Raw genomic sequence first — 72089 nt, 5'->3', positions numbered from 1 at the left:
AGAACGTGCAAGGGTCTCTGGTGCTTGTACTCTCTTCCCATGAAAGCTGGAGAGAAAAGGTAGGACTGTACAGTGCCAGGGTGTCATCAAGGATCTGGAGGGTGTGTTTGGGTGTAAAAAACATCAAAAACACTCACCTTTTTAGATCAGAGACATGTACAGTGTCTTACACTAATATCCTGTAGCTTTGACCACTCTTTGTATTGGTGGTCCTGCTGCTTTTGGGACAAAAATAAGCTAAAAGGAATGAGCAAAGGCAGTGATAACCTCTGATTAAACCTTAAATAAGTAAGCAGAAATACTACTGACACTGAGAATGGGTTTTCCACTGGTGTAGGGCAGCATGCCTCCTGTGATTTCAGTGGGGAAATGTTGATTTAAGGAGGGCAGGAGTCTTTTGCTCTTTATGTGTGTACGTTCAGAGGGCTGAGCACTCAGCTGGTTGGAGCTTCCTTGTGTTGGTGAACCTATGAGTGCCCTGTTGATGTCAACGATACCCTATGCAAGAGCGCTTAATAGTGGATGAATGTTGGAAAGATTGTGGATTACTTTGTTAAGCAAGCATGGCTTGTAAGTAATGCAGAGCTGACCCTTTGTGACACTTGCATGACCCAGAAACAAAGCAGCAGGCAGGAAAACCCTGCAGTAAATGAACAGTGTTTTGATATTTTCTAATAATAAAACCTATGAAGTTAACCTTTGTGAAGTATAGTTAAACTTAATTTATTTTCAAGTGTGCGATGTTTTCAGTATGTTTGTTTGCACTGTAACCTAATTTTCCACTTCCTTTCCCTTGTCATACAGTTTTTAGGCCAGGAATGTGGTAATGAATAGAGAAGAATGTCAGTTCAGACTGTAAAAAGCCTCTGTGAAAAAACCTAGTAGAGTTAAATAGGGAACCATCCTCTGTCTGTAGGATTTCAAAGCCCATGTCTCCTCTGGTTTAAAGCCACAGGATCACTAATGAAGAATCATTTTATACATGAGGCCTACTGCTCTCTGTGGCTGAGCATAATTTGAACTGTATTTTGTTTCTTCTTTTTTGTTTTTAGATTTTTCTTTCTCTTTCAATTTTGCATGAAGGTGTTTGCAAATGTCCCACTCTGGCTGATTTAGCTCATAGAGACCTTTGTGCTCTTGGGATGCAGGCAGCCTAGCCCTGGAGTTTTAGTGTGTAAACAGATCATGTTCCTCACTAGGATCCTTGTTGGGCTAAAGCTGACTCCAAATTAACGTGTTGGAATATGTTACCTTCAAAGTGGGAGCAAGCATTAAGTGGCTAACTGGATCTGCATCAGAATTTGGCAAGGGATCTCCTTCTTTTTCCTGGATTGAATGTGGCCTCTGGATCTGCTTGTACCATAACCCTTGAATGGATTTAAAACTTGTGCCCAAAGGCCAAGGCTTGTGATTGTCCATATATATTTTTTTTTTTTCCTAGACTTTTGCTATACAGCCCATACACATGCATGATTCCCAAAGAGGACACTTTGGAGGCTGATTGTTCAATGGTTTCTTATTCTTGGTATTAAGGAGAACTGGTCTGGCTGAGCAGAGAGGAAACATGGTGAGTGGTACTGGGTCCTCTACCAGCTGTATATGGCTGGGCATACACTGGAGATGAATTGGGGTCAGGATGCTGTGATATGTTAATTTGCCAATAATCATTATAAGTAATAGCTTTACTGATTCATGAGTTCCATAAATTGATTAGTCCCTCTGTTAATGAAGAGCTCTAATGCACTACATATACAATAGATCATTCCTTTACTTTATGACTTTATCTAGTTCAGGGAACTTGAACACCTTTGGTTGTGCTGGTGGGTTCCATTTCCATTTTCCAATGTGCTTCTGCACAAATGCAAGTGTTTAGCATTGTACACATCCCATGCTGGTTTCTGCACAGAATGATCTGAGTAATTCTTTGAGCTTTCTGATGTGCTATGGTACAAAATCATCCTGGTTTCTACTGGATCATCTTTACCAAACACTGGTTTTGCTCTGCACTCAACTATGGAGACAAAGTCCTGCATGTCAAGCAGCAACCTCTGCTTGGAAGAAGGGTCAGTAGCTTTTTAAATCACTTCTCTACTCTTACAAATCCTCTCATCCAGTGAAGAAGTAGTGTCCTGTGAGCTAGGTGAGCTTGGGCTTGGAACCAAGAATGAGCTGAGCTGCTCACTCAGGTGGGTAAAAGGGGGGCAGTTGTTGGTGGGGACCTGGGGGCAGTGCACTAAATCTATACTGGCTCTGTTAGGTGAAGGAGCAACAACCTTTCCTTCTGACACAGGTGAACTGCTTCAGGGTGTTACACTGAAGGATACTCCAGGATGCCTGAGCAGTGGCAGCGCCCTTTTCAAAATGCCTTCATCTCCAGGGAGAACAGGGTTACTTTTTCTTTTTCAAATGGACTTTACTACAGTTATCCATGCCTTTGTCCCTTTGAGATGTCGTTGCCATAATACACTCTACATGGGGCTATATGTTGAGCCCACTCAGAAACTGAAGCTAATGCAGAACGCAGTGACCCGCTTATTAAATAGCGTTTCATGCTGGGAACACATCACACTAATGGGCCAGGATCTGCACAAGCTGCCAATACGGTTTTGGATGTTGGTGTTAACCTATAAAGCTATAAATGGTTTGGTACCTAGCCACTTGGGTCAGGAGAGAAGGCTCGGTGCCTTTATTAATTATACAAGCCTCCAGCTGAGAATGAATCTGCTTAGGCTTCTGGAAATGGTTCACACTGGGCATGTTCAGAGGCTTAATGCAGACTTTAACATACACTCACATTGCATCATTTAATTTGCATAGCAGCTCCTAAGCTGGTAGCAATACCTTCCCTTGTACCTACCTTTGATGTTGTGGCTGCCTCCTCCAAAGGCTCTTTGGAGATTTGACTATCTGTGCTCTGGGTTTGGGACCCAGGGCCAGTTATACTCATCTACTAGATCAGGAGAAATGCCCCACGTGGGCCTAGCAGGAAGCTCATAAACTGGGACACATCGGTGTTTTTAGAACTAGTGAATGAGAAAATAGATTATGGTCAGAGGTACTTTCTGAATATGTCTGAGTCTGGGGAAAAAGTTGCAAATTTGGGTTAGTTTTAGATCTTGATCAAAGTGGTTTACAGTTTATGAAATGATGCCTTTACTTTCTAGGGAAGAACAAGTAACCCACAATATTCAACCATTACATCTGCAGACAGATCTGCAGCTACTTCCTGCATTTGTCTGTGGTGTTTCTCATTGGTAATTACAGTAAAATTTATGTTTCTCTGCATTTTTGTATGTCTTTTGTCAAGCTGATTAGAGGAGAGACAAAGCTGTCCTTTCATAAAAAAAAAATTAAAAAGTAAAACCAAGCCTCATTAGGAAGCTTGCTGACATCAACTAAATGGAGTTTCACCTCGTATCAAAATTTTAATAAATAAGCGTCAATGCTCACTACATTGCTCTGACATATGAACTCGACTCACAGCTTCCTGTATACTTTGTACAATGTGGCTCTTTCCTTTTTAATGCAAAGCAGTACTAAGTGAGTGTCTGAGTAGAGGCAAAATAGTATTTCATGTTCAAGCCTTTCTTTTTCCCCAAGCAGACCTAAAAAAATAAAATAGTTTGTCTAATATCCAATCACTCTGACTATACTTTTTGATTCTGCTGTTGTACATACCAGAGCCTTAAATCTAACATTTTCTTTTGCAGTGCTGTGAATGTGAGGTGTGATTTACATTTGTTTTTCTTGCAAATTAGGAGAAGCATAAAACACAGCCAGCTTTCCTTTCAGATGCCATCGACTATATAGAGTCAGGCTGGAAAAAGCCACAGGAGCAAAGAACGGGTGGGGAAAGAGAGTGACAGAGGATGTTTTGCAAGTGTAAAAGGCATCTTTACAGCCAACAGACCAAAAGACTCTTGTTCCAGTCTGTATCTCACTCAAATATTTATGACAACAGTTTACACTCTTTTAACTTCAGGTTTCTCTCTTAGAAATCCATATTTAGGTAGATAATTTTAGAAGCCTGCCCCTGCCAATCTCTTCTAGGGCTGTGCCAGGTCCATGCTCTTGATCTTGGGCTGTTTTAATAACTAGCTTGGGGTTTTAAGGGTAGCTGTAATTTGAGTGTTTTTTATAGATAGCAGCAACAGCCAAATGGCAATCAGAGCAGCCCAATCAGGATGTCCTGGCAGGGCTGTGGGCACAACAGACACAGGTAAGGGCTGGTGGCAGTGCCCTAGCCACTGGTCACTGCTGCTGCCATCTGCCCACACCAGCAACAAGAGACGTGTAGTGAGCAGGGTTCCCCATCAAACCCTTGCAGTGTTCCCCTGGAGATGCCTGTCTGGCAGTGTTGCTCTGCAGTCCTGTGCCTTTGGTCTACAGACCGTTCCCCTCAGATGGGATTTTTTCTCAGTTCATTTGATTTTTGCTTTTCCCTCTGGTTCTGAGGTGGCTGCTTCTGGTATGTGAGCAGCACCATCCAAAGAAGCAAGGACCTGAAGCAGCCAGGTCCCCTCTGCCTTTGTGGCACTGGCCTTGGACCTCTGGCAGGGACTCAGTCCATCACATGGTGTGACAAAAGTGACAAAACCCGGCTGCCAAGCCACAGCTGCTGCTGAGGTTCAGTAGCCTTAAGGAAGCAGCAGTGCTTCATTGCTATCTCTGGCTTCTTGCCTTGCCAGGCTGAGATAATCCCAACTTTCTGAGCCAAGCAGACCCACTTGAGATCAAATCCTCTTGAGACTTTCTAATTGACTTTTTCCCCTCCCTCTTTCTCAGCATCTTCCATCACCACCTCTTTACTGTGGTGCTGGGACATACTCCCTGTAGCAGCTGAGTGCAAAACCTGGTAGGGACATCAGGGTTTTCTGGCTGTAAGCTTAAGGTCTGAACAGATTCACAGCTTCAAGCACTTGTGCCAAGAATTGTGTTGCTTTGATCAATTAAACTCCGTGGCAGTGAAAGTATAATAATGGTTATGGGGGCCATGCTCTAAAGCTCTGTCTGCAGAAGAGTGTATCTTCCCACTTCCCTTGAATAGCACCAGCAGGCCCTCCTCTACCTCTTTTATGGATTTAATTCTCTTTGGGAAGCTAATCTCACCCCTGCTGCCCCAGCACAAAACCCAAAGTGGCAATCTTGTGAAGCACGGAAAAGCAATTGGTGGAAACCAAGCTTTTTATGATAATACCAGGGGAACGTGACTTGCACCACTGCTCTTAAGAATGCAAACACGGTCCCACACAAGTGTGGGATAAACAGCATGGCTTGTACCTTTCAGCAAAACAGAAACATGCTGTTGCTGGGGCCAAGGGACTCTCCGGAGGAATTGTTTGCTTGCCAGCAAGCACAGCTTCAGTTATACCAAATGCCTTAGAGGTGTGTAGAGGGATTTGCTATGGGTGAGATGTGAGGGAAATGCGAGGGGTGAGTTTATGAAAGCGATAGGGAATCACCCTTGCCTCCTGCCCAGTGCCTGGGTGGTTGTTTGTGGCATGGTACATGTATGGGTAATGCAGTCAGCTCACCTGAGCAGGAGCCAGGAGTCTGGCAGCTTTTGGTCTGAGTAGGCTCTTGCTACTGGGTCTGGGATTTACCTGTTCCCTTGCTTGGTTTCAATGCCTATTTCTAAAAAGAGGATGAAATTGAAGCCACTCCCAGACGAAAGGGCAGTTTTGGTGTTTCTCCCCTAGCCTTGGCTCTAGCAATGTCATGGTTGCACAGTGAGCAGAGGGCATCTCCGGTGTAAAGCTGAGGGGTCTGGTTTATGTTGCAGATGTCTTCATCCAACAGTAAGCTGCCCTCAGGAGAATCTGTCCTCTCCTGACCCCATTGTTGTGTGTCTGTACTGCTGCATCTTTTTGTCAAGGGGCTGTATTGACCTAGACAACTTTCTCCTTAATGGTTTGGTCAGTTTTCTGGACTCCTTGGCACAGCCTCTGTAGTGCTGGGTAAAACCTGATGTTAAAGGAGCCATCGTGAGGAGGAGGTATTGGAGGAGAGAAGCAGATGGAAAGGAAGAGTGAGGGTCCACTTTTTTCTTCATCACTTCATCAGAGGAGGATGTAGACAGATCATGACAATGCATGCCAAGCTGCATTGAAGTGTCCCCAACGCTGGCACGGGGGCTAGGGCAGAAGGGGTGGTGAGCAGCAGGCAGATCTGGGCAGCCCCTCTGTTGGGTAATCCAGTGACAGCCTGTGAGCCAAGGCCCATCTCCTTTCCCTGTTCTCTAGTGTGGAGCAGTGTCCTCACACGAGGTAGCAGGATATTATTCCTGTGGTCTGGCTGCCAGAGTTGCTTCTATTTAGCTTGGTCTGTTAAATCACCTGTCTCAATGCTGTTTGTCTGGAGATCAATTTTGGAAAGGCAACAACTGGAGGAAAATTAGAGCAGACAAATGTGTGTAAAAACATTTCCCTCCAACTGCTTTCATCACAGGCAATTCTTAACTAAATGATGAGGCTTACGGCTATAAGTATCTCAGTTATTTCAACCGAAGTGAACTGAAACCAAGGTCAAGTCATAGCTGGTTTGTGTCCTTTTCCCTTCTAATCTTCTACATTTCACCATGGTTATTTTATTTGAGTGTCTGCCACATGCTATTTCAAGCTTCCAGGCGTATGTCTGCTCTGCACCCCTGTTTGCCAGCTAAAATGTTTCCACCCCACTAGTGGACACGATTACATAATTTTAGACACAGTAAGACCTGAGATTATTGGATTTATTCCCTGGTACAAATGAATGCATGTAAGCAGTTTATTTTTAACGTCCCCTCCTGCCTGTGAACTCCAGTAAAGGTAAATTAATTTTTCATGATGGATGGAGAGGGGGAGGAGAGGAGGGAAATAAAAGGAAAGCATTTCAACATGAGGGCAGCAGCAGAAGTGTGTGAAGTTCCTGGGTGATAGTGTGATGTTATTCCACCTGTTTCTTTAATTACCAGAAGTTGCTGAGCCTCATCAGCAGTCTTGGCAGTCTCAGGAGAGGAGAAAGAGCTGACAGGGTCCCAACCCTGTGGCTTTTCAGGCTCATGCCAAAGCTGCATGCAGAATCAGGTTCCTCTCAGGATGGTTCATCCACAAATACATAGGTCACCTGAGCTCTAATCTTTGGGGATCTGAAGCAACCTGTGTGGCCTCTCTTAATCTATATGCCCCTTACTCTGGATCATCACATCTTTAACTGCAGTGTTTACTGAATTCATAGAGGTGTCTTGGTTTCCTGACATCTATAAATAGGTATATTGAATACCACAATACAGGGTTTAATTTACTTCATTTCCCCCCAGATATCCTATATTTGTCCTCCCACACTACCAGTTAACCCAGCAATGTTGTTTACCAGAAAACTTTGTAAAACAAAACTAATTTGCCAAAGGGACTTCTTCATATCTGCTCATGTTTGAACATAGAGTAGAAATGTGCTTTCTCTGTGGTTTCTGCAGGGCATTCAGAATGGAAGGCATCCAGCTTTGGTGTGTGGAGGTGTCTCTCTGAGCCCTCAGAACCAAATATATTTGAAAGGGTTTCCAGTTCCTGCTTTAGTCAAACTTAAGTGTTAATGCACAGGGTGTGTAATGGTGGTCCTTTAAGGCCTCTTTGCAGTTACCTTGGCAATCTTGACTTTGTAGGAGTGTAGGCTTTTCCCAGTTACTTTATTTCATGCTTCCTTCACCACAAACTTTGGCTTCTTGTGGAAAACCAGCTGGGGTGTCTCTCTCTTTCTTTCTTTTTTAATTATCTCTAGTCTGGGACCACCGATCCTTCAACAACCTCATCCCTTTTTGCTGTGTTCTCTGTTTTCTCTTATTTACAGCAACTACCATGCTTGGGATTCTCTTGTTTGTCCTCTCTCTTCTCTCAATTTCTCAGGGCGAGCTGAAAATGAGATTTAATGGGCCTCCCACTGTTGTTGTTCTTTTGAGATTACTGGGATCAGATGTTCTTCTCTTGAGAACTAGATCAAAGAAAATGAGAGAGGGTAAAGACCAGGATGCTCAGGGAGGCAAGGGAGGGTGGGGATAAGGCAGAAGAAAAGTGGTTCTTATCATGTAATGTGTCAGTGCAGGGCATTTTTGGCTTTGCTGGCTCCTTGCCAGAGGTTTACAAAAACATCAGGGTCACTGTGGTGTGAATAGCTTAATAATTTTGTTACAAAGACTTTCAGAAGCTCGTCTCCACCTGATTGTTTGTATTTTATATTAGAATTGACTCGGCCTACTAGCACTAAAAAACCCACTAGTTTTAATGTGGGATTATTTGGCTGACCTATCCATCCCCATGTTCCAGAAATCCTCTCCATATTAATTGCATTTCACTGCTGGGGACACCTGTTAGCAAGGACACAGCTGGGCAGGCTCTTAATACTTCCAAATCTTTGATAATGCTCCAGTTAAACCTCTCTTTCTTGGCTTTTCTCTCTCTCCCCCTCTCTCTTTTTTTTTTTTTTTTTTTTTTTTTTTTTTTTTTTTTCCTTTTTTTAAAATAAGAGACTAACAGGCTGGACTTTTTCCTTAGCAGCAGACTAAATTTCAGCTCCTTTTTGTTGTGTGAGGTGACTTTGCAGCAGAGGAGCCAGTGGTGCTCAAAGGCTGTCACTGCTCTCTCCCTTTCCTTCTCTTCCATACTGATGGGGAAGGGTCATTCAAGGACTAGGATGCCAATTTGGGATTCAGAGGCCTGGTTTAAATTCCACGTGAAACCATAGCTTCTGTATGTCCTTGCACCTGTGCTGTAAAATGCTGATGCAGGTGGCCAGGAGACGCAGGGAAGTGCTTGGGCACTGCTGTGACAAGGATTTATGTTCCTGACAGGAGCTGGTTCCTGCAGCTCCATGTGTCCCAGGAGCTGGTCCTGACACCCCAGGAGTACAGGGTACAAGGGGTAGGTAGGAGAAACCCTGCTGCTGGCAGCAGATGGGGCAGTGGCTGGAGGACTGGCTGCAGGGGTGATGGAGGAGAGGGCTGAAGGAGCCAGAGGAAACCTCTGTGGCTCAGGCACTCAATGCAGGACAGCTTTTCTGTTGGTAACAATAATTGACATGGTATCTGTGGTTTTTTTGTTGGTCACAAAGCTCAAAGAAAACAAATACACTATGGGAAGGATTTTCTTTTTTTTTTTTTTTTTATTTTTTAAGTGCTGCATTTAATCATCTCAGAAATGTGAAGGAAGTCCCACAAAATTTAAATTGTCTGAAGAAAGAGATAAGCCCTTTGTGCTGTTCAGTTCTACAGAGTTTATTCCTTTTTCATTCTATTTTCTTATCACTATCAGAGAGGGGTGGAAAGCTTTTGTCAGTGTTTTCCTTTAAAAAAGAGATCCTCTTTGAAGGTAACCAAGTCTGGGCTCACGGTGTGACCTAGGAAACAAGCAGTATCTTTAATTTCTGACTTTTCTAGCTCTTGTGACTAGAGTCAGGATCTTAACACAACTCTTAGACTGCTCTGAGAACAAGATGGCTTCTATGGAAACCCACTAGACAAGTGATTCATAAAACACCTTTTCAGAAAATTACTTCATCATATATGAGATTTCCTTTTAAAACTAACTACATGGGAGTTCTTGGCAGTGATGAACTCTGCATCTGATGGTCTAACTAGCATGAAATAGAGCTGCTGCTCTCATTTATATACATTAGACTATCTGGTTCCTCACTTGTGGTTTGGTAAAAGCATGAATTTTCAAGTTTTCCTCCTGGGACTTCTTTGGCTTCTTTCACTTTACCTTTCATTTTCTTCCCTGCTATGTAGAAATACATGATGATTATTAAACAGCTGTAGGGATTTCATTGTAAGAGGCAAGAGTATGTATAGAATCATAATTTTTATTGCTATCATCATAGCTTCTTATTCTCTTTTCAAGAAAGCACAACAACAGCAAAGGTTTCTGGGGATGATCATAACACACATGCAGTGCTATCTGGGAGAATTAAATACAGATATTTTTGCTGGTGTAATGTTTGTCAGGCAAATCATAGGGTACTTCTGATAAATACCTCTCCATGTACACAGTTATTAGGAGCTGTTTGATCCCTGGATCACTGCAAGACTGTAATCTCAGGGTAAAACCCAATGACAAATGTCCAGAAGCCTTAGAGCCTACTAGATGCAGGGAGGGTGCAAGACTATGATGGGAGAGGGGACTGTACTGACTGGGAAATGGGGTAAAATGGGTACCAGCTGTGTTTGCTTGGGTTTTGTTTTTTTTTTTTGCCTGCAGGAGAGCTCTTTGTCAGTCAGCTTCAGCTGAGCCCAGGAACTCCATCCTGCTCCCCACCATCCTCACTGGGGGAGAACAGAGGTGGTAAGGCTAAACATAACTGCAGAGGTATCTTGTAGTGTCCCTGGCCCCAGGGACACATACTAAAGTTATTGCAAGAGAAATTAGGGAGTAACTTGGAGAAGATAAGAGACATCAGGAAGGGATGAAGGAAGGATGTTGCCCTGAGCACAGAGGCTGGGGAATGTGCCCAAGGTCGAGCAGTCATCAGTGGCAGAGGTGGGAAACATCCTGCTACTCTGCACGCTCCATCAGCACCTACAGGGCCTTTAATTAGCACTGTCACATGTACAGATGGGACCAAATGGCTTCTCATAGAGTGCAACTCATCCTGCTGAAGTCTCCTGTCACTGGAGCAAACACCTTTCAGTTCTGTGCCTGGGCACAGCCATCCTGGCTCCTTCCCAGCCCCTCACTCACCAACAAGGACACGTCCTGAGGCATAACCTCACTCCTTTTTGAGATCAGTGGGTGTGTGTCTGGTGGCCACTGCCACTGTCTCTTTTACCTTAGTCTATTCAGAGTTGTTTTTTAGTTAAAAATACCCAGCTGACTATTTTTATATGAAAGTACACATGCCTTTCCTTCCTCCCTCTTCTAATTATTAAGTGTCTAAACCACATTATGAGCTATTTGTTTTTATTATGTGATATTTTTGAATCAAAGATGGTTTCTGAGGGAGACAAGCAACCAAAAATATTTATAGGTTATAATCCAGCTTGGTTGGCTAATTTAATTTAATTAGCTGTAATGTGGGAGTTCAGCTCTTGTCATCAGGATAGAAAGAAGTTTCTTACTTTGTGTTCTTTTTTATTTTTTAAAGAAGTCTTGTTTCTGTTTCCCCCCCCTCCTCTTTTTCTTTCTTTCCATAGTAAATATGTCTTCTGTGCCATTCCTATGCTGAGGTTTCATTCCCTAAGTGCTAAATGACCCTCCCCCACCTTCTTTTTCTAGTTGCAATTTATAATACACCTAAAAAAAAAAAAAAAAAAAAAAAGATGCTGACTGTGCTGTGAACAGTGCCCCTTCATTATGAAACAGCCCTTGCAAACTTTTGGAAAATGGACCTACTGTGATAATAAATCTTCTCCTTTGACTGAATGAGCACTGAATGTGGCTCTGACCACATAAACTGCTCTCCCCATGATTCTGGGGCTGTTCACAATGCCAACCATTTATAAGCCAGTTGGCTTTACATTAATTAATTCCTAAGTCATTCACAAATAGCAACAATCACCTCAAAGTGCAGGCCTAGGAAAGGGCTAGCATTTTTGAAAGGGAGATCTGTATATAAAAATTTACCATGCTCACAATAGGGAACAAATCCAGCCCTTGAAATAACAATGGCTTTTTGCTTTTGGGCTTGGGGTCGTGGTTTCTTTTGGTTCAGCTCGTGGTGGTTTGTTTAGGACGGGTGCTAATTTCTGATATTTGACTTCTTTTGTGGGCTAGGCATCCTGCCCCCAGTGCAAGGTGGGGCTCCCTGCACTATTGCCTTCAGGATGAGGCTGGGGAAAGCTGTGTTGCCTTGGAGAGGAGCTCAAGGATCCCAGGAATGCCAGGGAAGTATTTGGCTTCATGACAGACTCTGCTGGATCGCTAGCTACTTCCCACCTGGATTTCAGGTGCCTGCCTCTGCTCATAGCCATCTACAGGATTTTAGTGTCAGACGGTAATTTCATAGCTGAGATATTACTGGGAGTAATTTTAAGAAGCTATACAGGAGGACTCTCACTTGTAGGCTTTAAAGAGAAGGTTTTTTCTGGAGTGATTTAATTGCATATTTCATTTCCCATGGGGTGTGGTTTCCTATGACTGACTACTCTTCCTGCCATCTCTTTCCCACAGCACTGGTCCATGCAGCCTGCTCTCATCTTCTCTTCAGACCCCCTTCCCTGTGCCCTCTTGAGTTTCCCCACCTGTGCCTTGGGGTTCCCTTTGGCTTCTTCGATACTCTTTTCTGGCCAACTGAGTTGCCTGATATCACTCAACCCCTTCCATCTCTATTACCTTATCTTGCCCCTTCCAGAGGTCCTTGTGTTTTGTGTGGTGGATGTTTTGCCTGGGGTAGGCTGTAAATGTGAAAGGATGATGGACTTGACAGTGGAAGTCGAGCTAGAGGATGAAATCCTGCTGTGTTGGAAGCATTTTTTTTTTCATAGTTGGTTTTCTAGTGCTGTGCACATGAACCTTCACACACCTGCCTGCTCAACCCTGCTGGAACCACAGAGCTGAGCTTCCAGGATGTGTTGTGGAGGTGCATTATGGTATAGGCTTTAAGGACACAATTACAAATGAGCTTCACAGGATGGTGCCTCATCCAGTCCGTGGGGTTGACAGTCCTCTTTCACTAAGCAGCTATTCAGTAGTTATTCTTCATCATTTTCTAATGGGAGAGGGAGGAGCTGATCCCTTAATTCCAACATCCTATTCAGATACTGCTCTGAAGACAGAGTTATTAATTTCCTCAGAGGATTTTTGCTGTCATTCAGCATGACAGTATCCTGCATGCTTTAAAAATATTAATGGGTTTATTTTCATAGTAGAACCATAAGATGGAAGAGCATCACTTTCACATTTTAAGGGGGAGAAGCAGCAAAGAGTGTAGGATCAAGGTCAAAGAGCATGCAAGGTTAAGACACCCACTCTTTTTTCCCCCAGGGTACGTTCTGTTTATCATCTTACTCTTATGTCTGGATTTTATACAGGCCACTAATTTCCATTTTGGCTGCCATTGGTTCTGCCAGATTCTTAGGAAGTATTCTGAGCTCTGCATTGGTGAAGTCCTAAAAGCTGCTTGGTCTAAGGATCCCACCTAGCCCCACAGCAGGCAGATGTAGCTCTTCTGGTCAGTGTCTGCTCTCCTTTCTGCTACAACAGTCTCCAGTCTCAGCAGCTCCTTTTTCAACTAACAAGATGGAGCAATACAAGGAGCACTCACCTTTGCTACTCTATCTTGGTTCATGTTCAGTGCCTCCATGCCTGATGAGGCAGAAATCCTGTGGAGAGAGTGTGTTACATGTTCATGAAATTAGGAACCTCCTTCTCTGTCCAACAAAGTCCCAGTTTAGTCTATTTTTTTCTGATAATGTTCAGGCTTCTCTATAGCTATGGTCCACAACCTCTTTGAGCAAACCTGCTCCTTTTGATGTGATGGCATCTTCAAGAAGAAGCATACCCACTACCACATGTGGTTATAATATTGATATTAATCTCTATAGTTACTGTGGGACCTACAATCTGCTAATATAGAAATTAATTCCATTGTAAAATTCAGTTTCCCTGCTTTTTATGTGAGTCTGTTAGGCGCATGACACAACAGAACTTATAATGGTAATGGTATTTCTGCTGGATTCAGCAAAGATAGTGCCATAAAAATAAACCACATTGAGATTCATGAAAATCTGTCTGCATTCTGCTTCCAGTGAAGCTATTTGGGGCCAAATTTTCAAACATCAGCTTCTAGTTGCACCAACACGATGAGCCCATGTGAAATACAAATGCGCGCACGTTAGATTCTTACACATGCGGGCATTGCCCAGTCTTGCTGAAATGTGACATTCTGAGAACAGATGTTGCAAAATACTTGCACATATTTTGTGGGAACAACAGTGACATCTATCTTGCTGGAAACATAGCTCCCATTTTTACTTTTCTTTGCTTGGTAGGCCGTTTATCTTGCTTCCTTTGGCTCTGGAAGTCTTTCTCATGCTGCTTTCTGTGTCTGGAAAATCTGCCCACCTTCTGCATGCCAATCACACTTCTTTTTCAAACCTCTCCCTCAAACTTCTCCTAGCCCATTTTATGCTCATCTTCTTATCATTGTTTTATCTTCAACCCAAGTCTGAACTGCCTCCTACAGTGAGTTTTAAGTGTGTGCATTCATTCATAGTAATTTGTGTAAGGCTAAGTTGGTGCCCCCTCCATTTTGAAGTGAAAAATTATTTTTGTGTAGTTACTGACATAATCCACATCTTCATCTCCACAGCACAAAGCCCTTCATGTGAATAGTTTAATTTCTGTTGTAAAGGTGAGTTTGTTCAAACATAAAGATAAAAGAGTCTGCCCAACTCAAAGTTAGAGGGTAGCAAATCCGTGGAAAGAGACCACAAGTCTCACGGTGACCAGACTAGCAGTTTTAGTGCTGAGTAATGTAGTACTGGCACAGCTTTGCCTTTTTCCTCCAGAAAAAATGAAAGACAGTAAATCAGTTGGGAAGGTATGGCTTATTTTGGCTTCCTGACACTACAAATGTTATTTCTGAAATAGTGGTGGTTAATTGCTCAAACTCCTCAGCTGCAGAGGCAACACTGAATCTTTCCATGTAAAGGATGAGGGATGGCAGCTGGCATGGGGCTGGGGTCTGGTGTGGGGCCGGGATGGGGAGCTCCTGGAGGAAGCAGGGAAAGGTGGCCACAGCCAGGGCAAGGACAGAGTCTGCTGGGGGTCTCCCTGGTCTTGTTGCCATGGGTTGGCAGGAAGGCATGGGGCAGGCTCAGTGGCTGGTGGGGGGGGCTGCTGTCAGTCCATCCCCTGCTCAATGTCTGCCTCCCAGCTCTGGGGTCCTGGCACAGGCAAAGAAGGATGGGTTAACGCTACTGGTCATTTTGCAGGCTTGAAAATTGCCATGGGCAGCTGTTTGCCTTGCCTGAGCCTCTCGCTAGCCCTGCTTTTTCCCTATATACTATTATTATTTAATTTCCATGTGGCCTTTCATTTCTGTGGCTTAAGGTTATGAGCATTTTATTTTCCATTTTTGGCTACTTTTTTTCAAATGTAACATGGAACTGCAGACATTTTGAAACCTTCATTTGTAAAATGATCTCTCATTGTCATAATTTACTGCTCTTAATGATTTTTCTGACATGTTTTAGTAGCAAGATCCACTAAGTATTGCTTTTTTTCTTGGCTGCAGTTAAGTGTATCATACAAGACTCTATGGATATTATTAATATCCTAGTAGTGCAATGTTCAGGAGAGCCTCGAACAATCAGTGTTATCTGTCATCTCAGGATATGTATCACTTGGGGATACTTTCTATGGAAAGGGTGAGGAGAGATGCTCCTCCAGGCGGCATTTGTCACGTTGTCCTAGAGTTTCTGGGAGCTCCTGCAGGGTCCCGGAGGTGGCCACCGTCTGCTTGTTTTGATGGGTTGCATGAGGATCCAGATCAGACTGTGCTGGAGAAGTAACCCTCCAACAGTTTGCATGGCCCTGGCAAGGCACAGGCTCTGCTCTCTGTGTTTCCTCTGCAGATGCTGGGCATATGTGCCTGTCCTGAGAGCTCCAGGATTGCTTGGCTTAGTTGGTTCAGCTGGGGAGGCAGCTGGAGGAGAGAGTATGAAGAGGGACTTAGTGCTCTTGCAGATAACAGCCTTGCTGAGTTTGATCGATGGATGGTGTTTTATCTGCCAGGCATAAGGTAAAACTTAGGAAATGGAGCAGAAATATGCAGCTTGGGCACAACAGTTGTGTATAGCAGGGACGTGCATGGTGCCTGTTTGGGCAGCACTTGTGCTAGGCTGCCACTGTGCACTGGCTTCCTTGCATACTTTGGCCATGTGTATCAAGGGATAAGGTTTCTTGTTTTTTATTTTCCCAGTCCTATCCCTTTGCAGTCCTTCTGCTGCATCACAGGACCTCCATCTGGTCCTGAGAGCCAGCATTTCCCAAATACGCCTCCAAACTGACATTTGGGAGATCTGGGCTCTGCTCTCTCTGGCTTTGCAGGCTAATTCAACGTTGCTGGGCACCTCTCCACCTCCCTGGCCATTCCCTTTGCCTGCCCTGGGCTTGTTCCACACTCATCATATGCTCCCAGCCACTTCTGGGGTAGCAATGCAGAGCAGAGAGTAATATCCCAGCCTCGTGATAGTTGTGAAAGGCTCTAAATTGGAAATGATTGTAATGGTAAGAATCTCCTCTAGTAAAGGGAGTTTATACTGTTCAGCTGCAGCTGGAGCACCTTTTTACTAATAGACACTGCATTTTCACTTTGCTGTAATTGTAAAACTTTACAGTGGAGTGTCAACAAGCCTGGAGGTTGCAGCATGCTTTTTAAGACCAACTACTTCTGTGCCCCATTACTGCTTGCTGGTCTCCCTGGTCTTCATTAAGTTCTTTGGGAACTAACATGTAGCTAGTAAAATTAGGAGAGGACAGAATTTTAAAAACAAGTAGGATTTAACACATTTGTTTTTCTGGAGAGGGTCATGGAGACAGTCTATTACAGCATGTACAATGGATTCATCAAGTGCGTTCCAATTTAAGAGAAAACAGTTGGACATTTTTCTTCCTCTTAGAGGTGTTAATAGACTCAAAGGTGGAAGAGGAGACAAGGGCAGAGTGGAAAAAAGCCTGGCAAGCTCCAGTGATGGTAAATGAAGCAGGTTACACTAAAGACAATCTCTTCTTTGCTCTTCACTTTTTCTTAGCACAGAGTGCACCTGGCTGTTTGTTGTGGAGGGACTGAAATGAGCCTCTGAGTGATCAATGCACAAGCTGGGATAAATCTCTTACAAACACAGGAAAAGCCACCAGTGATATTCTCTCTGGAAAGAGATTTCTAGTGAACAGGGTGTTTATGAGCAAGACTTAAAAGTTTCCATTAGCAGAAGAAACATAGATCTGACAAATGCACACGTGCTGAGGTGCGTAACGTGCATCTGATGTAACAAATGTTTTCTGTTTCTTCCTACCTTCTAGAGCCAATTTCTTTTTAAATCCTTGCTTTGTACAAGCAGTGGGTGAAATAACATTTTTACTGTAAATGCCTGTCTTCATTTGCTTCACAGTGGATGTGTCTGCACCAGCTCCCCAGTTAGTGCTTGCTGGCACTCCAGCTGGCTTCAGAGCAGAGAAGCTACCAGTTGAGGAGCTGGGCATAGGGGGAAGCTCTTTTGATTTTTAGGAGTGGTCTTTTTTGGTGTAGCTAAAAGGCTTGCAGTCAAATGGCATCGGGAAGCTTTGCCTGCTGCTGCCTTTGCAGTAGTTGTTCTGTGTCATGGGGAGCAAGGCATACACAAGGCGTCTGCTGCATCCCATCTGGAATTTGCCCTGTGGCTGTCAGGTCAGCATGTTTTGGTATACAGAAAGCTGTAAAAAGTTTTTGCTCTCAAAGCTTCAAAATTTTGTGCCTCATTTAGTATCCTCCAGACTAAATGAAAAGTTTCCTCAGTGATATTATGTTGTACTCTGAGTACTAGTGAATTAAATACCCATACTGGAGAAAGCAGATGTAATTTGCAAACAATTTGCCATTTTATGAAAGGGTAATGAAGTGCTGGTATCCCATCTGAAAAATATTTATGAGGAAGAAACCAGTGGGGATGTAGCGTAATTAAATAGGGCCTATGAAAATCACTCTAAATTCTGTCAGAGAGGGAATGATGCAAACTGCTTTGCTGAATATTCAAACCACTCCTGCAGAGTTTAACAGAGAGTAGAGTTCTCTTGTAGAGTTCAGAATTTCTTTATGTCATTTCCAAAGTTCTATAGAGTGGTATCTGTTTTCCATTTAGTGGCTTTTTTCTTTTAAAAAAGAATTGTCTACTAGTATGGCAGCATGAAAGCAAGTGGGTAAAGGACATACATCAGGTGGCTTCTCCTCTTTACTTGCACTACAAATCTCTTCAGATTCTTAGAACCATGTTCAACACAGTTGGATGCAAATAGTGAGTTTGGTGGAATCTGTATGTGTCTACTAACTTAGCTCACTCATTTTGCCTAAGTTAGTGTTTGAAATGTCTTAATATTGATCAGATTAGAAACACCTCAGCAACATGAAACAAGTACCTCATTGACATTGAGTCAGATTTGTTTAGAGAATGTTCTGAGGGTAACTGAGCATCAACTCTAGTCCTGCTGGAGACTGCTGTCATACTCTGTATAGGCCAACTGACATGCTTAGCACATGTATCTTTGATCCTTTCTTGTTCCTTTTTTGAGATTCATGCTCCCAAGTTCATAGATTTTGGATGTTTACGTCCTTCTTCATGTGCGATGACAGCATTTGCCTGTCTCTTGGATGCTTGCTGGACTTGGACTTTCATAGGCTTCCTACCAGGAGTTTGGGCTGGTCTTTGCCTATAGTTCTCTCTAGTTGTATCCCTAAGGAAAATCCCATACTCTGTTGGGTATCAGGGACCTCCCTCTTTGATGCTGGATACCTTAATACAAAACAACTCCATTGTACCCAGCCAAATCAGGTGCAGTGTAAAGTTTCAGTCCAAAATCATTGTCAGACAACAAAAGCAAAATATGGGGTATTTTTAGAGGTATGGTTCACAGCATTATCATTTGGGTCGGTCCTGGGCTTACTCATATCTTTGATGATCAGGACTTTGAAAGCAGCAACAGCTGGAAGATCAAGCAAGTTGTCCACTTCCAGACAGCACAATATGGACCAAACTGGTCTATACCAAGAAACTGGATGTGTCTCAAAATGTGAACATCATGCTGCTACATAATAGGTATTTTACAGTACAGAAATTGATAGCCCCTTCATCTAAGGACTGATTTTATTTTTTTTTCTCTCCAAGAAAGAGAGAAAAATTCCCACTGTTCCCAATAGCCAGGCTCTTTTTAAGTAACAGGCACTTGGAAAGAAGTCTTGGGAACAGAGATAGCCTGGTACATGGGTATTCCTTTGATACCCTTTGCATGTTGAAAGGTGAGGGCCACATATTAATGTAAATTCCTGTCAATTTCAGTTGCAACTTATTTGGGGATTGTGAGGCTTTGTTGGCAGTTCTCAGGAGCATCAGCAACTGGGCCCTGTGTGTCCCTTATTTCCTGTCATTTGCCATGTCCTCAACTTGCCCTGGTCATTACAGATGTGAAAATCCAAGGATGAAATAGATGGACAGTGGCTTATATCACTGCTCCCACTTTCCTTGTTTTTTGACAAACAGCTCTGCACACTGCCTCCTTGGGCTGTGGTCCATCCTGGTCCTCTTTGTCCTGAGAAGCTTGGGTCTTCTTTACTGTATCACCTCTAACCGTGGTGCAGGAAGATAAAGCAAACAAAACCAGGCACTGCCATTATGTCCAATCAATGTTTATTAAATAGAAAAAAGGACAGAGAAACTCATCCATAAGGAGACCTTCATCTCCATCCTCTACCCATCCCTGGTGGGTGTTCATCAATCAAACACTGAGCCACTGGCAAGACAGTAAGTGTGATCAATTTGAACTTCCTCTCAGCAAAGTGAATCCACACCCTTTACCTGCCATGTTTCCCAGGAGAGCAGGCTTCTCAAATGCTGTAGCATCAGTCACTGCCCCTGTCCATAGGTTCAGACTGAATGATGCAGAGTAATGGCAAGGGGACTCCAGCTCAGCTGAAGTAAAGAGGTGCTTTCATTCAGCCTGGTTTGGAATGAATCAATCTCTCTTTGTGCAGCATCAGCCCAGTAATCTGCAGTGCTGCCAGCCCTTGCTTGTCATGCCAAACTGGATAGTGACACAGGTCTTGGCAAACAGTTTCTGCCTTTTTCAGTTGTATCTTATTTGAGGTTATGAGTTAGTGGGTGCCACCCTGGCAGGAACTGGCAGCACTTCATCTTGTTGGGGAGTAGAGGGATGGTGCTGTCTCTGATACAGTCTCCACAGTCTCCACTAGAGTAGAGAGATAATTCACCACTTCCATTTTCTGCCAGAAAAAAATAAGTGCCCTGTAGGAAGTTGAGCTGAAGAGAGGAGCAAAAATGATGGCAGGTGAACATAAGCATCACATAATCTGTATGATCGTATGAACAGGTATGCTGTTTCAGAGGAAGAAGAGGCAGAAGCTCCTGCAGATGAGACTCTTAGCTTCACAGTCTCTCCTTGATATCTTCTCCTCTCCTCAGGCTCCTCATACACTCTCTGGGATGAGCCACCCAACTTTCAACCCTGTTGAGTGTCCCCCCTCAGGAGCTGCTGAGGTCTGCAGCTTGAGACAGGAGAAGAAAACCAGTTTTGAAAGTGCTCCTGGAGACCTTAGTTGTCTCCAGCATTCCCCTGAGTTCCTGATATCATAGGTATTCTTTTATGGCTGTTCACTTTAAATAGCTGAGCTGTGCTTAAAGGCTCCCACTGCTTGGTATTGCAAAAAAGCCATGTGCTTCTTATTCTCCAGGCACATCCTATTGGTATCTCTGGAGGGCTGGAGACCAGTGAAAATCACAGAGGCTGGGTCCAACAGAATGGGAGGGCAGAAGGATTATTAGTCCCAGAGCTGAGAAAATGTTGGTTACCCTGCCAAAGCTGTCAGCATCTGCAAATACCAGTGACCAAGGCCAAGAGATGAATATGTAGGTCTGTGTTGCATTCAAATCAACTAAGCAGCATGCAAGAGTCAGACACCAGGCACTTTTTGGCTGCCTGGGTTCTCATGGGAGTGACTATCTGTGGTTTCTTTCCATGTTACTTAGCAGCACAATGGCTTTGCTAATCTCCATGGATCCAGTGCCAGTATGGAGGCATTTCTCTGCTCTCCTTCATGCAACACTGATGGAGAGCAGGACAGCCATGTATCTTGCTGGGTCATCTAGAGACCCCTGTGGGTGTTTCACCACTGTTAATTTTCTGAAGGGTAACGGAGTATGTCCCTCAAGATGTGCTTCATCACCAGCAAAGAACACGGTGAAGCTGATCATTGGTGTTCATGTAATGGCATTCATGCAATGGGTAAATCCTGTGAAAATGATGTTTACTACTGTTTCATCCTTCCTTTGCAGGTAGCTTGGGCTGAGCATGGCTCTACTCTGCATCATTTCAATAATGGTTACTTTAAGGGCCCTGAAGGCATCACCATCTGTGCCTATCCTTTCCACTCCCACTCTGCTTCAGTGACATTGACCCCAGGAAATGGTGACAAGCACACACCAGTGCTTTGGCCAAGAGGAGGTCACCTGGAGATGTGGTGCCTGTGGTGGGTCCTGGCTGTCATGTTGCACCACCTGCAAATGATGCATGGGGAAAGGAGAGGAGAGGCAATGCTGGGAAGGCATGAGATGGTAGCTGGCAAGTAGCATCCCAGCAGCAGCTGTTTTTTTTTTCTTTTTTTTCCCTGGCCTGCCTTGGTAGAGGAGGAGAGGAGAAACATGCAAGCAGCAGTGTCACTTGGGGAGATGTGCAGCTTCCCCACAACTCAGAGCATCCTTGCTGCTGAACTGTACACTCTGGCTAGCTCTGCAAAGGCTGGTGGTCGTGTGTGGCTGCTTCCCTGCCAGGTGGTTGGTGATGAGTGGTCCCACGTGGTTTAGATTTAGAGAGAATCTTTTTTTTTTTTTTTTTTTTTTTTTTTTTTTTTGCATTCAGAATGTCTTGTTTTCAGTCTCAAAGTGCCTTGCAAAATGAATTGTTGTTATCTGGCCAGCTTGACTAGGAAACATGGCTCATGGAGTTGCTGGGAACTGGCAGAAACATCCCGGTCTGCAGAGTGTAAATTAGGAAAAGGCATTCATATTCTCATGGATTTTCCTTGAGAAGAAGCCAGCAGTGGGAGTGTGTTAGAGTGGTAAAATACAATTCATGACAACAATCCCACTGAGAGGAGGATTTTTTAATTTTTTTTTCAGTTGCTTCTAATTGTGGTAAGGAGCAAACATTCCTCTTTAATTTCCATTGGCAAGGTCTCCAGGACTGTGTGAGTGCCAATGCATGTGCTGCGGCTGCTTTTGCATTTCCTCCTCTATTCTTCCCCTCCTCCACCCCCTCCTTCATCTTACTGGTATTATGGCCAATCCCTCTGCAAATACCTCTTTCACAGGCAACAGAAGCATTCTCCCTCTTGTTTTTCTCCCTTCAAAACTCAGCTCTATCTCTTTTGGCCAGCTGCAGCCTTCCTAGAGCATCTTCTACCTGACAAAAAAAGATACCTTTGATAGTCAGGCACGACTGGAAAGTTGAAACACATGCTTGGTTCAGATACTGATGAACTTTAATTTACCTCAATTCATTAGCAATTTTTTAAACCGCAGTTAATGGAAGACAGCCTGTAAAATAATTGGAAGTAAAATGCTGAAGGAGAAATACTGGGGGGAGGAAGGAAGGGAAGCGGCTTATAGCAGGAGTCTAAGCCCGTCTTTCATCTTCAGGCCAGTCCGGTTTTGAACCCTGGTGGGAAAGGTCATGAATTTTAAAATGTGTCTCGCAGCAGACAGCTCTAATCATGAAGCTAACACTATCTGCAGTGCATGTCTGACCATGTGAGACTCGTGGCTGGCTGAAGAGGGAGACTGACTTTCAAGAGCAGGATGCTGCTTTCAGCAGGGAAGTGGGGGATAAGCAGAACCCAGGCCGTATCTGTCAATGCTGGCATGAAGCTCCTGGCTTCTGGGGGGCGGGAGGAACCACGCCGTTCCCGGCAGGATCCCAGCAGGGCTCTCAGTGGCAGAAGTATTAGACAGCGTGTTGTTTTCCTCTCTGGCTCCTCCAGGATTCATCATTTCCCCTTTCCTGCCTGTGGTTTAGGAAGTATAACGCTTTACTGCTCACAATCCTCATTCTTGGTTTTAATACAGTTTCCAAACTATTATGCTCCAAAGCAGAAGCTGGAGCACTCGCTGCAGCTGCTCTTGGGAATTGTCTTTCCGCCATTTGCCAGGCTGTGTTTGAAAGCAAGGGAGGCTAATGTTTTGGCAGCACCCTACAATGATTTTGACAAAGGAGTTGTGGTCGGTGTCTATCTCAATCTTAATTGTTTTCTTAATTGGGTGCTACTGAAGCTCAGACAGTTATTTGCAGGAAGTGAGAAAACACTTGATTCTCTCTCTCTGCCTTAATCTGCATTTTCCAAAATCTTTCCACTGGCATGTACAGAAACATAGTCCGCTGGTGTTAATCACCACGTGGTGTCTAGACATGCTGAAAACACTTAGGCAACTGTGACATCTGCTTGGTTGGCCTACGTTGTTGAGAAATCTGATCTTATTTATGGACAGTTTTCAAAACCAGGTTTCCACCATGACGTGATAATAAATGTGAAGTGTCTTCACACACTGTGACCACAGCCTCATGGTCAACATCCTCTCTGAGGAGTGATGGACTTACACTGAAAGGTTAGGATTTGGGACATATGGGTTCAATTTTCAGGTCTGGCACACACTTCACGTCTGACCTTTGCTAGGTTGTATGCTCTCTTTGTGTCTGGAAGAAAATGGCAATGGTAATACCTGGGATCAGACTGATTATTGGACTCTTCAGATTGTGGCAGCTAATTTGATCATTACCTAAGAAAGTTGCCATGATCTCAATGTAGCTCAATTCACTGTTGTACAAATTTAGTGTTGTGTGAACAAGAGCAGGAGCCAAGCTGGAATTTCTTTTGATTCTGCAGCAGCAGAAGACTCCAAATCAGGGATTATTTTTAGTGTGTCATCACTAGGTTTTCCAGTGCATGATGTGGAGCAGAATTTTCAAAAGCATCTGGTCTTGGCTGCTAAATGTTTACATTGCTTCTGAATATGAGATTTAGGGCTCTGACAGAGGATCTCTGGTAGATTTAACTGTTTCAAACATTATCTTCTCCAGCACCTCTGCCAAAAATTACTGCCTCATAGGTGGGCTGAGGAGCAAGAAGAAAACACAGTGAGCAACGGTGTCCCAGTGTGACCCTGGCAGGGATGGTGCCATCTTCTTTTCATTCATGCATAATCCAGCATTTTTTTTTTTCATTGTGGCAGAAAAAGAGATTTACTTATTTGTTATTCCTAGCATGCTTTTGCTCTGTGTCTGGTGAGCTTTTTGCCATGGAAGAGTGATGGTGCTGTGTTCAGGGACAGACGAGCTCTCCTACAGATCATTGCAGGACAGCAAGAGTCAAGGAACCACCAGAGAGGATTTGGGAAGCCCCAGCTGTGTGTGTGCTGGTGTATCAAAAGGAGAAAATCAGTGTCGGGGAGCCAGTAAGTGGGGCTAACCCCAGTCCCCACAAGTAAGTTCACCTCTCCATCTCCCCTTGGTGAACTGCCAGTGAGTTTCCAAGAAGCTCTCAGCTCTGAAGTGACTGCCACAGGTGTAAGCTGCTCTGCTTGAGTTGCATCCCACTTGTGATTTCTATGGCTGCATCCTTTATGGTAGTGTCTCCAGAAACACAGAAGAATAACAAGATATTTATTTGCCGAGCCTTTTCTGTTCTCTTTCAGCCTATCCTCTCCTTTTTCCATGGCTTATCACTGATAGAAGCGGGTGTAAAGTCTTTGAATGAAGACATCAAAGAGCAACTGCATCTCTGGTCTTTAACCAGGCTTATAGAGAGATTGTGATAAAGGCCAACAGTACATGTCAGTGTTGCCCAGTTATTATTCTGGGCTTTGTAGTTTTATCAGGAAATAATTTCTCACCCTGTGTGGCTCCTGGTGAGTTTTGTTTTCTGTGCTGCTGGATTTGATCTGCCCAGTGAAAGACCTACCACAGAAGGGAGAGTTTCACCAGCTGTGAGTTAAGAGGGAGACATGATTGAAAAAGTTCAAGCTCTGCTTTCTAGTAGCCAATTTACCATCTGTCTCTCTCTCCCTCACACCCATTTTATAGCAAAAATGCAAACAACTTTTTTGACCTCTGCTGAATCTGTACAACTCTGGGCTTCTCAAGTGTTACTCTAACAAATAAAAATCAAACATGACAGCAGCAACAACCTGAATTCAAACCAAATAAACCTAGGTACCAGCAAGGCCTGTTGCCAGAAATGGTAAGAAGCTACCAAAGGCTTTCTTCTTCATTAATGCATCCCTTCCTTCCCTTCTCCCTTCACCTCTGGGAAAAAGTACAGATAAACTCAAATATTGTTTGCTGCAGACTGTGGCCAAAAATTTGCCCCTCCTCCAGGGTCACAGACAGAGTGCAGCCCTCAATTGTGATGCTCAGTGCAAGGAGGCTGGATGATATGGATGAGTAATTCCCAACACCCCCATCACTTCCATCTCCTGGCAGTGTGACCCTACCTCTGACATTGCACCAGCTCTGGTGCTCCTGAAACACTGCTGTGAACTGTTTCACTTCACTGGCCCACCAAAACAAGATGGTCCTAAGTGGGGCAGGTGAGCTGAACCCACTCATGTGTGTCTCTGATGGGTGCTAGAGCTGATGTGAGGAGGGAGACAGAGGAGCCAGATCTTTTTTTTTTTTTGGTGGTGATGAACCACTAGCCTGGCTCAGCTGCATGTGGAAACACAGATAGGCATTGTGTTACCACCTTATTGCACAAGGGGGGTGATTGCCAGCAAACAATAACATTTCTGTCTTTCTCCCGAAGCAACTTCTTCTCAGAAGCATTGTTGATGCTGACATAAATAGGCACTGCTCCAATCAGTGTGTCATTTGCCTCATGGTAGGCAATGAAATGCTCTTGCAAAACTGGCCTGTGTTTCAAGACTTCATCTTGATCATATTGACCCCAATGGAAATCTAAGCTCTTAAATGACTCATTCTGCCTCTCCTTCACCCTCAGATAGGTACTTGTACCCCCAATCCACGCTGTTGAACAACTGTTAGAGAACAGGATAATCATACTTCAGTTTTCTACACTTCAGACAAAACTTATGAAGTCCCTGTTCCAGCCTGCTGAAGCAGCCTTTGCTTTACAAGCAAATCTCTGTAGGAAGAGATGAGAGCTGATGAGAAAATCACCTCAGTGCTCATGTGTTTTGCTGAGGTTGGAGGAGGGCAGCGTGACATTCTTGCACAAAGCACTTTCTATTTCAGTGTATGTTAAGGAGCTTGGAATAAGAAAAGAAAGCCTTTTCTTGGGTTTACTGAAACTACAAAGCTGTCATATAACTGGGTACCATCCTTGACAAATAATGGGGTGGCAGGGGCCCGGAGGAGGAAGGAGGAAGAAAAGGGTTTAATGTGGAAAATAAAGCTCACAGCCAAAGATGGACTTAACCTGATAACTAGGCTTGAAACATGACCTGAGAAGATAATCCCCTCAGGACAAATTTGAATCCTACTTTTGGGATTGTGGGAGTGACTTTATACCTTCTTTGAGAACTTGGAAAAACCCCTTTAAAGACAGGAAAAGGGGGCTTTCTGTTGTTAAAGCAGTAGCTTGATTATCACAAGATGGTTTTCTTTCCCATGAGGTAATTTGGCTTACACTTTTAGATGAAGTGTCAACATTATCAGTAACAAATAATTAGGAAAAAAAATAGAACAAAATTATGGCAAGAGATGCTAGAAGCAAGGAGGAAAAAGATGCTTTTTAGTACAGAGAAGCAGAGAGTTAAGGCAGCTGCATTGCAGAAAAACTGCCCAAAATGTAGGAGATGTAAGGAGGAAATTTTTTCACCACGGTTAGGAGAGAGCAGCAGGTAAGCACCTATTTGAATATTCAGGCAGTGGGGATGAAGAAACCCAAAATCTCAAGAATATTATGGGGCATTTACTTTGTTGAGATGACAGAGAAGGTTTTGGCAATTGAAGATTCCTTAGATCAGCAGGGGATCAGTGGAGTGATCACCTCCCTGAAAAGATGCTTGAGCAAGTGGGTGTACAGGTTTTTTTGTGTCAAAAAAACCCCAGTTACAGCTGGATGGTTGTGTACTGTGAGAATGCCAAGATCTTGGCTTTCCTAGGGTGAAGAGAGCATAGATGGAGATCCAGGAGTTCCATGACACATCATGGAAGAGATACCCTTAGACATCTCTGTGAAGCTACTCAGAGGCACAGAGAACACAGTTTACTTTGTACAGGAAAGGAGAGGGTTTGAACAAAGCAATGGACTGGACAAGATGGGCGTCTAGCTTATGTATATTCTTAACCTTTTTAGCCATACTCTCTCTGCTGAAGCATCAAGCAAGATCAGATCCAGCAGTCCACACCAGGTTGTAGTAACTCCAGAAGGGTCCCACTATCCTGCTCTACATCCTGCTGTGTCAATGCCAAGGCCTGTCCAGACACAGAAATCTTTAGGATCAGCCTGAGTATTATCTCAATGAAGTTTTTTGTGCTGTTTTCTGCTTCTCTGTTTAATTTTTTGTTCTGGTTTGGTTTGGCTGGTTTTGTTTCCTGAGCTTACACAGCAACTTCTGTTGTTTCCAGCAATTAAATATTTGGGAAACACCTGAAGGGATGGGGATCCAGTACTGTCGAAGTTCCCAGTACTTACTCTAACCAAGGTTTCAGGGTGGCTGTATGTGTCTGAGAGCAGCACTGACCAGGCAATACAGAAAGCCCACTCCCAGCCACTCCCAGTGTGGTGTCTGCAGAGCTAGAGAGTAATGGAGTTAGTCCTGGCCAGGCTCCAGGCAGATTCCCAAGGTGTTAAAGCCTCTGTAAATGTTAAGGCAATTCCAAGAGACAATATCCAATCCAAAGAGAAATGTCACTACTCTCATCTTACAAATGGAAACTGAGACTCGGTGCTGAGGCAACTTTCCTGAGGTAGGGAGATGGATGTGTAGCAGCACCAGAAGTTCCAGGTGGCCTCAGTCTCAATCCCACTTCCAATCTTCCCACTTCTCCCCAACTCTGCATTTTGGTTGAAAGGCCATGTGAGAAACTTAAATTTTTTTCTCTGAGGTTTCACTCCATCCCAGCAAACCATGAGCATCTGTCCCATGAATTTCCACTCTTTACTCTCACTAGGAGCAACAAACCCATGGCTTGTATATGTTCCCCCATCTGCAATGGGAGTGATGAGTAGTTCAAGAGGGGACCTTACTTCATATGAGGAACTGTGAGGTTTTTTTCTTATTTTTTTTGCTTAGTTACCTCATAAACTTTAGCCCCAGTTACCACTTAGCTCTCAGTGGCATTTCCATATCACAGAGCCATTGCTTCATTCCAGGTTTTCAACAACTGAAATATATCATGGGATTTTGTTGTAATGCAGGAAATTGCCTTCACATTAACAATCTGCCACTTCTGTAAACAAGAACTCCACTGATGTGACATGTCAGCGCTCAAAGGGAGGAGTTCTGCCTACCTTAGCAGACTGATGCAGCAGTGGAAAACCTGGGTGTTGGGCATCCCAGTGAAATGACACAATTGCCTTCACTTATTTTAGGGCAGGGACTAGGTGCCTGGTCAGGACAGCTGGAGGCAGAGGACGTGTACTAAGAGTTCCCCCAAGCCTGCTCTTTAAGTGCACTTTGCTGCCAAAGTTCCCCAGGGTCACAGGGTTGCACGAGGGGAATTTCTTTCCCTCCCTTTAACAGCATATTAATAGCAGTATGTGTATTGTAGATGAGACTATAGCTTTTTAAGCTAAGCCCACTTGTCTCTCACGTTGGCCGCTCATTCTCTCCTGCTAGCACGGCTGCTTTGACTACGTAATGACAGCTGTGTAGATATATGGACTGTGGCAATGGGCTGGCAGCCACTTCATTGTCAGCTCCCCTTTGTTCTCCCAGAAAAGAGAAGGCACAATAGCGAAGGTTTCATCCACATGTCAGACATATGAGGGACAAAGGGATGACGGGAACTGACTGAACTACACGATTCAAGTCACGCTGGGAAGCGCGCTCTTTCTGCTCAGTTTAGCGAGGGTGTGGTGGTAGCCATCGCAACCAGCAATTAAGTTACAGTAAAGCCTCTATGTTACCTTAGGTGTCATAACAGGCCAGTTCAGAGAGTGGGTTTTAGGGTATGTATTAACCCTTTGCACTCGAGCTGCCTATTGGGTTGTTGGTGGGTGTTCCTTGCAGGAGCAAGGCAGGGTTTGATGAAGATGCGAGACCTTTCCTCGGGGCAGCTCTGTCCTCCTAGGAGGAAGCAGCAGCTCTCTGGGACACACAGGTCCTTAATCAGATCTAAAGCTGAGAAGCAGCAGACATCAAAATGAAACCGAGGCTGAGAGCGATTGCTCTGAGATTAAATGGAAATGTTAATCAGCTAAACAGCCTGAGAGAAAATGTGGTGGCACCCGCGGAGCAGAGGAGATGCCAGTAGAGAGAGGGGTGGTGAGGGGGATGTTTCCTGTAGGAAAACTGGAGGGAAGAAGTTATTTATTGGCTGTGGTAGAGGTTAGTGGGAGGAGAGAAATTATAATCTCATAAATCTCAATATTTCTAGTGAGTTTGCACTTTTTAATATTTGTTAGACATATAAGTCCTGTTGCAGGGTCCTCATTTGAAAGTGTTACACTTCATCTAGTGCACAGTACTTCCCAAGAGCTTTCAGCCACCACAGCCAAATATGGGTTATCTTAAGGGAATCCCCTTCAGTCTCCCCAGATTAGTATGGACAAGGTTTTCATGGGATGTCTCTGTCTAAAATAAGTTAAGGTCACCACAGATGGGGGGGCAGAGGGGGATTAGAGGGGAATGGTAAATATGTCCAGGTTGGATTTTTCATCAGTTTCATTTTTACTGCACTATCTCTGTGTAACTGTAAACCCTCAGGAAAATGAATATAAAACCTATGAAGACCATGACTGAAAAAATTTAACATGATGATTTTTATGAGGAAGTGCCTGTTTGACAACTGAAACTTTTTGGATGAAAGAGGTAATAGGCAGGTTTGAGTATCTTTAAGGAAGAAAAAGTGTGTTTATAATTGTTAAACTGGTGTGACAAGTGTGGTTTTTGCGACTGTATGTGAGTTGCATAACAAGTACCAGTGCAACACTTCACAATCTGGAAAATGTATGGTTTTGTCTGAAACAAACAGAATTCAGAATATTCTACCAAGGTTTTTTATTTTGTCTTAATTTTTACTGGAAAATATTTTGACAATGTGAAAAATCTCACAGGATGGGGAAACTGTTTCCTTATATTTTTTACCACGGTGAAACCCTAAAGTGTTTTGCTTTGGTTTTCTTGTTATCTTTTTAGTTACTTACTATGACTTAAAAAAGAAAAAGTTATTTTGAATTTCTCAGAGCTTTGATCTATGTAATCATGTGTCTCCTACTGTTGTCAAATAGTTATTTAGTACCTATACTGTATTACAGAAACTATAGGTAAGTATATTTCAGATCTATCTAATGGATTGCCAGTGGTTACAGAATGAGTTCATTTATCTGTGTATTGCTGTGCCAAGATTTTGGAAGACTGCTGAGTTTCAGTGAACTGCAGATAAAAGATTTAGTTCACTGAAGTTCACAGTTTCCAAATTTCATGCAAAATCCCAAGCTTTACAGAGACACTTGAGGCTGTGGCCTCCCACAAGAAAGCACGTAGGAAAACCAGTTTATTTAGGAAATGGTGGAAAGCCCTGTTGTCAGATCCAGACCTTTTGCTCTTGTGTATGCCCAGCTACCAAAAGACAAACAAGTTCTTCTGATAAAGCAATTTTACTTATGCATGTAGTGGAAAATCCTGAAAGCACTGTAGCAGGGCATAAACCCTATGTACCTATTGTAGACCTCATGTATTTTCTGAGCCTTAGCACCTGGTTCTCTCTACTTCTTTCCTTACTCACTGGCAGCCACAGGGACCTCTGAAACCAAATATCAAAAATATTGTGCCAGGACCACTGGTTTTCCATGAGACCATGACCTCTTTCTACGTGTGGCATGGTTGACACCTTAGAGGGAAGGGAGGACATCCAGAGGGACCTTGACAGGCTGGAGAGGTGAGCCCAGGCCAACCTGATGAAGTTCAACATAGCCAAGTGTAAGGGTCACCTGAGTCAGCTAAAACCCAGGCACAAATGCAGGCTGGAGGGAGAATGGATTGAGAGCAGCCCTGAGGAAAAGGACTCCAGGGTGGTAGTAGATGAGAAGCTTGACATGAGCTGTTGGTGTGTGCTCACAGCCCAGAAGGCAAAGTGCACCCTGGGCTGCATCAAAAGAATTCTGGCCAGCAGGGCTCTCCAGGGCAGTGATTCTGCTCCTCTGCTCTGCTCTTGTGGACCCCATCTGGAGAACTGCATACAGCTTTGGAGCTCCCAGCACAGGAAAGATATAGACCTGTTGGAGAGAGTCCAGAGAAGAGCCACAAAGGTGATCAAAGGGCTGGAGCTCTGAAGACAGGCTGAGAGAACTTCAGCCTGGAGAAGAGAAGGCTCTGGGGAGACTTTATAGCAGCCTTATAGTACCTGAATGGGGGGCTACAGGAAAGATGGGGAGTGGGCTTTTCACCAGAGAGGGTAGTGATAGGATAAAAGGTAATGGTTTTAAACTGAAATAGGGTAGATTTAGGTTAGATATCCAGAAGAAATTCTTCACCATGAGGGTATTAAGACACTGGAACAGGGTGCCTGAGGAGGTTGTTGATTCCCCCTCCCTGGAGGTGTTGGCTGGAGGCCAGGTTGGATGATCCTGGTCTGCAACCTGGTCTAGTGAGAGGTGTCCCTGCCCATGCAGGGGGGTTAGATCTTGATGATCTTTAAGATCCCTTCCAACCCACACCATTCTATGATTCTATGATTCTATGATTCTTTATGATTCTATCCCTACAAAAGGGATTCCTGTGCAGCTTAAAACAAGGCAAGAGTTATATTAATCCTTGGCATTCACTTCAACAAGATATCCCTTTTGCTCAGCTTTGAGAGGCTGAGGATGCATCACATAATTAAGTGCTTCAGTCTTTGGAAGTAAAATTCTCCAAGAGCTGTGTTCTTAGGTATAATGCAGCCAAAGAAAAGGGCATAAATATAGTAATAATCATACTATATTACTATACTATTGCAGGAAGCTAATATGAAACAAAAATGGATTATGCAGAAAGGGTGTTACTTTCTCATGGAAATGTATTTTTAAATAAAATTGCATTTCAGATGCCATTTATACTGCTGTAATTCTAATGGCCTTACTGTGCTCTGGCATGAGATTTCCTCCAGTCTGTACCAAATCTGTGTGAGATAAGATGCATGTGAGATGCCAAAGAGGGTCTCAGCCATCTTGAAATTGGTATTTGCATTTATGGGTTCAAAGCTTTTTCTGCTTTGTGAAGAGGAGAAGGAATTTAAAAAAAGCGTAGATGCAAATTTCTGAAAAATGTTCTGCAATCCAATTGTAAACCAAACCAAACAAACAACAAAAAAAAGATGATACGAAAGGTAGAGGGATTAGAAAATTAGTGTAAAAATTAAATCTTCGTGAAAAAGTTGCGTCAACTTAAATGGTGAGGATGGCATAGTAGATGAGTAGTGGCACATTACAGGGACACTCTTTTTCTTTCCCTGACCTTTGTCCATCATTGAGACTGTAAGCACATCTCCTGGACTGTGAAAAGTACCTACATGGTAATTTTGTTTTTTTTCTTGGGTACATCTTGGGCATCCTCCCAGCTGGCACAGTGTCGTGCCCATGCAGAGGAGAGCTGATGGAGAGGGGGCTGCTTCACAGCCCAGTGTGATCTCAGAGGCTGATCTGAAAAACAACCCTCAGTTTAACCAAAACCTGTTTTCAGTGTATTTTTCAGGCTAACAGTGACAGCCATCCCACATCTTGGCAGGCATCAGAGTTTGCCTGCCCAAAACCGCTAAGAATGGTAGAGAATTGGGGAATTTGTTGCCTGCCTAAGTACTTTTTTTTTTTTTTTTTTTCACTTAAGCTATACATAGCAGTGTTAGCTTGGGGTTATTTAAGGCTCCTTCATATCACTGGAGTACTTTTCCAATATTCACAGTGGTCACAGTGCAGACAGGATTTGGTCTCTGTTGTTTTACACTGGGATTTAAGGGATATTCACAAATGTGTTGCTGTTGAACCCTCATCCAAACAAGACAGAAAGTCGTTCTTCAGGCTTGGATATGTGTGTGCTGGGCATTGCAGCCTGAGGTGGACTCTGCCCTTTCTCCTTTCCCTCTCCTTGGCCCTTATCAAAGCCCTGGTTCACTGAAGCACTTGGAAATGTACTTAAAAATGAACTATACTTTAGTTCAAATATTGTAAGGATGTGCCTGAATCCAGAAAGTTCAGAAAAGAGTAATTTAAGTTGTTTGATTATTTGAGGCTGATCGTTCCAAACTGCAGAAGCTCAGAATTGGATAGTTGGGTCCAACTATGGGTTTTGTTGATTTATATTTTTCCTGACCACAAGTAAATAAATAAAGCCTTGTTCTATCTCTGCAGTAGAAAGCTTGAAATTCCTGTTAAGCAAAATATAGATGAGCACTCAAAGGAAGTTAAATGCATTGTTCATAATTGAACATACTATCTAACTGCAATCAAATCTGAAGATAGTAAAGTAAGAGATTATGTGGCCTGAAAATGAATGTGTGAAATATGTATCAAAACAGACTTTTACATGCCAAATGAAGTGGCAGATTTAAAAAAATAAATACTATATTAATGAATATAAATAAATAGCTAATTTGGTTAAATGTTGCTGTGGAATTATAGCTGGTTAGTTTCATATATAATTCTACAATTTTAAAATTAAATAGCTGTAACTAAAATAATTTTTTAAGAGTAAGTAGATTTACATGTCAAAAGACATGGCTCTGGATTTTGTCAGGTTTATTGAAATAAATTCCTAAATATTTTGCAAATTGAATTAAATGTCTATAAACTGGTATTGTAGCTCTGTTTTGACAAAGAAATGCCCATGTTCCTGTGAATAAATAATATTGCTCTAGCCTACAAAAATACCCCCCTAGCCTAGAAAAATCTTGTCTTTACTTCAGGAATTTTGTTCCATTGCTAATTCCAAAGTGAGCTGACAAACCAAGGGCAGACTTAGAATATTATGGATTTTTTTCCACCTTGGTTGATTAACCTCATACATTTTATTTGAATAATGTCTAAAAGCTCTAATTAGCAATGGCTAATCTGCCCCCCAGATGCTTGCTATTGATTTTGCCTGCAGTAAACTAATTTAATTGCCCTCCTTATCAGAGATAGGGTGGGTATTGAAATAACCAGCTCATCCATGGGCCTGTGAGAGCCATCAGAGTAGCAGTAGGGAATGGGGTGACTCTGTGAGGCACCAGAAAGAAGCTGGGCCATGAAAGTGGGTAAAGAGAGGTTTTATCCTGCCTGCTGAGCCACTGGGGAGGTAAATCCTGGAGTCACTGAGGGCTTGGATGTCATCCTGCTCCCGTATGAAGAGAAGGGAGATGAGATGGGTGGCATGATGTTTATTCTGCTGGGGGAGAAGAGGGAGCTTAGCCAACAACAGTTCACTGATTGAAATGACTTTCCAGTCTGAGTCTGGGTCTTGGAGGGGGCTTTAATGCCACCCTGAAAAGGAGAGTGTTCACCTAACTATAAGATGACATCTATTACTTCTAACTTTGATAGCAGTGTGCTTATAGAGGCTTTGATATTGTCTATAAAAAGTTATGCTCCGTTGAAGCTTGGCTGTTAAAAAAAAGCAGCAAGGAAACTCTCAGCCTAAAAGCAAAGTGTTTTCTTCAGTTAAAGGGGAAGGCCCCCCAGCCCCCCCCTTTTTTTTTCCTAACTATTTTATTTTTTGAAATTACATTTCAGAAGTGATTAGTCAATAAGGCAGACTTTTTCTAACATTTAAAATGAGGTGCCAGTATGGGAATTATATTGTGATGCATTGTTTTTTCAATAATAGTTTCTCATGGATTTCAGTTTCTGGTTTTATATAAGTCACAGTAGGATAGATTTTTCTATTTATTATCCCTGTAAAAATGATGTCAATATATTACCCTAAGCAGCTGAACATATTTTCCCCCCCTAATAGTCCCACTGTTGATTTTTCAGGGCAGTACACTATCATGTTCCTCTCACTACCTATTCTTGAAGCTTTCTGCACTGAGTATGTATTTTGGAAACGATCCAGCCTGATCCTACAAATCCTATTTGTCTGTGTGGTTTTTTTTTAACAAGAGCACTCACATGAGATAGGGGTGTGGGGTCTCCTTTGCCTTTTTTTGCTGGAAAAGTCAATAAATGATTGGCAGATCCTGACTCACTTTTTGCTGCATGCCCTTGGACTGCCACATGGTATGGTTGCCACAGTTACATCCAGCCAACATCACGAATACTTTCACACTTACCTCTACCACATCTTTTCTGTGTCTTCTAGCAAACTGCTTGGAAGAGAGAAAAGAAGGCTGGCTTTTTGGCACTGCTGCTGATACAGTGTGATGCTCTTGCTACTTGGTGACTGTCTGCCTTGGTCTGGCAACTAGTGCTCATCCAAAGGGATGCTGCCAGCTTTAGAGGATCCCATAGGATAATTGTTCTAGGAGGCTCAATTTTCTCAATGGTAAGAGATTGTTTTTCTGAATGGCTTGCAGTGGGTTTGGGGAGGAAGGCACCGTTGCTTTCTGTAGGCTTTGTTTCAGTGGGAAGCACATCAGCACTGCATTGTCTGCCAGAAATGGTGGTGGTATTGGAGTGTTTATGGGGTCAGATGCTCATTACATTGCCAGATGCAGGAACTAGCAGTCTGTAAACCATGAGACGATGAGAAGGCAAGGCCTAACAGGGAGAAGTTATGTGGGCCACATCAGCTGATGTATTGGAACACGTCAGCAGCAGGCCCTCAGGAGAAACATGGAGACCTCTCACTTTGGGTGCTCTTACAAATCACATTGTATTGCACTAGTTCCCTGCTGGTGGAATACAGAGTCCAGGAGTCTTGACTTGGAGGGGAGAAGAGGGAGAAACTGGACTAGAAATTGGATTTAGAAATTAGAATTAGAAATTAGAAATTTAGAATTTGAATTTAGAAATTGGATGTTATGTTAGGCCCAGCTACAGATGGGGAGTGAGCATTGAGGTTTGGTGAAGATAATTTTACCAGGCTCAAATGGAGATGAAAGGAACAGTTCTGGCAGTTGCCTCTTGTGTGCAGATGAAAGAGCCCCAAAGATGTTTCAGGAACAAGGTGGAATAAATGAAGGCCCATAAAAGAGACAAATTCGTGAGGATGAAACCTGAAGGGTGGCTTTTGGGTGATGTTGAAACTGAAGAAGGATCAGGGTTTGGGATATGGGAAGACTTGAGGAGGAAAAGAAAGGAATGAGTCAAAAATAAATTTGGAGGAAGCTGGAGCAGGAAGGGCTGAATGAAGCAGGTAAGTGAAATCTGATGGAAAGATGTGTGACAGAGTCAGGGCTGAGGACAATTGGCTATTCTAGTGAAAAAGGATGTACGTATGAATCATCAGCCTAGAAAACAGAACCCAAATATCTGAAGGCAAGGGAGGTTCACCAGAAAGGGAGGGCAAAGTGAGAACAGTAAAAATCCTGGAAAGATGAGCATGGTGGAGAGGGCAGCTTTTCAAGTGCTGGCATCAAGGCATTTAGTGGTTAGGAAGAGGAGAACTTGATTGCTATCTCCTGTTCTGAGCATAAGGAGGATTGCTAATGAGTAAAATATTTCGAAATGGAAGAAAATGTTGAAAGCAACAAAGTCAGTCATATTCTGAGCGAAGCCAGGGAGTCCTGCCAGAGAAACGGAGGAGCCAATGTAGTGAGTTGTCTCCTTGGTTATTCTTCTTTCTCCTTGGCATTATGCTTGCTGTTTGTGAAGGCTCCTTCCAGGCTGCTCGATTCCAGCGAAGAGAACGGGAGTCGAGGTCTTTTGCTGGGATGTAAAATCGGGCCAAGCTGGAAAACTGCACAAACCGCAGAAGTGCCGTGGTGGCTGGAAGGGGCTGACAGTTGGCTGCTGCACTGCAGAGTTGTTTAAGGCCTCTGATGGGAATTTTGCCTCTTTCCACAGTATATTAATAGCATAAACCTTTTTAGCTCTTTTGGGATCTCTGGAAATAGATGGGTAGCCGGCATGCGTACTGACAGCATGGACGCTGATTGAGTGGTGGTTTAGTGTGTTATGCGTGTTTATTATTCAGCTTCCACCCTGTGATGCTCTGCCAGAGAAACAGAAAGAGCTGCTCGGCTGGAGAGAGGGAGGAAGAGAGAGGGGGGATGAGGGGAGCAGGATGAAATGGAGAGCAAGGCAGGGAGGGTAACAGGTAGGATTGTGTAGAAAGCAAAAAAAGGGTCTGGAGGACCTTTGGTGTGAGAAACGTTAAAAGCCCAACCAGTGGGACCTAAGGGAATATAAATGAAAAGTATGAGCTGAAAGGGAAATACGTAATAGCACTGCAGAGGAAATTGAATTTATTGTTACTTGGTGTGGGTGGCTATATTTCCCATCCCCTTGTCTTCACTTGGATACAGCCCTTCTGAGTGATGAGGTGACCTCAGCCAATGAGAATAAATTCAACATCCATGGTATTGCTAGAGCTTGTTCAGGAGGTGCATTTTTTGTCTTGCTTTTGAGTATTAGGATAGTTACTTTTAAATAATGGGAGTGGGATTTCACTATAAAATGCCACTTTAAATAAACCTCATCTTCATGCAATGGATAGCTGTAAAATAGATAAATACTGTACAGGAGGAGAGTAGCAATGAGTGAATGAAATTCTGAAAAGAAGCCTTTGTGTTTCTTTTCCTAAGCTAATAAGTGTTTCACTGGTAACTATATTGCTTCTCTGTGTGGTCTGGTATGCCATTTGTTTTCTCTTCAGAAGCCATGCTGCAGGGAGTGCAAATTGAGCAGTGAAGTCGGTTCTGAATGGTATAAGAAATGCACCTTGGCATGCCTTGGATATTTTCAAGTATGTTCCCATGTACCCTCTTGAGGCTGTAAGTTCTCTGGGGCACTAACTGTGGATTTTTCCCAGTTTGGGCTATTTTGAACGTTCTGTTCATTGTGCTCGTAAGGAAAGATCTGTGATTCCTTTTTGTGCAGAGGAAAAGCAAGACACTTGGTGTTTGGCAGTGAGAACCTTAATGTCTCATCAGAGCCATCTGCAGTATTTTTGGGCAGATGAGTGAACACTCCATTCCTTCTACCTCAAAGTAAAACTTAACAATGCTAATTATGATCATGTCACTGTAGGCACACATGTCACTGTAGACAGTCGTAGTCTGGGTCCTGCAATCCTTCTTTTTGGTACCTTTCTTATCCTTTTTGGCCTCCTCAACTTTCACACTCCGTCCTTATGAAATACCACTGTAAAGATTTATCTTCTGAAATATTCTGCTCCTCTCATATCAATCTCCTCCTCACATCCTTCCACAGTTTATGTCCTGCCTCACATCAAATTCAAGAGTCCTGGCAACTTCTTCTTTATTTCACTGCCCTAATTCATTGCACTGATCTGCCTTTATTTCTTAGGAAATAATGTCTCAACTATACATCCCAATTACTGATTTCAACCAAATTTGACAGAACAGTGGGTATCTCCAAGAACTGATGCATTCTAAAAGTGTTGTGTAAATAAGTGGTTAAGTGGAGAGAGTCCATGTTACTAACGTTAAGGAAGGAAAAGGGTAGTAGTTACACACCAGAAGGTCTTTCATGTGACAGCTTGTATACCCCAAGGTTCCTCAGTTCTGGTGCCTGGTCCTTAGCTTTTTCTTTTTTTGATGACTGATACTCCCTGCATCTTGCCTTGCCAAATTCCCTGGTGAAGTGCTTTTCTGTGCCTTACCATTACATTCCTTGGTAGATGGATTTTCTGAGTTTATTTGCACCATGTCCCTCAAAACTGTTCACTGTTATTGGAGTGCTGTTCAAAACAAAACATTTGTGGCAGGTGAGGGGATGATGTAGGGTACATTTTGCTATCACCTGCCAGTTTCCCCACCCCTTCTTTCAGGTTTTTTACTTGCCTGGCTTGCTCCTTTATTTTTCTGCTTTAGGTGCAGGTACATAGCAATTAGCATGCAGTGATGTATATTTTAAACAGCTTAAGTCCCTTAGTGTGGATCCAGTTACACTGAAATACTGTCAGCTGTAAAAAGTCTCCTAAGCTAGGAGTGCTTTGACAGCACAGCTGTACACTTTTGCAAGCTTCACTTATCATTTTTTGTTCCTGCACTGATATTTCCAGCATAATCTATCTGTTTATATATACCATGCTTGCTGGGTTTGTCTGCATCTGCTTTCCTGTGTGGCCATCTTGATAAGAAATAGTAGCCCCAAGTGAAGTAGCTTTACTACATCAATTGCTATCCTCTGTATGAGGAATTCTGCATCTCTTTGGAAAAAGCACTCATATTTTGGGGGGAAGACTTATCCTTTGTCTCACGTAAGCACAAATAATTTCCCCGTACTCCAGAGAAATCGACATTTGGACAAGGCTAACCTCTGCTCTCCTCTTGTCCCCCAGACAAAAACACTTCCAAAATAAAGCCTTGGTTATTGACCTGAGCTGTGCTTCATTACCTTGTGCACATTTATTCATTTCTGCAATTGAAGCAGAAAGGGAAGAACACTTAGATAGCTACTGTGAAAATGAGTGTATTAAACCCCTCAACTGAAGGGAACATATGGAGAAAAAAGATGAAACAGATCCTTCTCCAAAGGGCCATTATTTGGCTACACCTCACAAGAAAATAGTGTGCCAGCTGCTATAGCCCTGGAGGAAAAAACATTTTGCAGCAAGGTGGAGGCAGGGAAAAGACTAATGGAGTCCCTCCATAAACATGGACTTGCCCATAGTAAGGAGAGGAGAAATGGAGCGCTGCATTGAAATAAAATCTCTGCAGCATGAGAGACTTGTGATCTTACTCTTTGTTTGACTCCTTCTGGACACTTGCTTGGGCTTTTCCCCATCATTTCACGGGGGAGGTACCCCCTGAGAGGTGGTCACAACCTGTGAAGCCTCTTTGGCCACCAGACAAGTGTGTTCAGCTATGTCATGCTGCTGATAGCTGTTTGTACAGCCCCAGCACTGTGGGAATCATGCCAGAGCCACTGGGTGTGCAAGAAATGGGGATATGAAAACATCATATTATCTTTATTTCTGAGCAGGGTTGCAATATCATAGGATCTTTGAGAGAAAGCGATTAGATGGACTGAAACTCATTATCAGGGCAAGAGGGGAGAATTCCTTCTAGTGCTGAGGGAGACTTCAGTACATTCCCTTTCCTACCGGGATAAGGTTATGTTACAATGTTATTGTAGCACGATGTCAGATTGGCTGAAAACATCTACTGCTGTGCAATTTTGCAAAGTGTTGGCTTGGGAAACAATCCTTGTTTTTCTTCAGTTAAGTCCATAAAGAATACATTCAGGAAGGTCCTTTAAAATTATAAATATTCCAGTGTAGAAGTGTGTTCATCTGGAGGAAACAGGATCCCTGGTATTACACTGAAAAGTGAAATTTAACTTTGTAAAGTGTATCTTCAAATGTAATTTAACAGAATAGATGCTTATTTCTTGCAAAATGTCAAAGGTTTGTATTTATGAGAGAGAGTGCAGCATATTAGTCCCCAGAGAATAAGTAACAAAATGCAAATAATCACTTGTATTTTATGAATACTTCTATTAAAAAGATTAGCGACTGCAACACAATCCCCAAAGCAAACAGCCAGATCCTGTAGCATATGTTTTTGTGTCTGTGAAAGTGTCAGTATTTTCCAGTTCCTATTAACTCTTTCAACTGTTACATGGCAGCATTTCAATCCTGTAATATTCTTTTTTTTTTTCCCCTCTATCCTTTGCTAGGCACTACTGGGGTGTCTGTCTCTGCCAGGACTAGAAATTCTCTTGGTAAAGACTGAAATGTCTATTGAAAAGTACAACTAATGAAGAGTATGCTGAGCAGTAGGTAAAATCAAATTTGCTTATCAAAGTCAGGTAGTTTCAAGTCAACACAAAGCTCTGCTAGCTTACAAAAAGCTGGAGCAGAGTAAGGCAGAGGTGACGGTGATGAACACTGCAGAAATTCTTCCACCTCACAAATTAATGAGTGGAGAGTAAAGGGATGTCTTTTTTTTTTTTTTTTTTTTTTAATTTTTAACCCAAGAGGGCATAGTTGCTTTAAGATGATTTGTCAGGTGGCAGTCTTGCAGGGACCCTGTTAAGTTTTTAAGTTATTCTCCTTGCTCATAAATTCCATTAATATCTTTCTCACCTGGAGGCAAGTGCAGAAATTGTGTAGTTATTTGGTGTCATTCATCTATGAAGGGTCTGTAAGTGTCTTATTAGACCAACCTTTTTCTTTTTTAAGATTTTCTTACAATGGAAGGGAATTTTTTCTGCATACATTATGTATGTCTTTTTTGGATGGGCTCTACTATAATGCATAAAGATAGACAAACCCCATCCCAACCCTCACTGAGCAAATACTGCTCTAAATCTGAAACTGTCTGAATTTGCCCAGTGCAAGCATGTCAGCTGAAGCCATCTCCTCTCTAATCAGACCGCTTTGTGGATTGCAGGGCATTCAAGACAAGCTGTAGGACTGCAGAGCTCCCAAGATTAAAACTCTGGACATTTCGCATTCATGAAGCATTTAATGTGCTTCGATTTTTGTCACTTGGGACATAATGCACAAACTAATGTCAGGGTGACCCCACGGGCCAGGCTCCTATGGAGCCATTACAATGTATTTGTTCTGTAATCCTCAAAACTAGGAGGGATTTATACAATGGACTAATGGCTTCAAAGGAGTCAGCTCAGCCCTCTGGGTGGAAAAAGTCCATTTTTAACCCTTGCAGCGCTGGCTTCGTGTCAAGTGCACCCACCTAAGCAAGGGATGAAGCACCCAGGCCCTCATGGGGAAGACACACACGGTTTGGTATGTGGGGTAGGGATGGCGAAGCTGTGGTGGCACCTGAGGGAAAACTGGGGATCAGTATATGTCTTCTTCTGACCCACACTTGAGCCATTCACACCTCCATTCCCAGTGTTCAGGATAGCTCTGTAGAAGTCAGTTAAGACAATTACTATCATACATAAGTCTAAATACCTTCTCAAGATCCAGTAAGGCCACAAAAAACACTTCTTTTCAGACTGGATGGTGCACAGTTCTCACCACCTCATTGTCTTTATGAAAAGGTGTTGAGGTTTTTTTGTTTTGTTTTTTTTGTTTGTTTGTGTTTTTTGGGGGGGGGGGCAAATGTGGTTCACAAGCTCAAGGCAACGCAGAAAATTTTCCTAGCTCCTGTTGTTATACATTTACCTGAGTAAAATTTCCAGTATTTCTCCAGCTTGCTTTCCTAGCCAGAGTTAATGAGAATGAAAGGTGAGTTCATCCCTGAGAGACTGCTATCCTTCATTAATCTGCTTAGCAGGTGCAGCAGTGTTGTAACTGGCAGAAAACTTCCATTACAATTCTAATAACTTCTGTGTTTTTCCAAAAGGTTGTGCTGCTCCATGGATGGGTTTGCTTCCTGTCATCCTTGGTCCTCCTAGGAGATGCTCTGTGCATGAGGAACATCAGATGTGGTTGGACATCTTGAAGTGTGGAGATCTTCCTTGTAAGTACTGTTCTGAGACCAGCAGCTGCACTCTTGCTTCACTAGTCCTGCTTCATAATAACTAGCTGTTTCTCAGGTCAAAAGTCTCCTTTGAAAGATCCTATTCTTCAGTTTTTGTAGTGTCAGAAATAGATCATGTCTTAACTATCAGGTGGCCCAAGTGAAATGAAAGGGTGTAGTTAGAGCCATATGTATACCAGGAATACAGGTTCCAGAACTGTTAAGCCACTATATTGTAGATATCTTGTTTTAACAAAAGATAAATAATCTGGGAAGTTAAAGGCTGGGACACCATTCAACTTCTGGTTCCTTTTTTTCTTGTCGATCAATCTTCCCACTTGTAATAGGGGACTCAGTTTCAATGTAGACCCTTCTTTCAAAAGAGCACCATGTCTGCTTTTTTTCTTCAGGTTCTTCTAGCAATTACAGAAATTACAGACCTTAGGTGTCAAATACAATGTGCAAGAATCATTTGTAAAAAAGTTAACCAAGGCATCTAGGAGAGGGTTATCTGCTTTACTACTAACACATTTGGGTCCACGTGTTGGATCCACCAAGGGCCTTCCTAGTAGTGGTACCGAAGTAACAGGACTAATTGTTGCTCAAGTTTTAGTGTACTTTGAGATCATATTAGATTCAAGACTTTTGGTATGAAATGACCTGTCTGATTTTTAACTAAAGGTCTAAGATTAAAGTGTTTTGTTTCGAAAACCATGCAGCTGCATCTTCCCAGTTTGACCACAGTGGTAAGCTGTAGGTAGATCCTTGGTGCTTCTGCTGTGGCACTGGTTATTCAAAAAAATACTGCTGCCCATGACAGGAGCATTGCTGAACAAGTGATACCAGGGGTGGGGTTTTGACATGAAGATAAATTTCAGGCATAAAGTCTTCAGAATCATACTGCGCTAGTCTGTTGTTTTCCATTTGAGTCTGTTTATTGAGGCACAATTGTGGATTCATGTTGTAGTTACAGGCGACTCATACGCAGCTGCAATTGCAGCATAGGGCTGTGTTTAATCAAGCTGTAACATTGGATGGATAGTTTTATTACTTTATTGTAACTTTCAATAATGGACCAACACCCAGTATCTTCGTTTGAGATGCATGTCTAAGGAAATGTGACAACTTTTTAAACTGCTCCTCCTATCTTTATTAAAGACTGAAAAGCTTCAAGGGTTTGGCAGCTGAGATATTTGTAAGTACCTGATTAATGATTTATGAAGAAAGCTTTTTATTGAAGTGCACCTCCCTCTACCAGCAGACATATGTAATCCATATAAGCAGTGGTTATAAGGTCTTGTCAACTTTTTTTTTTTTTTTTTAAATCACTGTTATGATCTTGTGTTAAAGCTTCACCCAAGACTGGAGCCTAGTTGAGTCTGATGCAGGCATGAAATAAAAAATGGTCTTTGTCTCAGGAAATGTACAACCTAAAAGGCTAAGTAAGAAAAGCATTGCCAGGAAAAAACAAGAAACCTCAATTTCCAAGGGGAAGTCAAAGTATAGATCTTGTGCAAAGCCACACAGGAAATCTTCTACCGGGAGGGTTATCAGATGTTACTGTGTAGGATTACTTCTGATGTATGAATAAAGAAATAATGGTGGATCTCAGGTTTATGAGATTTGGCTGTAGTAGTGATGTCTAGATAGTCCAAAAGGAGAAACTAGGCTTGGGCTTCTGCCAGCTTTAGGCAAAAGAAGAAACGGCTCCATGCAAGATATGATCTCTACCTGGGATGCTTGTAGGTGGTAAATAGATAAAATCTCTCATGACCAAGGAGAAGGCAGTCTGTAGGTTAGAGCAGCTCCCTGCAGAGAGCAGACAGGGGTTGTGTGTCCCACCTGAGCAGTGGAGCGGCCGCCATGATCAGCGTGTCCGCCTGGGAGTTCCCCTGGGATCTGCCTGGCTTCCTGGCATTTTCTGTGTCCGCCAGCTACATCACAGATCCAAATGCAAAATCCACTACTCGGGGACATTATGTGGATTTGTGACACTACCCGTGGGACTTCGGATCCATAAACCAATGAATGGATTACAATGAGGCATAAATATAGTATTTTCATGGATGACATATAATCCTACTCAATTATTGTTCCTGTCATGTAAAGGGAAACTGTACCCATTTTTCTCATCCCCGCACACTGAAATTTCAAAAGAAATGCAATGCCCAATGCAAAAGATTCAATCTCCCAGCTCCCTGCCTTTGATCTATTAGCAATTTTAAAGCTTATGTTTTCCATTATTAGGTGCTTCCTATAATTAGATCTTTGCATCTCTGGAAGATTATTATATGGGAAATTAATTTGACAGAAGCATTCAGAGTTTCTGGACTGAGCAGGTTGGTGTATTAGTCTCTGAATGGTGTGTGTCACATCATGTGCTCTCATTTATGTCTGCACTGCTGTGGCCAGGAACAGTTTTGCCTTCTGCTTTGCTTTGACAAACTCTCTCTTGAGAAACTGCTGCAACTCTCCTTTGCTTGAGACAAATTATTGTTGTTTCAGGATCTAGTAATATGTGAGATGACTCACACATAAAGACTTAATCCTTTCCGAGTTTTATGGGTGCAGATGCTTAACAGTAGAGGAAACAATGAAGAAACTTGAGTTTATTATTCGTTTGCTTCTAAGACTAAAATTCCATTTAATTGTAAAGCTATTTTTTTCCTCATTTTATAGCTTCTCAGGCAGCAGGAAACTTTTTAATATATACAAATAAAAATACAGTATCTTGAAAAAAATTTTAAGACAAAACAAAACAAAAAATTGTTTGTTCATTGGGCATTTCTAAGGCAGGGCATTAAAGCCTTTTGCATACTTCTGTAGGTGCTGAAGGGGTGGTAGAGAAGAAAAAACAGTTCTTGTAGCAAGAGCAGTGCGTCCTGAACAGGCTTTACAGCAGAGGCAGCTGTTCTGAAACATTCAGCTGATTGTTTCTACTGGGCAATGCTTTTTCTCAATTCTTCCTTGCATTTGAAAGAAATCTTTCTGCCTGTGGATAGCAACATGGGTGTCTCAAGGCAAACCAGGTATATTGCCAGAGTCAACCCCACATGTGGATTTAATCAGCACCCTTTCTTTCTGACTGGAAAAGTTTTAGGGCATTTGCGATGTGTTCTGAAACTAAAGCAAGTTTCCTTGGAGGAGCAAACGCATCATTTGCATTTCCCTGTGTGGTTTGAGCTTTTTCATTGCATGTTTCCCACTGATGTTTTTTCCCCTCTCACCTCTGTGTACCCTTGCCACAGCCTCAGAGTCTGCTCAGTGCTTTTGAAAGGGCAAGGTCAGACATGCAGTGCTGTATTTACAACAGTGAGATCGCTGCAGTTTTCAGCACAAATGTTTTAATCCTCCTTTCATCTAAAGGAGAAGCATCTGGTCCTAAATATGCGGCTTTTTTGCCCCTTCTGCTACACTGCAGCACGGATGGTTGATTAAACCACCCCTCCTTTTTCCTGGCAGCAGGGATGCACTGCCCTGATACCTTTGTTTCCACTTGGGGCCTCTAAATGGGGCGGTATAAAGCAAATAGTAATAAGGAAGTCCCAAGGCTTCTGTCAGACCCTCTCCCCAGATTTAATTTGCACCCAGGCCCTGCTGGACAAGCTGCCCTTACATGCATTTTTAGGTCTTAAAAAAATCCCCATGAACAGCAAAAAGGAAGCCTGTGAATGAGATAATGCTGGGAAATCCAGCAGGGGAGCCACATGCTAGGTGAACTTGTCTTAAAACACCCAGAATCATTAAACCAAAGGACTCAACTGAAAAGGAGATTCTCTAGTCTGTGGTTTAGCTTTGCTTTAAACAGATACAAGTACAGACATTTGCTATTTGATGTTGCTAGCAGAGCTATGCCAAGATCTACCCTCTCCTCTTCCTCCTCAGAAAGTTTCAAAATAATTTAATTGCAGCTTTAGCATTTGAAAATTTAAAATTAAATGATGTCACATTTATAAAAGAAATATCATTACAACATAAAACATTTAAATATATGAATATGTTGACAGAAGATGTGATTTTTTTTTTAAACTTATACGTTGTGACCAGGGCCATTCACCAGACATGAGATGAAGCCATAAAGTAATCCAGTCAATGTACATTTTATGGTGGGTTTCTTTCTGTTTGTTTGGTTGTGGCCTTCTCTGAGATGGTCTGCACAAGCATCTCCAGACACTCTTTTGGGAGTGCTTTGCTTTTTCGTAGAAACTGACGACCTGAAAAGCCTATGTCAGCAACATAATTCACATTTGCAGTAACTTCTTGCCTAATACACTAGTTTTCATCTATCCACTCTGAAGAGTCTCTCACTCTCCATCCCTCTCTTAGGTGTGCTTTTCTCTTGGAAATCTCTAGATGAGGTATTTTGCAGAAGCTATACTAGCCATCTTGTGTTACATGTAAGGTGATGGGATGGTTTGCCTCAATGCTTTCCTGGGTTCATACATGAGAAACCATGAGAACTTCTGGACTTCCTTGTTTAAACTAGGTTGAAAGACACAAAAAAAAGTCACAGGCATCTTTTCATCAGAACAGTCCTTAAAGAGGTGGTTTTCAAGCTTTCTGAGTGCATTTGTTTATTCAGTGAAGGTGCAAACTGATGTAAAGAGAATATAAGGCTGGTGGCAGGAGTTTTCTCTGGAGGTTCTGCATGAAGCCCCAAAGCTTTGCAGGTAGTTCATCACTCCTAGGAAGTCTGAAGTTGAACTCAAGACAGAGAAATGGTCACAACAGCAACACAGCTGCAGGCAGCATGGTCTCCCCTTAGGAGCAGATGTTCATAGTTTTGGGGCTGGTGCCAGGTCCAGGCTGACTTATTCAGTCCCACACGCTGTGCTTGGTGCAAGATGTATTTGTCTGAGTGGCAGCAGGAAGCTATTTGCCACCCCAAAAAGCCAGCAACCCTTCCAGCCCCTGTCTGACACCACCATAACTAGGAAAAAGCTAAAGCTTTGTATGCTGGCTAATGAAACATATATGAGGCTGAGGCTTGTGGTGCACCAAAAGAGGCTTTCAGCCAAGTGAAACCAGCACTCCTTGACCAGACTTGTGACCACAATATGCCCATCATAGAACCATAGACTAATTTGCTTTGGAAGGGACCTCTAAAGATCATCTTCCCCTCCCTGCAATCCATTTGGGACCTCAAAAGCTCTGCCCAGGCAGCTGCAGAGGATCTCAGTCTCCTTGTCCCTGCAGGATCCCTGTCCTTGACTGCAATTGGCCTGGAGTGGCATCCTACTTTCTGAGTGCCCTGGCAGTAGGGTGACCAGATGGTCTCTTGAGAAAATCTTGCCTGCTTTGCTGGCAAAGCTCTCAGGGAGACATCCTGGCTCTGCTGCTGCTGGTGGCAATGTTCCCAGAGGACAAGGTCAACCTGTACCATGTAGCTCATGGTCTTCCTCTGTGTATCCCTCCATGTGGAGTTGTACCTGCTCTGAACCAGAAGATACCATCCCCTGATGTGCTAAAGACATGGCTCACGTCAGAAAATTCTACAGCTTTGCTCCATGGAAAAACCCTAGTGTAAACATATGCTGGAATAAATGTCCTTTTGCTGGCAGGGCTTATTTGGCTCTGGAAATCTTTGCAAGGTGGGAAATCCACACTGGAAGGACTTTTTTCACTGGTGTAAGCTACATTCATACCACACAAGTTCTAAGCCCAGACTTTCTTACCCAGTGCAGACATAGCGAGTTCTGCTCAAGAGTGCTTTAGCTGAGATGGCTCCCTCTCATTTTTCACTAGTTTAAATGCAAACCTGTTGAGGCAGGAGCTGCTGTGCCTAGAAAGTATCATGATGTTAAAAAAAATGCTACTGGAATAACAACAGTTTTCTAGATCTGGAAGATGTTTATGTTTGCCAGTACAAGATAAGAGAATGCTTTCACTCTGTTTTTGTGAACATTGCACACAATGAATTCCTCCTTGTGTGGGGAACAAAACCAGAACAGGATGCAAAACTGCTTCAGATTTCTCCCATTGCTGACCTTGCTGCCACTTGTGGCAAAATGAAGACAACAAATCCTTGGAAATCACCATGTGTGTGTTTCAATTTTTAATTGAAACTTTTTAGTTGAGCTGAAAGGGAGGGGGGGAAGGAAAAAATACAAAACAACACACTTCCCTCTGCTCCAAATGAAAAGAAACTAGAGCTATTAGATTCACTTCAATTGCCTCACCTGACCTGAAATGAACTCCCTCCCTCAGGCCTGTAAGAAAATTCAATTAAAAGGTCCATCTGTGAGGCAGCAGCTGAAGGGGAATTACTGTAGGGAGGTCCACATTTTCATAAAAAAAGAGCCCCCCCTTCCCTCCCCTCCTTCCTCCTCCATCCCTGATTAGGCCTGTTCCTATCCACTAAACCACAAGTCCCCCCAATTAGCCAGATCTGACCAAGTAGCTTTTATATGCTTCGTTCAGATGTAGAAACACTATGGATTTGGTACATCCCTTAAACATCACGGGAGGGGGGGGAGGAGAGGAGGAAAGGAGTGGAGGACAGAGGTTGGGAATCAGAACAGCCTACACCAATTAAGCTGGCTGATGCAATGGGATTAGTGGCTGCTAATATGCAAAAGACTCTGCTGGCAGTGAAAATAATCGCCATAAGGCAATAACAGTGTGCAGTGGCTTAAAAAACACAGAGGTGACAGGGAGGAAAAGCTGGCTGTGAGTACCCTGTCTAGGGAGCCTTAGCAGCTCGCCTGCATCACCCCCACCCCTGGCTCTGCTCTTGTGGACAGAAACTTGCCTTAGATGCTTGTGTCCAGAGTCTGGTATCTTTGGAGCATGGTGTTTAATGTTATTGGAATTAGAGCCTGGGTGGGAATGGGGAGCCCTCATAAGTGTGGGTTGCTGCTGTGGAGGGTGATCTGATGGGTCCTGGGGCTGACGGTTGCTCAGGGCTGTGCCTGGCACTGCCTGGCACACGGCCCCTCTGGGGCTGCTTCCACCCAAGGAAGGGTGATGAAGAACCAGGAGCTGACATACTCCTTATTCTCTTAATAACTCTTTTTCAAGTGCATTATGCTGGAGTCCATACCAAATAACCAAGCGCTTCTTCAGGCTCCTGTGTGTTTCCTGTGTGTTTTACTTTACCCAAGTGGAAATCATGAGTTAGCCGCTGCTGAGAGTATGTGCACTCCCTATGCACAGGCTTCATTTGTGCTTGCACAGTGCATAATCAATCACTCTAAAATATCTGGCTCTCAGTACGTGCTTCACTGATGTGGAGTACATTGTGCTGAGTTGCAGCAGGAGGATTCATTCAAATATCGACATTTTGTGGTCCCATCAGGTAGGGTTCTTGGAACAGAGCACAATTAAAACCTTTGCACTACCTTGCTAAGACATGAATATATTGTTGCTTGCTCAGAAACAGAGAGAGAACACATCCTTCTAATGTAGTGGGGAAAAACATTTCAGCAGTTCGTGACAGGGAAGAGGTGTTGAGAGTGCTATGCAGTTTTCATTTTTGTTAAATATAAGATGTAGCATAGAGAGCCTGCGCATTTACTTTGCTTTGCAGATATTTGGCATGTAAGATATTTCAGTCTATGTGGAAACAGTATGGCAAATTGGTCCTTTGGTATCCTTATTGGCTTGTTTTCACTTTTTCATTAAATATGTAAAATGAACCTTGTTTTACTGCAATATCAACTGAAACTCTATTAAAAAAATTATAGACAGTTCAGACAATAAAAGGCCTTGTAAATCAACCAGAGATTGGTTATCTGCTCAACAAGATCATTAACTGCACACAGAGGGAGACAGCTGAGGCAGGCCGCTGGAGAGAAGATGCTAAAAAATTAATTAATAAGGAAACCTAGCCTTGCCAAGTTTGATTTGTTTTAGGGACACTCCCTTACTTTTATTATTCATCTTTTAAGGCAGCCTGTGAAATCTCTGTGGCCTGTGATGAAGGTTTTTTTACATTTTTTTTGCAATGCGTATTTCAGTGAGACATCCAAAATCTCACTCATACAAATTGTCACACCTTGACAGATTTGGAACCTTATAATGTTAAATCAAGTCCTAGTGGAGGTGTGTTGGGAAGTGTGAAATAGTGTCACTGGCTGATCCTGAATGCTCTGCACTGGAAATGCTGAATATTGTTTTCCATACCATGCCTATAATTAATGTTGTGCATGGCACCCTCTACGCTGCTGTTCTGTGTGTGTGCAGTGCTTTATTTTTTTTATTTGGTTTTGGTTTGTTTGTTGTTGTTGTTGGTGGTTTTTTTTGCAAAGCCCTCCAGCTGCTTTCTAGCTGTTCCTTTGAATCTGCCACAATATTCAGGTCCTCCTCCCCCACCATGCTGAAGGACACTTAGAGATTTGTTTCTCATCAGCTCCTTTAAGCCCAGGTACCTCTCTTTATAAACTGAGAGTCAGAACTGAATAGATGTTGGGTGAAGAGAGAGGTGGAGGGTGCTCAGTGGGCTGGATTTGGAATAAGGGTCTCTCCAGAGAAAGGAGAGTCTTCAGATACTAATACCATTTTCCTGGAGCTGTTAAGAAAACCTTGGCAAAAGCATTTAATGTTCCTCTGCCTCTATTTTCTCCAAGTAATATAGACATGCGAAAGATGGTGGGAAGGAAGAACTGATGTGAGAATAATTTCCTGAGTGTGATAAAGTGACTTAGTTTCTTCAGAGGGGAGTAATGTAGCCAAACACTCCAAAAAATAAAAGCAGGAACAGGAACAGACAGCTTACATTTCGAGGCTTAAAGATGGACAACTGAATTACCTGCTTCACCTTTCTTGTGACCTTTCCTTTTTTCCTTCTTTTCCAAACAACCTTCCTGTGTGTATAATAATCTCATAACTTACTTAAAAAATAGTACTCCTCTTTTACCAATGATAAATTTGGGATGCATCCTTAGTGCAAGGAATTAATGTAACATCCTTCAGCAACATGAAATGAGATCTTGAGGAGCTGCATGATAGAATGTAATAGCATGGGCAATCACTTAGGGCCTAATAAGAATTTATGTTAAAATGGAAAACCATCAATTGTAAATGACAGAGAAGGAGAAAGACAAGACCGGCCTATTAGTCAATCACAGAATGTCAGTGAATCTCTGAAGTGGTGTGACCAGGGGAAAAAAGAAAGGTAAAAAATAAAAGTTGTATCTGATGGATGATTTTCAACAAAGAAGGGAGAAACAGGAGCATTAGTTCATTGGACTTCTGTTAAGGAAGGTTTGCCTGGTTCTGGTCATCTCCAGTGGTAAAAGTTAAACTCAGACTGCAGAGACAGGTTGCTTGGATGACTGGGAAATTAGGGAGTATATCTCCCAGGAGGCATTATAAGAGCTGGGCTTGTTTAATCTAGGAAAATAAAATTTAGGCTGCTTTTTGTCTATAGAGATACGGGGCTCAGCAATCAGAGGAAGAGCCAAAGGACATTGCTGTTGTGAGGATAAAAGCATGGTAACTGGACACAGAGTAAATTTAGGAATGACTTCCCAGCTGTTTTGGAGAGATGATCCAGAGCAGTTGTCCTGCACAAATCAAATGGGGAAAATGGCCTCTTTGATTTTAATATGGTATCAACTTGCATAAAGAAAGGTAAGTACTTATGTGAGAAGTTTTCTTTGAGGTATCAGAGGACTGAAACCCATGCTGTTGAATGTCAGGTTTGGGATCAGTTTTTCTGTGTAGACTGAGAGTAATTCATGTTAAGTACTCCCACATGTGCCCATGTGCAACATCCATTTTCTTTGCAAGCCTCCATTACCTTTCCTATTCTGCAGTGCTCAAGGAGCTTCTGTGCCTCTGTTTTTTGACCTGTTCCATCTTTAGCCAACAGAGGCCAAACACTTTTGCATGCTTCTAGGGTTATCTTCCTGTTCCTTTTGCAGCTTTAGAGCAAGTTGCTTGATCTAGGATGACTGCTCATATTACTTTTATCATTAACATTACTCCTTAATGAAAGCCTTCAACAAAGACCAGCAGAGCCAGAAGGAACCCCAGATAAGAGCCTGTAGGATCTGCTGGCCCTTCCTGATATCAGTCTTTCACCCTGAAGCCCTTTTCCCTCCTCCCCACTGCACCAGACACTCTGCAAAAATCACTGGGCTCATGTGCCTGGTGTAATAGGGACAAGCAAGGAGTCCAAGGAGCCAAAAGATTGTGCTCTTACACGTACTCTGCTCCACTGTTGTATTTAACCATATGCTCACATGCTAAGCAGAGATCTATGTCTTGTTTACATGGATGTAGAGTGCCAGCTACAACCTGAACCCTATCTGCTGAGGGGCCCTCCAGGCACTATTGCAGCATGAATAATAAATGCTCTTTCCAAAGGACAGTGCCACTTCCCTTTTTACGGTGGTTGCAAGGACAAAGTGGCCTGTGCCATGTAGCCAACACATGGTTTCTGCCCTGCTGGCCATTTCAGCAGGATTTTCAGGGCTGAGAATGGCAATTTAATGCAATATGAAGAGAGGGTAAAATAATAAGAATCCTTCAAAAAAATCAAGCAAATACCCAATTATCTTGAAACGCATAATCATGTAATGGGAGCTGGCAATGCTGAAGAAGATAATACCTAAGAGCAAATTATTGATACTCCGATAGGGAAAGCAAATACTATTTCATTAGGAAAGTTAATTTTCTCTTTTTCACTTCACAAGTTTCTCTGATTGTTAGTAGGTAACTCTAAGAATAGTCTTCAAATGCAGTTTTTATTAGGGAATTCATGTTTTAAGACTACTAAGGTTCCTATATGTCTGTTTTTTGAATACAGACCCTGAGAACTCAGGGGTTCTGAGTGCATGAGAGGAGGAGCTGACCCTCAGGACTGAAAACATGGCTTTGGTACCAGCTTGGGCTTAGCTGAACACAAATTGCTCTACCAGAAATTGCTAGTTAATTAAAAAAATATAGATATAGTGGGGCGGGTGCTACGCTTGAAAAGTAGTTACTGCTGCTGTATGTTTTCATTTAAATCATGGAGGGGTTTAGCATGCCTGTTCTCTGCCCCTTTGTAAACCTGAGTAAAATACCCTGTGTTGTGCCATCGTGTGTGCCAGTTTTCTGCTAAAAGGAGGGATGGTCAGCTAACATGGATTATGCTGCATTACAGATTGGCAGCTTCTGTTACCTTTTTTGAGTAGCTGTATGGCCATGAGCATCTGTTTGCTTCACTCTTCTTACCTGTAAAAGTGGAATTAATGACTTCTCTTCTTCATGAGCATGGTATTTGTGAGGCTTACTTCATTATTGTTTGCAAAGCTTTTTGAATGTACAAAGCTCTATGCAAATATCAGGTAGCTCACTTGCATATATCCAGTAATGTAAGAGTACTTTAGGCAGATAAGGTTTAATTAGAGGTGTGGAATAGTGCAATAACAGTAGGATTTTATATGTCCTAAGATATCACTGCCTGTGATACATGTAAATGATGAGACCAGAAATTACCATTGGCATTATCTAATATGGCTGTCTGAGTAGAAAGTCACAGGGTTGTCCTGTGGTTTTTCCTGTATAAGCTGCCTCAATGCTTTGCAACTTGTTTTCCAGTTTGTTTGCTATTGGAGATGATCCCTGTACAGGCATTGACTTCTGAACAGGAGATTTTAAGCTCTCTGATAATTGATGTGCTTTTCTCAATGAGCTCTTGCTTACCCTACAGAGCTCATGAACCAGAGGTTTAAAACCATTTTACTCCAACAGAGAATTCAGAAGAATTCTCTGTCTTGATTTCCAAAGTATATTGCTAATCTTAAAGCCAGTGAGCACTTTCACATCAGCAAGACTTAACCCTGTATTTCTAACAGAAAGGTTTAGAGAAAAGAATCTGAGCTTTCCAGTACCTGTGTGGGTCTCCTTCCATGATTCAAGTTATGCTTAAAGCAAGACCTTTTTTTCTTGGGGTGTGTATATTTAATATGGACTTGTCTTTTTCAGTAGTGGTTCTTGTATTTTACTGCTTGGGTTTTATTTATTCTATGCTGGAGTAGATTCACATAAGGGTACTAAGATCTTGTGTGCTATAAATCATAGGGTCAAATTCTTGCCCCAGAGAAATCAATGACAAAACCTTCTATAGATTGGAAAGGAATCCCAATTTTGCCCATTATGTTAGCATGAAACTGACATGAAAGCAATGCTAAAATAAACTGTGGAACCTTTTGCCTGGTAACTTTGACTATTTGTTTGGATTCGTGGTCCCATTATTCAACTCTAATGACCACTATTTATTTGTTCAGTCCAATCCTCTAAATTTTTTAGCACATCCTTATTTTCCTAATGTCCTAAGCCTAAGGAGGGTTATGTGTGTGGTCTTTATTGCCTACATGCAGTTGTGTGGTCTTTCACGCTTATACCAATTTATCTGTTTACTGGATTAAGCCTATCATAAATATTAGAGCTGAGCTAAGGAGCTTACATTTGGCTAGGTAAAACCTTACTGATCCATAGATTGTTTAGTTTTCTGTGTTATCTGAACTGACCCGCTGGTTGTGAGATTCACAGAAAGTATCTGGGTTTTTACATTTTGGATTTTTTTTTTTTCTAGGCAATTCTCATTAATAAGAATTAGTATCAGGAATAATAATAGCATGACGGCTGTGGTTTCATGTCTTGTGCTGTGAAATGCCAGCCTCAGTAGCATCAATGTCTACTCCATGGCCTGGAATTTAAATGCTAAATACTGAAGATCAGAGCAGCTCTGGTGTTTTGGGCTTAATTACAGCTTCTCTTCAAGCCCATGTTAAGAAGACATGGGTGAGAGCACAACTTTAAGAGCCTGCTACTGTTTTACCTCTTAGCAATGCATGAGGTAGTTTTAATAGCCTCAACAGGGTATTCTTGCATCTCAGTTTTTTGTATGAAGATGTAAGGGACAATTTATAGTGTTGCCCAATTATGATACTCCTGTTTAAATCCACTCTACGCACACGGAGATGTGTTTTTGCTGCCCTTAAATTACAACAGCATGCAGAAAGTGAAAATTCTTTCCTAGCCTCCTTTTGACAGAGTCTGATTTTGTATTGTATCGTCCTTTTGGTAGTGGGATGATTTTTATTGTATTCCTTGAGATAATTTTTTTGTGTGTGACAGCTATAGAGGAGGAATAATTAAATCAAATGGAGCAAAATCCAGGCAGATGACCCTTCCATCAGCCTCACTCTGTGGGTCAGCACTCCCCATTTATGAGACAATCATGAGCAAAAAACCTCTCTGCAAAAGACACAGGCTTGTTTTGCTTTGTTTTGTGTGCGTGAATAAATCCCTGTGATAAATCTTCCTGCACACCATCCCTTTCACTCTCTGATGTTAACAAGACTGGGATCTGCACATATACATACACACATTGTCTGTCTTGAGCTGGCAATGTCTTGATAAGAGGTTCATTATAATCCACCACTGTCAGAAGCAGTTCTGAAACGATCTGCAAGGCGAAACATCATGTATATATTGAGGTTGGGTTTTTGTTTTGGTTTTGTTTTTTTTTTTAATTAAATAGAAAAAGTGTCAGGAAACTTTCTTCAAAGGTGCCAGGCAGCTGTTTCTTCTGAGGCATGTTGTTCTTTTCTTAGGCAGTGGATCTTTGATAACTGTCTCTCAGCACCCTCAGAAGTGTTTTCCAGGCTAGGAGGATGAGAGAGAAGAGATGGCAGTCGTGATGCCACTGGCTGATAAAGCCAGAATGCAGACTAAGCCTTCAGATCAATAGGAATGCAGACAGATGTAACACCAGACTGCCTGGTGTCAGCTTTAATTTCAGTTCCTCTGCCTGCTGCACGCAAAGTCCAGCCTTTGGTGTCAGGGAAAACCTTCTCATGTTCCCCAGGCACCCATCATGTGAGTAAACTCTTCTCAAGCACAGGAAGGGCAGGAAAGCCTCTCAGATACCTGCTGAATACCTGCTGTTTTTATCTCCCTCTGGCCTTCACCCCGGGGGCATCCATGGCTGCTTTTACCATCCTCCCCGCTGCTGCTCCAGTGTCCTAAGACTTTTCCAAGCACTTTTTCCTGGCACAGCACACCAAGATGCCTGGGCATCACCCACCTAAGGATTTAGCCCTCTCTCTTCCATTGTTTTATTCATATTAAGATTTTATACCAAGGGATCTGCTGCAGATTGTTTGTTTGTTTGTTTGGGTTTTGTGGGTTGGTTTGGTTTTTTTTGGTTTTTTTTTTTATTTTATTTTTGGTTTTTGTTTGTTTTTTTTTTTCTTTTTTGTTTTTGTTTTTGTTTTGTTTTTTTCTTAGTTGGTTGGATTTTGTTGGGACGAGCAGGTTTCAGGTTTAACCAGGTTTACAGATTTAACTGTGCAGCCAGCTTGGCCCAGTGCACTGGTGAGGGGCACGTGGTGGCCTGGACTGGGCAGCTGATGGGAGGGCAGCCCAAGGCAGGCTGCCCACACCACACTGATGTCTTGTTTCTGTTCCACTGGTGGGGTCTAAATCTCCCCATCATAGACTTCCAAGTTCTATATTAAATTACTGTAACTCAGGAGTAGCAAGAACTATCCTGACTTCCATGTCTCTGATGGCAATGCTGAGTAAAGGTGGGGATGAAATACCTTGTTTTCCTTAATTTTCATGCAAAGCCTGAAGAGAGACTTTCTTTCTACCCTTTATTAAGCTTCTGTGCTTTCAAATCCCAGAATGTCAACTAAGACTGGGCTGTAAAGCAGCTGGATGCTAAAATGCATTTATAGAAAGGGTGAGGAAAATGAAAATAAGGAAGACTTCCTTGGAAGCCCCCATATTTTCAGTTTTCAGAATGTTAAAAACCATTTGATTTTACCATCTTTCTTCATTAAGCATCATGGGATACATGCAGGGAAAGCATGCAATACCAGAATTTATAATATGAAACTTAAAAGTGGGAAAATGCAAAGAAATGGAAGGACACCCTCTCTCCAAATCTTCCTGGTTTAATGTTGGAGATAAATTCAACTTACATCCCTGGATTTTATTTTGTTTCAGATTCCAGGGAGATGAAGGCAGAAACATTTTATAAACGAAATTCTAATTTTGGAACTACTATGCTTGTAATCAGCTCAAAGGAAGTCCAGAATTCAGAAACCAGAAAGTCTGGGAATTCTCAATCTGAGTGCAAAATCTCCAGTGTTATAAAATTTTTCTTATTGCTGTTGTATTTGACTCCTGGACGTCCTTTGATATCATACTCATATGTGCACAGGTATATACATATATAGACACTAACAGTATATATAAAAAACTGAATAGCACATTGAGGATTTAAGGCCTCTTCTCAGACTTTCTGCATGTTTTTCTGTGTTCTTCAGCATATAAAGGTGATTTCTAATATCAAATGCAGTGCAAACATATATGCTATTCTTTTGGACTGATCTGCACTACAAAAAAAGTGCTTAAACATTTGGTTAGCTAATATGAGAGAAATATTCACTAATGGTGAAAAAACCAGTGTGACAGCTCAGTTACCCTGTGAGGGTAGTTGGGTTTGGAGGCAGCTGACCATACAACAGCTGCCTGCTACAGATTTATGATGTGACAGGCACGTCAAGGGGTGCATTTCTCCTTATCCAAATTCAGTGAGTTTGTGGACAAACAAAAAACAGCAGGAAAAGAAATATGAAATTCTCTTCTCTACCTGCATGGCTTTTAAAATTTAAAGCATAGTTACAGGTATTTACAGGTCAATATTTTTAACTGTTTCGTTGCTGATCATTTTTCCTAGGACCTTTCAACAAATACACTTATTCATTTTGGCCAGTCTGCCCAGAGACTGTCTACCTTTCCACTCTTGAACCACAGCACGTGGACTGAGCATCTCTTGCCAATAATTTCTGATTTAGTAAATTGAAGTATTTGCAATTGCTAATTAAAAAGATTAAGGAATAATTTTCTGTGCCATCACTACAAATTGTTGCTGCAGTAGAGGCTCTTTGATTTTTTGTGGGCACTCTATAAAATTTGGTCCAGCAGGAGCAAGGGTAATTTGATTTAATGAGCTAATAAATATTTTTGAAATATGCTTCCTGCGGGTTATAAAAACAGAAGTCTCGAGCCATAACACAGGAAAAGGAAAAATTACTCACGTTAAAAAAAATACTGATTTGGGAAAGAAATCCCTACTGACGTGACCAGAATCCACTTGGAATTTCTGTAAGTTAAAAAAACATGTTTCCTTTTATCTGGTGACAAAGTGCCTTCTGCAGCAAGATCCAGGAATCGAGTATCCTCGACTACAGCAGATAATAAGCTGTGTGGCTACTATTATTGAGCAAGCAGGGAAGGGAGCAAAACAAATGGTATATCTTTCCTTGTTGCCTAATTCCATGTTAATTTTATGCTTCCCCTAAACTGATGATTTCCAATGACAGATATAGAAATAAATTCAAACGTATTGTGGAGGGATGCCAAAGGCAGAAGTGGAAGTTAGAAATTTTGGCAGCTGAAGATGTCTCTGCTGTCTTCTAGGACCAAAGACAAAATAAGAGACATGCAGCCTCAAATTCCCAAGTCACAGAAGTTGGATGCTCCTGTTAAAATAATAGGCAGTGACATCATTAGCAATGTTGACATTTAAATTGACATAATTAGGTTCTTGAAGTTAATAGCCCATCTGTGAGAATACATGGGTGATGCTTACCTCTGGCACCGTGGTTCCATATGTAGTGTGGGCTTACACTCAGCCCACATTTGGGGGCTTCCTTTGGATCCATAGTCTTCTAATTTTATCTAATAAAAACTGAGGAGCTGCAGTGTGGATTGGCTGCTTGGTTGGGATCCAAAGCAAACTCTGTGGTAAGAACAGGACATACATGAGTGCCTGGCCATGTGGAGCCTATACCAGCCACTTGCTCTTTTTCTTTTTTTTTTTTTTTTTCTTTAGTCATCTTATGTCAAGCTTTTAGCAGTTCTTTCAGCTGGTCACTGTTCTGCCAAGCACAGGTCAGGTTTATGGAGCCCATGCATCAAAATGGAAGCCTTAGAAAAATCTGGAAGTTATTTGGTCAGAATCCTGCTGTGCATGTTTCATTCATGTTTGTGAAAAATCACTCGGGTTAAGTTATGGCTTTTGGGTAAGGACACAATCAGCAAGGACAGTGTCATTTGGCACCAAGCTGTACCCTGAAATGCCTCTAACAGAGTGACTAATTGAACAAATCTGTTTGAAATAAGAGCACTGCTCTTGACTATCTCCATCAGACTGTGTGTCTGTCAGAATGAGCTGACATGCTTCATGACTGCTAGGGGAGGAAAGGGAAGGGAAAGAAAAGGAATAGTAACTTAAAAATTTTAATTTCAAAATTTAAAAAATTAAATTTCTTACTTACATATTTAAAAATAAAAGTGTTTACTTTTTAATTTTGGAGTCAACATTTTTGTTGTACAAGAAACACTTTTGTAAAGTCAAGGCAAAAAATATAACAGAGCTTTTGTTCGGCCTTAAACAAAATGGCTACAGTTAAAACAATCAAACTTTTTTAATTTAAAAAAAAAAAAAAGCTTAAACTTAGCTATTTCTTCATTGTTTTTTCAGCATCCTCCTCACCAAGGCTAGAAATCTGTTCTTTACTGAGCTCTGTCAATGCATTTCTCTGCGTCTCTTTGGGCAAAATAGATGCCAGATCCTAAACAGCACTATTATTCATTTTGGAAATTATCTTCCAATAGTCTAGATCAAAGCATTAAGAAGAACCACCCAAGCAGTTGGCACATTTACATTTTTGATCTGAATTTTGGATCAGGCTTCTCTTTTTAAACTGGTGCTGGTAATTTTGGCATCGTGTTTTCGTTCTGCTATGGATGGTTCACACTGACTCAGGAATGCCACATCATCATCATCTGATCTGAAATTGTGTACAAGAAAGAATGTAAATGTCAGCTAATCAGATTTTTGAATGAAGTTTTGAAATCTGCTTGATTTGAGGAATAGCCTGTGACAAGCAGATTAGCAGAAAAATGTAGCTTACATACCTGTGTTAGCACTCCCTTTCCTAATAAACACGTCTATTGCAAGCTGGATCAAGTTTGGCAGATTGCACCTCAGGGGAGAAGGTAATAATGAGAGATGCTTTTCAATATTTGATGTATCTAGCAAATTGTGAGATTAATGTTAAATAATTTCAAATCTCGTTTTTGTTTTTAGTTTAGCTGGAAATAGCTGAAATGCAACCTTTATTAGAATGCAAGCTTCAGATTATTTCAAGCACTACTTTACCTGATGAAGACATGCTGCCATGTGAAATGCTCCTGTCTATTAGCAATGAATTAGGTAATAGCATTTTACAAGGATGAAGGCATTGCTTAATCCTGAAATCTCTTCACAGTGTCAAAAGGGTCTGCTTTTCTTATCTCATTTGTTGGGGAGGCAGTTTCATACTGGAATTAATATTTTCATTTGCTCTGGGTGTGGGCACATTTTTTTTTTTTGTAAAGCTCAGTGTCTGTGTGATGACAGAATTTATTTCATTCATTATTACTGACATATACTGAAGCATTTTATTTCAATTCAGTAGACTATTTTTGTTTCCATAAATTATCCAGTCTGCTTCTCACATAAATGATGGGATGGATGCCTCTGGTGTTAAAGAAGATAAAAAGGGAAGGAAAGATATATTTGAGATTACCTTTAGTGTCATGCAAGTTATTACCTAGCAGTCGGAGAAGAGTTTACAGAAGTGTCTGATAAATATGTTTGGAACAAGCCTGAACTGGAACTAGCAAGGCAGACAGCAGAGTTTCACATCTAGCTTTTGATTTTACCTATATCTTCAAAATGCAGAAGTACCACTTAGGGCAGGAATCCATTGTTTTCCAGTGACTTTCTTAGTCTGATCTGAGCAGACAAAAGGCACTGTATTATCTTTTCTGCACAATATTTAGTGTCCTTGGTCACAGCTTGTCACTGTATCATTGTGCTTGCTCCATGTTTTGGCTGTGAGTTGACAGATCTATTGCCTTTCTTCATACTGTTGTGAACAGAGTGTGTCCACCATGCACGATGAACTGCAAAAAAAAGAAACAGTCTGTGGTTTTATTTTGGTGGCATCCATGGGTGGGTAACTGGGAAGCTCTCTCTTTGGGAGGAACCCTGTGACATAAGATGGATGATTTGCATGTGCAAGATTTAAATGGTCCTTTGATGTCATTCTCCAGCAGAGATTAGGGCAAGGTTATAACTGGAGCACTCTGAACCATCCCTTCAGTACCAGAGCCCATGTCCCTGTGCCAGCAGTTCAGAGTAGGTTGCCACGGAAATAAAAATGAGGTCCCCTCCTGGAAATAAAAATGAGTGCCCCTCCTGGGTGATAAAAGAAAGCATTGACAGGGTCAGGAAGTACCAACAAATTGGACACAGGCAAAACCAGGTGTGTTTTACAAGTTGCCTCATCTTCTCCTGGTACCAATAATTCCAGATACTAGAACATTTGGCCAGTTCTGAATGTAAGTTAGTTTGTCTGTGATGAGCAAAAGTTAAATTTTCTGGAGTGTTTATAGTACTGGCTGGTTCAGGTAAAAGGTTTAAAATCCGGGTCACTCTTGGGTTTCAACCCAAGGCCAAACAGAAAGTTACATTTAAGAAAAATTCCTTCACTTAAGGGTTATCAACCATTGAAACAGGATCCCTGGAAATATTTAAGACCTGTAGATGTGGTGCTGAAGAACATAGTTTAGTGGTGGACTTAGCAGTGCTAGATTAACAGTTTGAATTCATGATATTAAAGGTCTTTTTCAACCAAAATGATTCCATGATTCTATTATCTATAGTACAAACAGAACCCAAATAGAAATTATTAGTATAACAAAGTTATTATTAGTATAACAAAAATTACTTCCCTTATAAACCATGGCTGCAAATGGTAATCTTGTTCTTTCAGTAATCCAGTTCTAAGTACAAACATATTGCTTATTAATTATTTCTTTTTTAAAATGTTAGCATTTGCTTCTTTGAAGGAAAAAGGAATGCCACTTTTCCTTTAAGTAAAAACAAAAAAGCTGAACCAGTCAACAGCCTTATGATGGATAAATGTCAGTGCAGTTTAACCAGAAAATACTTTTGAAACACAGCTTTTCCTTTCTGCTGAGAGATAGCTGTTGTCTGAGGTATTCTCTACTGGATCTTGCAGGCACAAGAACTGCATTCTGAATATTAGGAGGTAATCTTGCCATTTTACCAGGTAAAAGTTACATACTTCAGGGTGACAGGCACACCTGGTGGTATTTGGACCAAACTGCATGAGCAACCATTTAAATTAAGTGTAAGAATTTGGTGTTTGTACATATGCATGAAAATTGTAAATTTTTCACTTGTTAAAGGGATATTGCCAAGATTGGTAGGCCTAAAATTAGCTTTCCAGCTGTGTTTTGCTTTGCAGGCACGTGCATGTCTATTCCATCCCTGGAAGCAGCTGGGTGTTGAAACCCACAAGAAACCTGCTCTGTGTGAAATGCAAGAAGAATCTGTAATTTTTAAAGATCCCTTCCCTTTTCTTTTCTTTGTTTTTTCTTGCTTCTCCCATCTCTTTGTGATGACCACCTTTACTGGCTAAAGACCAGACCTGTCTTCCAAGATTCTTAGAGCTACATTTGTTTAAGGGATGAGAGCCTGAATGCTAAGTCCCAGTTTTCAGCCATCAGTCCACCGTACCAGCTACTGAATGTAGACTGTGCAGCCCCCACAGAATGTGCTCAGCCTTTGTTTCCAGCTTGGATCCGTGTTTCTTCTTGGCATGCAAGTTCATACCAGCATCTCCCAATTGAGTACTTGGTTGATGCTGAGGAGGGAACATGCAACTGGAAGAAGGAGGCACGTGGGTTTTTATGGTTACAGAGGAACCTTAAAAAAAGGTATTCTTGCCTAGTCTACAATTTCCTTCAGAGAAGAGACAAATGTATTTCTCGGGCTCAGGAGAGGTGCTTTTTAATGGCATTTTTTGACAGATGCAAACTAATTCTTGGCTTCTGAATTTTGACTCCATAGTTATGTTTTTACTGATAAATTAACATCTCGCTTTTCAGTGTGGAAATATGATTTGAAGATACCCTGTGCAGGATCCCAGCAGTGCTGGTGCCTTCTGGATGCAACTAGCAGGTGAAACCTCCTTCACACATGAACATAGGTGAGGCTGCATGCAGGTGAAGGGTAGCATCTGAGATGGGTGGAGAAGATCTGTCATCCAACTCTTGCCTTGCTGTGATGCATTTTCTACATTTTCTGTGTTCAGAAGCCATTTGGAAATGAGTGTGAGCCTAAAAGTGTTGACCCAGAGGCACTCCTTGGAGCTAGTGTGAAGAGTTTCTCTTCTGTCTTTATCCTCTGTGATTAAAATATCTATAGAGAACCTAAGGCATGAAAAGAAAATAATTTTTCTTCTAGTAGTGGAAGTTACTCAGATTTTGCTCATAATACAGATGGGCCAAGCAGGACTGTCACTGGACTCTATAAAATTTAGGATGATACAAATTTTAACTGCTAACAGAACTAGTAGAAAACTAGGCAGCTTAAGGTAGGTTCTCAGTAGACTTATTTGCCTTTTGCCTAGCCAAATAGGAGCCAGATTGTGCCCCTGAAAAAATCTTGTGTTAACTGAATCACTGTGGAGCCAGATGCAAAGTTTAGTTACAGCTTCATGGAAGAGAATAAACATTGCACACCTGTAGAGAAAGTACATGGGAGGTTTTTTCTCTATACTACTCCTGAGTTCACTAAAAGCTTATCATCTGTTTGCTTAGCTGTTGGTTCAATTTGGGATAATATTTAACTCTCAGAGAACCTAACCATTGATGAAACTTTAACTTGAAAATCGATAACTCCTCTTGCTTCCAGGGGAAAATGGAGGAGTATGGTCATCATACATTGCTCTCCAAGTGCTCTACTGATAAATAGTTTTTATGAAAGGCTTGATAAAGTATCTGTTACTAATTTGTCAAGATGGAGAAAGTGAAGTCAGAGAAATGGTAAATAGCCTGAGTATATATTTACAGGCAGTGTTAGGCTTTGTTTCTGCAAGACTATTGGGTATCTACTGCTAGATTAAAACCGTGGGAGCCGTATGACAAAAGTTTCTGAACAAGGGTTTGTGTTTGTTCTTGGTTTAAATTTTTTGAAAAGATCCTGAAGGAGGTAATTTTCATCTAGACTTTGTGTAAGCTCTCCTGTCTTGTCTCTTCTTGCCCTTCACTGTGGACTTCCCACAGTCAGCTCAGTAGCCATCTCACTTTTCTATCCTTGCCTCCATTTTTCTCCTCTCATCAAACAAAGGTTCATGGATGCCCCACACTTTGTCTCCTTTTTTTGAATATAATCTCTAGTCCCTCTGATAGCCTCTTTTTCACAAAAGTGCAAAACCTATGAACATCCTACTTGGATTTTCCCCTCTGTACTGAGAAATCTCAACAACACAGTGTTATAGTGGAGCTAAGGAAGCTCTGAGTTACAAAGCACATAAGACATGATTTATGTCCCCTTGCCCTGTCTATCAAAATCCAAACTGGGCCTGCATGAAAGTAAAAAGAAAATAGAAAAGGAAAAAACTCTGCCTTTATGAAGCAGGTTTGGATAGGCAGTGCCTGAAGTGATGTGATTAATCACATCATTTCTGTGCAAATGCCTGAGCCCAGACACCAGTGGGATTTGTGGCTGTTCAGATTCTGAGCATGGTCTCAGAAGGAAGCAGAGAGAAGCAGAGATGAGTCCAGGACTGGTCTGCTCTGCTGGCAGCTCTCCTGCACCTCAGAACAGAGACAGATACCTTCTGGAAGGAGATCCTGAAGCCTAACATCCCCTTGGCTTGGTCTAAGGATGACAGCAAGGGCTTTTTGTGGGAGGTGTCCCCTGAAGGGATGAAAGCAGCGGGCAGGGACAAGCTGAGACTAGGAGAGCAACAAGCTCCTGGATACATTCAGTGTTTTCTTTGCCTCCTTCATAAGGCTTTTGTTCTGTTTTGTGGTATGCTCTCAAGCTCCAGCCACTTTCTCAAAAAACAGACCTAGCATTGCTGACTAGGAAGCATCCCTGACTAACTTTTCTTGGGGAGAAAAGTCTTGTAGTGCTCAGCCTTATTTGCTCTGAGCAAGGCAAAGGACTATTGCTCTAGTCATGTCCCAGGCTGAGAACGATATTTTAGCCAGAATAGTATGGCTGCAGTTTCAGGAAAAGAACTACTGTTGCAGTAGGAAAGCAGATGAGTAGACTTTACTTATTATAAATTTGTGGAGTAGCACAGAGCTTGCAGACTTTCCCTTGTCCTTTCAGAAATCATCAATTAAACCTTGGATGGTGCCTTAGAGTTACTGAGCTGCAGCTGAGGATGATGAATTGCCATTCTCAGATATTGACAGGAGTGGTGGATATCTCTGCTGACCTGCCATAGTCTTGTTCAGGACTTCAGTTTATCTGAACTTACTGTGCAGTGATAGAGCCATGGGCTTGGGCCCTGTGTTTTGGTCTTGGAAGTACTTTTGCAGACATGGTGTGACACAGGTATATGTCCTAGTGTCACCTGGATGAGTTGCCTGGGAAGAGTTAAAGCAGTGGGATTGTCAGCTTTGGCTGATTTGCCTCCCACAATGTCTCTGGGGACTACTGCCAATACAGCTTCTAAATGTCCATGAGCAGACTTTCTCCCCTCCACCCGGAGCTAATGGCAAAGAAAGAGCCATTTACCTATGGAACACCCTTGCCTGGGCACCTGCATTTCAACCTGTTGTCACTATCCTGGACCAGGCAAGGGGAGAGGGGTCAGTCACACGGCAGAGGGAAGCTGCTCGTTTGCCTGAAAGGGAAAAGAGTAATACATTTTTGGTATTCTTGCTGAAGAATGTTTTCACTCCACATTGAGGAAGACTACAGCAGAGAAAAGGTGGATAATACAGAAAGAAAGCATGGAAACTGAGGGGAACTGATGTAATTAAGTTTTGCCTTTTCATCCTGGGTTGGAAACCATCTGGGTCCACCACAGAAGGTATTTACTGAACTGGATGAAGGTGTCACCTTCACTGGTACCCAAACATCTGGATGCAGGAGGACCAGGGACAGGAGTCAAGTGCAGCTGGCAAGAGACAAGCACTCCTTCAGAAGGACCTGCTTCACCTGGACAATTATGGAAACAAATCCTGCTCTCTACCCATCTCCACACCTTCCTAAGTTCTGAAGTAGCACACATGAGTGTCTTGTATTTCAGTAATTCTGCTTTTCTGAGGAGAGCTATATTTCTCACTGTATTCAGCTGTAGTGAAATGAGGCAACCAGGTGCCACTAATTACCAGGCAGTGGGCATGAGCTTGTGTTAAGCCCACCTGTGCCTGATTAGGGTGGGCCCCAACTGCGCATGAGCAGGATTAGGGGGGCAATAAAAGGTGAGGCTTGAAGCACAGGCTCAGCTCAGCCCTGAGCAAGCCAACAGAGAGGTCAGTTGAATCTGGAGCAGTAGCACTGAGCCAGGCTAACCAGTCCTGAGGGCAACCAACTCAGAGCACTTTTTGCGTACTTCTGCTGGAACACCTGTTGGACCTCAGAGCACTGTGCCCTAAGAGAGGTTCATCTTGCAACATTCAGCAGGTAAGCAGCCATCATTTCTGGGGCTGTACTCCAACACAGTACTTCAGGCTGCCATGGCTCCTGGGCTGCCAGAGGCTCTTGGCCCTGGCTGCAAGAGAGGCCAAGCTGTAGAAAATAAGATATTAGAGCAAGAGATGCAAACAAGATGTTTTATTGCGTTTCATCCAACATATGTACAATTTCACAACACAGCAACATATGTACAATTTCACAGCACAGCAAGCAGCAATCAAGGCTTTCGCGTAAATCATCTCCCAGGAATGTCTCTTGAGGTCTGGTCCTCTCAGTCCTCCTGGGCAAATCAATAAACTGAAGCTGTTGCAAGTGGTGGCTGTAATTCCGCTCTGCTTCCTGCTCCATCCCAACACCATCTGCTTCCTCTGGCCTAACAAATAACATGCAGGGCACAACAAAGTCTTCACCAGGCAAGGGGGACTGAATGCCCACCTGAGAGTATGGACCTGTGGTTTCAACCTTGCAGGTACCTGAGCCACTCTCATGCTCTACAACCAAGCAGCAGCTGCTTGAGTAGTGAGCAAGGCAGATGGTTGGCATCAGTGGTTGATGGCTTTGAGAAGGAGCACCAGCATAAGTACCAAAGAACAGCAGTGGCAAGGTAATTCTGGTAGCTTTTACAGCACCAGCCCCAGAGAGTTCCAGCAGCTTGGGCAACGTCGAGCAGACTCGTGTGTCCCATGCTGTGCCAGCTCCAGCTACTCTAGGTACCCTGAGAAAGGCCCTGGCGATCCAAGGCTTTCTGCTGATTGTGCACCACTCCTCACTGGGGAAGGAGAAGATGGGGAAATATTTTCCATCTGTTGTGGTGACACACCAGGGGAAATCCACAGAAACAAAGCCTACTCTGACCTCCTGCATCCCACCAGGGGGGGACTGCATGTGTAAGGCACCTCTTGAGCTGTCCTATGTGAGGCTGATTTCCTAATCCTAAACTCATTATTTGCAACTCAGGGGTGGAAACTAGTAGCTGCCAGCTCCCAGATGACTAGTTCAACCCACTCAGGGCTCTCTGATCCTCCTGTGGTGGATTGCATCTTCCGCCCCACGTAAGGAGTGAGCTCACCACAGATCAGGCTGAGTGTGACTCTCTCCCTCCCCTGGCAGTCCTCCCAGATTACAGCATGACCCTCAGCTATGAGTCACTTCTTTTCTCACAAACTCAGACTTCGTGCTGAGCAAATGGTTGCTCATCTGCACCAGTGCTGAGAATTTACTGTGGTGAAGCGAGTTTGGCTTGCAGTGGCTCATTCTCCACATGTGACCTTTCTGACTCTTGCTGGTCCTCCCACGTAGAGCATCTTTGTGCAACTGCTTCCCTGAGCGTGGACTGGCAGCACTTCTTGGGAGGAGAGTGGAAAAATGCCAGGAGGCTCTTGCAATGCCAAGGAACAAGTGGCAGCAGGCAAACAAGTGACAGCCAGGCACTGGCCATGTGGTGGGGCTTTCCATGGACTCATTCCTGGTGGCAGTTACTGTCTGCTCATCCCTGCCCTGCTGCCTGTAATCAATACTTCACACTGGGCAGTGATGCTGCTGGTATGAGTACTCCTCCACAGATCAGCAGGGATGAGGAATGCCAGCAGAACCAGTGACCACTGCCCCCGGTCACCCCTGCAGAACCTGGTAGGGAGTGTCCAGGCTTGGGGCAAAGGCAGCCAGGCTGCTGAGTCACTCACTGACCTCTTATTCTCCATCAGATACGTGTGTACACTACAAGCCAGCCAGTTAAACACTGGATAGTCTGATACTGAGGGCAGTGCCACTGCTACCTTTGCTACCCATTTTGCTATATCGTCCCAAACTCCTGCTCCCAGGCCGGAGGAGCAGGTGATGCTTGGCCAGGGTTATCCCAGGTTCAGGCAGGGTCTCAGGAGCATCAGGCATCTGAAGACCTGGCTCCTGATGTCTGTGCTGGCAGGGACGTGCAGCCAGACAAGTGAATCAGCACCATCGTGACGCAGAGTCACGGGAGAGCTGACTCCTCTTTGGAGGGCTGAAGGGATACCGTTTTCGGGGAAAGGCAACTTCAAAGCACTCATTCTGCTCCCTGAATGCTTCCGTATCTGTGTGCTTCCAGTGCTTTCAAAGGAGGCAGAACTAGCCCGAAACTCTGTGTTTCACTTCAGTTTGTTTGTTTCCTCTCTCTGGAGCTTCGTTCCTCCCATGTTGTCTGGTTCAGCATTTTGTCGGCTCGGCTAAGTATCTTGTAAGGAAATCATTTATAATAAAGCTGGTATGCTGGGGTTTATCATTTATAAGTGTGGGTCAGGGTTTAGTTCACTGTGTTAAACTCTCCATGCTGCATGTGATTTTTCAAGCTTTGTCAGGAACAAAAAGTTCTGGGGATGTGCAAAGCATGACTGCATGGTTTCCATGGAGACTCTGCTAGTTAGGCTATGGAAATCCTGAAAAGGCCAGAGGATGACTGACAATACAAGGTCTTAGCGGCTGATCTGAAGAGCCAGACTGAATTAATGAGATTTTTCACAGAGAGTTATTAGCAAGGCTAGCACGGTATGGCACTTAGGCCTCTCTCGTTTTCTCAGCTGCAGTCTTGGAAAACAGAAATGGAAAGATTTAATTGCTGTTTTTTAAGCCCTTTTAAGATTATTTTAACCTATAACATTTTAAGGACATAATGAAAAGCAGGTTTGTTTATTTTTTTACCATTCAGTTACTGTTATTACTGTGTTTTTTGGTGGCAGTTGCCCTTTATCTGTACAGAGATGGGAAATTCAATAGTACTTATTACATTGAACAGTTAATTCCCACGTACTCAGAACACATTACTGTTCAAAGTAGGTTATCTCGAGTTCCATTTAGAGCCAAAATTGAGATACCATGCCAGTGGCTTTATATCTCCTAGGGCTATATTAATTATTTATTACTGACTACTGATACAAACTGTTAACTCTGGCTAGTCATAGTTTGTTCATTTATCCATCACCTACTGCATCTGCCTTCTTTCAAAAGTCTGTGCAGCCTCATGCATAATTTTGCCCCCGATTTAAACAACCCCAAAACTGCTATGTGTCTGAGCTGCTAACTTTTGATCAGGACCCGACTTTCTTCAAGTTTCACAGGGTCTGAACTGAGTGAGTGCAGTGGATAATTAACAGGTTGGTTAATGGTTAAAGGGGTGTGTCTTTGCTTGTGGACTAAATGGATGCATCTGCCTGTTTCTGGTTGGAGTAGCTGCTTCCTTTTTAATGGATACAGCAAAAGATTTAGATGCTCTCCTTCTCTCCCTGGAAAACGCCGTATCTGCTGAAATCAGCACAGCCGGTTCAGCGAAGCGGCATGTTAGGGACTGCTATTTCTTGTTGGTTTGCACAAGTGCACATGCCCATATGTTTCTGGGAGATGTAAAACCATAATGTTGCTGCTGAGTAATCCACAACAAAAGCACATGTGGGCTGCATTCCTTGGATTCCTGTACAGTAGACTAATCCACTTAATCTCGCTGTTCGCTTCTCTGGCTGGAATTTCAGAGTCTCCTTTGATTTACTGGTTTGTAAATCTCTGATTAAGTGCTTGGGGAAGAGGGGGGGGGGGAGGCAAGGGATATCATCTCTGAAGCCCCCTCTTTCCTCTCAAATGGTTTTATGAAAAGGAAATGTGAAAGTTGAAATGGGGGTTAGCTGGTCTCCTTTGGTCACCGTTTTAGAATTTTTAAAAAAACTTTTATCAGTAATTTTCTCTGGTCTCTCAGCTCTTTTGTGCATGGCCCGTGTCTCTTTTTGCCACATGGCAATACTTCCACTCTCTGAGCTTCACCAGTTGCTTATGATTTTTCCATTTCTAGTTGTGTTTTCAAACAAAAATACTAACAGTCATGTGTGGAAATGATTTTCTTCTCCCTTAGTACACCGATAGTTATTGACAAGCACAAAACACAGGAGCTAAATGCTTGTTGTGAAGCAAATTGTCAAAAACCTGCTCTAACTGACTGTTGAAGAGGCAATTGTATAGCCTAGATATGAATGCAAGATAAATTCCTATCTAAGCAGGCAGATAAATGAACAAGCAGCTTGTCCCCACACGGTTCCCAGCTGATACAAATATCACTTTAGGACCTGCCCTTTGAAATATAAAGCTGTAAGTAAACAATAGAGGTGTCTCACCTGACTTAATGAGTCATAAAGGATGGCAAATAAAACACTGGGTTCCTGAAGGAAACCTTTAATTTAAAATAATAAATTTCCACGACCCACTGCATCCTCAGCCACTGCGGCGGCCGTGCAGGGCCGTGAGCATCGCTGAGCCAGGGCAGGCTGGGGCTGGCACGCACAGAACTGAGCAAGGCACACAGCTGCTCTGCTCTCTGCAGCTCTGACTCACAGCCAGTCCTGCCCTGCCTGCTGCTGAGATGATTCCTTGCCCAAGTGTGGGGGCACTTTCCAGCTCAGTTGAACATTCCTCCGCAGCCCCACAGTGGTTTTTTGGCAGCATTGAAGGGGGAAGAGTTTTAGGTCGTTTCCTGCCTTCCCCTCCCGCGTCCCACTGAGCAGCTTATGGGTGTCCCTGAACAGTGCTGCTGGCGGGAAAGGACCTGTCACTGAAGCCAGATGTAACTATCCATCAAGAAATTAATCAGAAAGGGACTGAGGAAGCAAATAAACAAACATATGGGCTACCTGACAATGCCGTGTTTGGAGTAGCTTTTCTCAGGCAGAAAGGAGAAAAACTCCCACGGTCTCCAGGACTGTCCAGAGCCATTTACAATTAGATCTAAATTGGGTTTAGGCAACAGCTTAAATTCTGGGTTGAATTGCCTAGGCTTGGGTCCGAAGATGCCAAATCCCTCAAACTAACCTCTGCCCAAAGTGATGAGAACCACGCAAGAGTGGCCTCTCTCACAGCGTTCCTGCCATCTGGGCCAGTGCCAGGTCCCAGGGCGTGGAGACACAGCCTGCTCCCAGGATGGACCATGTGATGGGATTTCAGCTGCATCCAAATGGGAACTGGAAAACAGATTTCTCTAAACCTTGGCTGAAAACCAGAGCTAAAGCCACCAGGGCAGAGTCAGGACTCTGGATATCAAGCTGATCTCATTAAAAAAAAACACCCAACCTTGGGAGTTCTTGTTCCATTATTTTGGCTTTAGCAAGACTAAAATGCTCAGCTGAGTCATCAGGGGTGCTGTGAATCTCACCACCCATAGAGTTAGCCTCCTACAGCCAATG

Source organism: Calypte anna, chromosome 2 (genome assembly GCF_003957555.1).
Source record: "Calypte anna isolate BGI_N300 chromosome 2, bCalAnn1_v1.p, whole genome shotgun sequence".
Lineage (NCBI taxonomy): Eukaryota > Metazoa > Chordata > Aves > Apodiformes > Trochilidae > Calypte > Calypte anna.
This window is presented reverse-complemented; position numbering follows the sequence as displayed.